Source organism: Tinamus guttatus, unplaced genomic scaffold (assembly GCF_059628265.1).
Source record: "Tinamus guttatus ecotype Peru unplaced genomic scaffold, ASM5962826v1 Tinamus_guttatus_pri_ptg000155l, whole genome shotgun sequence".
In the NCBI taxonomy this organism is placed as follows: domain Eukaryota; kingdom Metazoa; phylum Chordata; class Aves; order Tinamiformes; family Tinamidae; genus Tinamus; species Tinamus guttatus.
The window spans coordinates 1,398,908-1,461,482 of record NW_028288689.1 but is presented as its reverse complement, the minus strand read 5'-3'; the positions used below and the strand labels follow the sequence as shown (position 1 = coordinate 1,461,482).

The 62,575-nt window shown below is 44.4% G+C and overlaps 4 protein-coding genes across 5 annotated transcripts; 2 read left to right on the top strand and 2 right to left on the bottom strand.

Annotated features, from left to right (window-relative positions):
* Window positions 1-4,242: 4,242 nt before the first annotated feature.
* Window positions 4,243-32,939, bottom strand: ADAM19 (ADAM metallopeptidase domain 19). Its single transcript, XM_088522582.1, has 23 exons — window positions 32,843-32,939; window positions 32,563-32,648; window positions 30,510-30,580; window positions 21,714-21,792; window positions 20,616-20,692; window positions 18,777-18,963; window positions 18,152-18,217; window positions 16,807-16,878; window positions 15,914-16,080; window positions 14,923-15,007; window positions 14,522-14,661; window positions 12,811-12,988; window positions 12,047-12,136; window positions 10,448-10,643; window positions 9,627-9,735; window positions 8,866-9,070; window positions 8,360-8,440; window positions 7,862-7,970; window positions 7,625-7,760; window positions 7,337-7,403; window positions 6,704-6,919; window positions 4,993-5,139; window positions 4,243-4,306 (listed from the first exon to the last, which is right to left on the bottom strand). The coding sequence occupies exons 1-23, from the start codon at window positions 32,904-32,906 to the stop codon at window positions 4,259-4,261; spliced, it is 2,676 nt and encodes an 891-aa protein (XP_088378708.1). The 5' UTR covers window positions 32,907-32,939; the 3' UTR covers window positions 4,243-4,258.
* Window positions 32,940-38,005: 5,066 nt separating this feature from the next.
* Window positions 38,006-44,732, bottom strand: SOX30 (SRY-box transcription factor 30). Its single transcript, XM_010226201.2, has 5 exons — window positions 44,027-44,732; window positions 42,794-43,033; window positions 41,254-41,433; window positions 39,139-39,625; window positions 38,006-38,614 (listed from the first exon to the last, which is right to left on the bottom strand). The coding sequence occupies exons 1-5, from the start codon at window positions 44,730-44,732 to the stop codon at window positions 38,233-38,235; spliced, it is 1,995 nt and encodes a 664-aa protein (XP_010224503.2). The 3' UTR covers window positions 38,006-38,232.
* Window positions 44,733-45,140: 408 nt separating this feature from the next.
* THG1L (tRNA-histidine guanylyltransferase 1 like) lies at window positions 45,141-49,209 on the top strand. Of its 2 annotated transcripts, XM_088522580.1 has the most exons (6): window positions 45,141-45,316; window positions 45,927-46,103; window positions 46,418-46,587; window positions 46,696-46,784; window positions 47,387-47,494; window positions 48,818-49,209. In XM_088522580.1, the coding sequence occupies exons 1-6, from the start codon at window positions 45,141-45,143 to the stop codon at window positions 48,977-48,979; spliced, it is 882 nt and encodes a 293-aa protein (XP_088378706.1). In that variant the 3' UTR covers window positions 48,980-49,209. The 2 variants fall into 2 exon arrangements, with proteins under 2 accessions (XP_088378706.1, XP_088378707.1); XM_088522581.1 differs by lacking the exon at window positions 45,141-45,316 and having other exon boundaries at window positions 45,991-46,103; window positions 46,422-46,587.
* Window positions 49,210-51,420: 2,211 nt separating this feature from the next.
* On the top strand, window positions 51,421-57,711 carry LSM11 (LSM11, U7 small nuclear RNA associated). Its single transcript, XM_088522508.1, has 4 exons — window positions 51,421-51,817; window positions 54,653-54,792; window positions 55,549-55,632; window positions 57,230-57,711. The coding sequence occupies exons 1-4, from the start codon at window positions 51,421-51,423 to the stop codon at window positions 57,632-57,634; spliced, it is 1,026 nt and encodes a 341-aa protein (XP_088378634.1). The 3' UTR covers window positions 57,635-57,711.
* The last annotated feature ends 4,864 nt before the right edge of the window (window positions 57,712-62,575 follow it).

Below are 62,575 nucleotides of genomic sequence, written 5' to 3'. Positions count from 1 at the left end.
GTTTATTTCCAGGCCATGATTGATTCATTGATTAGTGCTTTTTTAAAATTGTTTTCTAGACACTTGTACAGAATCTGAAGGCAAGGATTGAATAGTGTACTGTTGCTATTTAAATTCTGCTCATACATTTTTTTTAAATTATCTGTTAGGGTGTATGGTGAATTTTGGAATAGAAGCCTTCTACAGCTAATCAGCAGGACCCAAGCCATAAAGACTGTGGCAGAGAAATCCGTTTAAACTTTTGTGACATACAGGAGTTTCCCTGCAGGAGGGTTAATCGGTTTCAAGCGAGATTTTTGTTTTGCTTTGTGGTTTTTAAGGTTTTTCCATAGCAGCTATAGCGCCTGGGCTGGGCTGATGGTTTTGATGAAGCTGCAAGGCCTGATCCAGACCTCACCCCTGATCAAGATGGGCCACTCTGGTAGCATCAACTAAGCATCAGGAGAAACAGGCCCTCTGCCCATGACAATTACCATGTTCCTCCAGACTTCTTGGTGGGCCATGAAAACCTTTTCACCTTGAAAGACCAAGCGGATGTAAGTGTTAAGGTGTTTCTGTTTTTAAATGGCTTGTCCCAAGAGGATCCCTGGCTCTGAGAGGTTGCATTCACAAGTGCCATTCAGTTTTTCTACCATTTTGTTGTTTTTAAGCCTCAAAGCTTTTTCATTTAAAGGAAGGTCTGAGGTGTAAGCAGGTGAAGGTCTGCAGCGCTGTAGAGGTGCTGTTTGTCTCAGAACGGTCCTTTTGCCCCTTTCCATCTCTCTGGGCAAGGTATTTGTGCTAACTACACTGCTCACAGTTCACCTTCAAAACACGCTTGGACTTGTATTAAAGGTGAGAATGAAAGGATGGGAGAACTCGCATGCTGAGCTGGGAGGGAAGGAGAAAAAGGCAGTAACCAGTCAAAGTCACTGTGCTGCTGGGGCTTGTACCCTGGGACACGGGGAGATTGGGAGCACATTTACTCACATAAAGACCCATATGGGGAGCAGTGAAGCCTGAGCTGGTTTCACTAGGCTACTCCACGTGGGATTAGCTCTGTCCAGGCCACCCCAAGTTCTGTCTGGGCTAGTAAACCCTGTGAGAAGTCACCATGGGGCAGCGGCTGAGCAGCTCCTGGATTGGAGCTGGACCTTCTGCTTGAGGTCCAAGTCCCAGCTTGAGGCATGACAAGCCACCGTGTTGTGCCTCACTGTAGATGTGTCCCTCTAGGAGGAAGTTGCAAACTCTTTCAGGACTATCTCAGGGGGGAATTTGGAAAGGGAAATAAAGGCTTTTTCAAAAAAAAAATCTTTCAAGGTGCACCTGATAGTTTTAAATGATTTCTCTGATATTATTGGTATAGCTGAAAAGGATAAGTAAGCTGCAGGAAACCTGAGTGTTGCAGCAGAGTGTTGTGGCCATAAAGTAAAACAGAGGCGCCCTCCCTTGGTAGTAGAAAATACTCCAAGAAATTCTGTGTAATTTGGTTTTGGCATCGCAATAGATTTTTGCTTTATGCATTATTTTAGAAATAGCGAGCAGACTGGACTCAGCCTTTCTGTGCCCCAGAGCAACATCGTAGAAAGGCCATTCCTCCATGAACTTGTCAGCTCCAGGATGTAATGGTATCACATAGTGACAATACACTTATTAATGACAAGTGATAAATTTATTAGGAAGTAGGCAAAAGGCACAATGAATTGCATTCTTCAAGTATTTGCATAGATGCACAGAGAGAATTATTGTAAACCATTAACATGTGGATGTAAGGAAAGTGAGATGTATTTTTATACATGTTCTCCTAAGTAATATAGTCTTCATTTTTATTTTTTTAATACATTCTGTCATCTCTTATTTCTCCCTCCAGTCCATCTTTCTCTTTCACTCAGTGTGGATGCATATGAAAATATTAAAGGCTTTACTAAAAATAACCTTTGGGAGGCTTTGTGATATTCCATTACTAAAGCTTCCCATTAGGGTTTGGCCATGTCCAGCTTTCTGAGCTTTGTGTGTCTGGAAGCATTTCTGCAAAAAGGGAGCCCATGCTTGCACACAAAGTGCTATGAAAATGTTCTTGGTGATTTTTGACGGTCATCTGATAAAAATCAAGGACTGTAGCAGATATATGCTGCTGTCCTCAGGAGCCAGTGAGGGCTCAGATACAAGATCAGGTTGCTGTGGTTTAATCTATGTTATGATAGCTGCTACATGAGGCCAACTCCTGGCAGATATGAAGACTAGGCCTCCACCCATGAGTACTAAAACCTGCTGTTACACAGGCTCTTTAGCTATCTACCTTCTAAGGAATGACAACTTCGGATGGTTTGAGTTTGAGGTGGATCTGTTCTCATCACCTCAGGTAGATGTTGACTGATGTTGATGAGGAGAAGCTGACACCGGAGGGAAAAATGTTCCAGGTTTAAGTGGCTGTCGACACAATTCCCCTCTCACCAGCTCCCCTTCACAGCCTTTTGCCAGGAAAATTCCTGACCAAAGAGGGCTTGCAAAAACCCTTTGGTTTCCTCATTGCATCAAAGCACCAACATCAGCAGCAGTCTTTGAGGACAGTGATCCTCAACTGCAGAAAAAGATATGTCAGGGTTAAGAGATCCATGTCTTTTGTTTGCTGACCGTTATTTCAGAGAGGAATTGTTTAAGCTGATTTGTTTTCTAGGTCTGTAGAAGGTAATAAAAAGTCCAAAATGTTCAAGGCTATGAATAATTGACCAGAAATTCAAGATACACCCTGCAAACTGTTTCCTGTGGAGAAAGAGGTAGTAATGTTGCAAAATCTGGTTTGGTATAGAATTACTGTTAAATATAACTACAAATTTAATCTGAGTGCTCACAACTAATCTCATTTTTTTTCTGTGTAGAGTTTACGGAAAAAGAACTACCAGAATTTTTTTTTTCATTGAGCAAATACTATGATTTGTAACTTGTGCAGCAGCATCACACTGAAGATTTCTGTCCATGCTAAACCAGAGAGTAAATTGTTTAATCCCTCCTCCAGAATCCCCTGTGTTCTCCTAGGAAACAATTGAAAGGGAAACAGAATCATTTCAACATAACAAAACATCTTCATTTAAAAATCCTGAGGGAAAAGAAATGTACAAAAGCCCAAACCAGTAAGACAGAAAAATCAGACTCACAACGGTAGGTCCACAGGGTCAGAACCATCAGCTGCTTAAAGTGCACATGGACACCTTCCTCCAGCAAGAAAAAGCCTGGAGGAAACAGCCTGTCCTATGAAAGCACCATGTATCATATTAATATTCCTGCTGTTTTACCAATAGAGCAACTTTAAGGTAGTTTTCTCATCATAGGAGGAGGCAACAGCCAGTGCTGAAATCCTGCTCAGCACAAGCTGAAGGTTCCCACCCACCCAAACCAAAAAAAAAAAAAGAAAAGAAGGAAAGTGTCTCCTGAAGATGGGCAGTACCGCGCAGTGGAGAGGAGGCTTCTGCACTTTGCTGAACCTCCCTCTGGCCATTTGCCCCGTATCCTGGTTTGAGAGTTTCTCCATCGTACCGTGCCTGGTTCCAAGTGACACCAGCAAGGGCTCTTTGGTCTTACAGGACCAAGGCAAGATACCCAAGTGCCCGGCGAGATCAAGGTTGCAGAGATCTTGCTGAAGACAGTCGCCTTCGGAAAATGCTTAATCTGCTCTACCAAAAATCCGTAATCCATAGTGAGGCTCCAGTTATTTCAACCAGGAGTATGTCCGTGGGTTGCTTGCTCTCTGCCATGGCCCATCTTGCCAGCCACTGTAAACTGAGAATAAACTGGAGCAGTTTTATCAAGGGCTGTGTCCTACTCTCCTGAGAGGCAGTGGTTTCTGTATAGCACCAACAGATGCTTCTGCAGCTGCTGCATGGGCTGAGGGAAGCAAACAGGTCTGGATCTTACATAAAACCTGTCAAGGATAGCACCTGGGCTCAACTCATTCTCCTTAGAAACACTTAAATAACGTATAAAAACACGTGAAGACCCCACCCCTGCATTGGATATTGCACAATAACATTTAAATACCATATACACAAGTCACCTCTACGCAGGAAAAGCTGTGAGTGTGGTAGATCGAGTCCAGCATGGCAGGCACTGGCGCAGTTTCTGGGTATGGGCCTGCCAAGCCTGACTGCAGCGGCTCTAGTTGGAGAGAAAAACAGAGGATTTTGGAATCTGCTTGGGACCACGTACGTTTGCTGGGGTGATGAGGGCTGTCCAAGCCCTTTTGAATCCTGGGGGTTCGCAGGCGCCCACGGGAGCATGGGTGTCACCCGTTGAGGACGCTCCTTGCTCCGGCCATCCTGACTCCTGTGTTCTGCGAAGGAGACAGGGAGAGGTGAGCCCTGGCCTGAGAGGAAATGCTGCCCGCTCCTTGCTGGCACTGCCAAAGCCAGGGATGCTGCCCCAGCTCACACGTATTCCCACCCTAACACCTTACATGGAAAACTCCCCTGCTCTCTCCTTGATTTTAATTTTAATTAAATTTAATTTTCATTTAATTTTCATTTTTACAGCCTACTTCAAGTATGCTGTAGGCTGGTGGTGGCATCTGTGCTGTAGAGAGGGGAGGTGTTTCCATGGGGGTGCAGTTTTTGCCTTTGCATCATGTACTTCCACCCCCTCGTTACTCAGCACTCCTCACGTCTAATCTGGGAGATGCTCAAGGACAGGGAGAATCAGGCTGGTTGTTTCGGAACATAGCCAGGCTGAGTATATGCCTGCTCTGAGCTTTGCTCTGGCTATGCACTTGGTTTTGTTTAGGATTATTTGGTTATTCTGAAGAATCAGGATCAGACATTTTGTTTAACCCACTAAAGCCTTCATAGGTAAAAACAGAAGCCCTTACAATAAAGCCAACACCCCTTGAGGCCCATCAGCCAAGACTGTGCATGAAGGTGTTTCGCAGCATGATCGCGAGGTTCTGCTCTTCGGGGTAGTTTTATTTCACAGTGGTGTGTCCCCCTCCATGTGCTCTGTGTCCCCACATGCTCTGATCCCTACCTCTGCTGCTGGCTGCAGATGTCCTGGGTTCCTCCTGTGAGCCAGGGGCAGGGGAATTGCAGGGCCATCCCCTGGCTGGGTCCTGAGTCTGCTGGGGACAGGGTTCGCTGGCAAAGCTCTTTGGGGTGGCCTGGGCCTGGAAATATCCTAAGCAAAAAAAAAACAGCTTTGACTTGCCCCTACATACACTCCCTACAGGACTGCACGTACAACGTATGCACGATGCGGTTGTACAAACACACACGCACAGTCCAGCACCTGCCTACAGTCAATTATTGCTTTGTTGGTGCACAGCTATCCCTAGTGGGATTCTCTGAGCATTGTATTTTCCATCTGTCTAATGAATTTCAGCATAAAGCATGCCCCTGGGGAGAAGGGAGAAGTGCTAACCGCCTGTTGTTGCTTAGTTTCTGGGCTAGGTCTTTGGTTTACAGGTGTCGATTTAATAAACACAGCTGCATGAAGAAATTGGAGGGCACCCAAAAACCCTGCCCTCTCCTTCGACTACGTGCAAGTGCAATGCTCGATGGCTACATCAGCTAATGCTGGGGGATCTATTGCTCCCCCAGGCCTTGCCTCTGCAGCTGCAGTGGGAGCAAGACAAGCAAAGGTGCTCCTTGAACCCTGCTCTTGGTAGAACAAGAGCAGCAGAAAGGGAGCAAATCCGGCAGATACCACAAGCGTCTAGGAAGAGACTGACACTGGCAAACAGTGAAATTAATGACTTCCTGTGTTATCGTTTAGATCTCATGGCCCTTCTCCAGCCCAGAAATGGCTAGGCTTCTTTTGGAAATCCTAGGGCAAGTGTCCCGTCTAGGACATCTGACTGATATAAAAAGACTGGATGTGTCACAGAGGGACCACAATGTCAACAAGCAGCTGGGAAAGATACCTACTCCTTATTGATTAGATTTGGCTTCCTGCTTTTGTTTTGATTTTCTTTCCTGCCCACATGTGGCTGTTCATAGGAACAACGGAGTTAGAAACAAAACCCATTCACTAAACCATTTTGTTGTTATCTTCCTCTATATGCTTTAGAGGTGCTGCCTGGAGCCTGTTGCTGTGCTCTATAACGTGAGCCTTTTCCTTCTAGATGGACCTAACCTAACAAAGTTTGTGGACACATTTTTGGTAAAGAGAGGTTAGGTCAGAGCAAATCGATATTTTTTCCCATAAAAATGTGTGTTTTTCACTAAGCTTAGAACAATATTACCTGTGAGGGAAATAGGTAACACCCCCTTTCCTTTTAACATTCAAAGTAACCTGGTGGTGAGGACACTCTGATAAGATGAGTTGGTTAAGTCTTATGCTTCCTCCATTCAACCCTATTTTTGTTCTCCAGTAAAACTAAGAGAAATTTTGTTCCATATATGTCCCTATTCCACGGGGAATGGGGTGGTACAGCCCAGCTCATTTGCCCCAACTTTCCCATTAGGATGCCAAGCTAAGTCTAAACTAGAGCAGAACAGCATTGAACACCTGGAGGAAGGGAAGGCTCTCTCACAGAGCTGCTGTGCCCAGCTCCGTGCTGCCTGGACTTAACCCCATCCCGGGACAGCCCAAATCACAGCCAGACACTGGGAGAGGGTCTCATGTGCCAGCAAGCACTCCTAAACCTACACTGCCATCGAGATTCAACAGGCTTTACCATCCTCACTCCGCAAACTCCCTACTCACACTTCACCTGCAGGACAGCACAGTGTCATCCTACCTGAGACACCGGGGCTTTGGGAGCAGGAGGTGCTGGCCTGCTCGGGGGTGTCCGCCTGGCAATGTCCTTTGTGACCATCTGATGCGCTGGCCACAAGGGTGTCCGAACACCACAGCTGGAGCCGCTGGAGAAAGCAGGAGGCTGGTGTGCATTTATTTGGAGACCTGGGGCTTGCTGGGGAGGAGGTTTTGGTGGGACTTCAGGGAAGCCAATAGCCTGAGTGGAAGACACACAAATTCCAGGAGTTAGTTATTTCCACCTCGAGACAGTAGTCTAGAACAACTAGGGACAGAAGGTAGAAACAGGGGTAGAGAGTACAGAGTAACTCAGCAGTAGGGCAGTATGTAATGTTTGCAAGTAAATCCAGGGTTTGCAGTTTCTACATTCCTGCAAGCAGGATATGGCAGGATAGGGTCTATTAGGAGAAACGAGTGTCCAAACAGGGCTCATAAATGCCTGCATCCTTTTTTTAAGGATATATACAGTCAGCTGATTTTCAGCCAGGGTGCACAACTATATTTTCTCCATCATTTGAAAAGCCATCTCTAATTGCAAGCTGAAAGAGAACTGAATCCCACTTATCAGGACAGCTGTGTATCGCCCTGGCGAGGGGTAAGGTGACATTGCCTCTACCTTCCTCTGTCCCTGAGGGGTTTTCGGCTTGAAGGCAGGGTTTGCATGACCGTTTCCAGGGGTGTCACTGACAAACAGAAAGAAAAAGGTAAGAGCAAGAGTTATTTCCTTGGTATGTTTTCTCCTTTTTCTGTTTCCATAATTTAACAGAACAGTTACTCAAAAAAATGAGAAGCAAATGTGGAATATACCAACAATCCTATTTAGTTATATTTCTAATAGCCCTTGCAATTTTTCTTCTGTGAAAGGGGTAGATAAAGAAAACAAAGCCTAGCTCTGCTGACTTACCTGAACTGTGGGGTCTTCCTTAGAGAACAGATGAAAAATTTATGCCAGCATTTCAGATAACAAAATAAAATCACGATTCCAATAACAAGAAGAATTGGAGCCAGGACTGCTAGCGTTATTGCTACCACTGAAAAACCTGAGAATGAGAAAGTATAGTCAGTTAAATGCAAACTCTCTGTTTCCAGCCTAATTCAAGACTTTCTGAAATGCCACCAAGGTGGAGTTGGTCCCACTCACCTTCTGGCAGTGGGGGACCACTGTCCAAGCTTCCTCCCAGCCCTTCCTTGTTGCAAAATGGGGGAGCCCATCCCGGGTTGCAGTGGCAGTTCTTGTTGTTATTGCAAACCTGGAACAGGAAGACTCAGAGATTTTAGTGCTGTGTCCTAAAGAAGGCTACACAGTTGACTCTTATCAACATAAACTGGGAGATAAATGCTGTTTTCCTTCCTTGGAAATTCTCTCTTTCTCCAGAAGCCAAGGATGATTGTGCTGATGTGCCACTAATCACGATTCAGGAGAAAAGCAGCATTTAAAATTTCCTTTCCTGTCCTTATCTCCACACAGAAGGGCTAATAAAGCAGAGCTTTATTGCCTAGCTGCTAAAGGAGCCCCTGTGTGTTTTACCCTCCAGGCAACCCATGGAGTAGTACCAGAACTTAGCTGAGAAACATCCACAGATGAATGATGGCTCATCCTGCCTCAAGCCAAAATGGATACAAAAAGGAGAACACCTACTCCATGCCCATGGCACTTCTTGTTACAGCTTTCAGATTCAAAGATGATGGATGTGTTCTGGCAGCGTCCCTCAAAGCAAACCTGCAGAGAAAGGACTGGGATTATGAACTGCATATTGCCTTGTGTTATTTTGTGTTTGGAGGACTCCCAGACACCTCGGCAATGCAAGTAATACCATGGGCAGAACAGAGGGCTGTAAAGTTAATGTGGTTCCCAAGCAAATGCCTAGCGACCCCCCTAACTTTCAGATAAAATAAACCAGAGAGAAGAGTGGGAGCTCAAAAGTCAATAGCTTGATATAGTCATGGGCATCACAGAACAGAGTTAAGGTATGGCAAGTTCTTCCAACACTTCTCAGAAGCCGCTAAGAAATTAATTTTCTAACATACATAAATTCCCCTAGAAAGGCATTGGTTATAAGAAATGAATGGCTTAATAACCACAGAGCACTTTTCAGGCGGAGTACTTTAAACTTCCCCAAATCATTACGGACAGGCTGTACCTACATGTTGGCTCCCACATTTTGTTCCCGTCAACACCAAGCCAGGGTCCAGCATCTCCTTTTCTTCGCTCTCAGATCTGTACACGTGCGTCCCGCGGCACCTCAGCTGTGTCCTTCCCATGTGGATAGATGTGTCTATAGCAACTGCATTGGACTGCAGGGGTTTGGAAGCAGAGCTCTGACACTGGATCTTCCCACATTTAGCATCCCTATTTTCAAAGGAAAGGCAAAAGTGAGTGTTTCTGGCCTGGTGAATGTTTTGCAGACATCTGCAGCTGTAAATGTAAAATAAAGCAGCAATGCTGAGTCATTGCTCAAAGGAAGAAAAAAAAAAAACCCAGAAACTATTCCAGGCAATAGTGTTCAATGATACTAAAGGTACCATTTGGCCATTCCTTTTGGGTAGGCCAGACTCAATAAAATCATAGAGAAGACAAAAAAGTTATTGCCTCAGTAGTCTGATAGAAAGCTGCATCTGAGCTTACAGATTTGAAAATCCAATTTTATGCTGAAATTATATATATATATATATATATATATATCAACTAGTTGTTTTTAAATGTAAAAGGCAGGGGAAAGGATGACGTCAATGCTTCAGTTGTAAAGACTCTAAATCCTAGCAGAATGCAACTGGTTTCCCAGGAAGCAAAGAGAGGGAGTGAAATGAGAGCATGATTTGGTTTAATCTACTGGCCCATAGATTTGTAATATGTAGAAACATCAGTTCCCCAACTAGCAACTCTTGGCTGCTGATTGGCTTTTTACCTCATCTCACACTTCCTGTAGTTGCCATAGATGTCCTTCCCACAGTTCCCATAGATGTCTCCAGCAGCATTAACCTTCTCAAAGCAGGTGTCTGGTGCTGGCCTTGCTCCTGCATGGGAGAGATTCACATGAGTGACCCCTGCAGAGTCTGGCAATCTATTTCACCCCATGCCAACCACCCAATTGTTCTTTTTTTACTGGAAGATACTGAGCACGGCGATTCTGTGTTGCCTCCTCCAAGCAAGCAATGCAGTAAAAAGGTCTCCTTGGACTTCATCACTGATGAAGGCTATGCAAATGGATGTCATGTGGATCACTGCCAGCACCCTCTGATTGTCACCTGCTAATGTGCAGAAAGGGCAGCTTGCTCTGGGTTTCCCCTGAACTCACTTAGCTCCTGCTTGAGCCTGTGGTGAAGTCAACGTTCAACACCATGGTTCATCCCCCTGGAGATCTAACAGATGTTATAAGCTATTAAATGCAGCCATATATAATCTTGACTTTTCTAGCACACCTCTGAGGAGAGTTCTAGGGATACCAATAGCACCTTGTCCATTCTAGGAGACCTAGGTTTAATCTTTGATTTGTTACTGCTGTCCTGTGACTATTTCCATACCACATTCCTCCTGTATCATCTTTTCTGACTATTCAGGTTGAAGCTCTTCAGACTGTATTCCATACCATGACTGAACCATGCATACTCTGCTATTACAGGTAGAGACAATAGGTGCTATTGTCATGTACAGGGTGAATAATAGCAGGATGCCACATAATACCAGCTCTTCAAATGACAATATATTTCTTTGCCAGTCGTATCTTACCAGGCCCCCACAGCTGCACACACTGGTCTTTATAAGTGAGACACATGCCACTGTAGCAATATGCCTTTCCTCCTTCACAGGAAGCCCCATCAATTTGGTACGAGTTTGGAGGGCAAAACGGTGACTCTCCAGTGCAGTATTCTGGGAGGTCACAAAGTCCTGATCTTTCCCTGCAGAGAGTTCCTGGAGACATCAGCTAAAAGGATGCAAAGGGAAAAATATATATATTATTGCATGTCTTCTTGATGGTTTCATGTCTGCACAATGTTTCCAGTTAGATAAGGAAAAAATGTTGCATTCATCTCTTCGTCATTTCATCTTAAGTTTTTTGAGGTCATCAGTGATCCAAATGACTCTGTGATTTCATTAACTAGACAAGCTGTGTAGAATCAAATTAGTGGCTGGGTCCCATTCCCTAGGTATGGATGAGATGATGCACAGAAAAAAAGGCTGACAAATCTCAAGGGGACACTGCCCAATCTCCCACTGCCCTAGGGCAGAATCTGATTTACCTAAACCATTTCTGACAGTTGTTTGGGTAATCTATTCTCAGAAAACTCCCTGCTTGGGAAGCCTGTTCCAGAGTTTGTCTATTTTTTCCACTGGAGACATTTTTCTAACGTCTAAGTTTTATCTTCCTTGCTACAAGTTTATCCAGTTAATTCTTGTCTGTCCGCCCTGGCCATGGTGAACAGGAGGACGTGAACATGTAGCAGAGCATGTTGCAGGTTGTCATTTCTTGTGAAAGGGGTGAGAATCCAGAGGATTCCTGGTTTTCTCGCACTCAAGATAGGTTGGTAAGATCACGCAGTCAATGTGCAAACCCAAAAATGAACTCAAGAGATAATGTGTGCCTATGTTCATTTTTGAGAGAATTTGTGGATAAAGCTTCTGATCTTTGGCTCCAAAATCAAAAACTTTTTCACAAATCCTAGTGATATGAAACCACTGTGCAAACTATGGACTGAGTCATGCAGCTGTGCATCTCCACCCACTTACAACTTTGGGACCATAGATCAGACATACGCTTGTCTCTGTGTCAACACACGGAAGGAGTTAAATCTAGGGGCCTATATTCTCTCTAAAGAAAGACGGGGTGTAAAATGACCAGTCACACACATGCATCCCTCTTTGCTAACATTTCTTCAGCAAGTACTTGGGCAAAAAGAAACTCAACCTCACCCCAAAAAAGAGGAGCAAAGATATCATCCAGCCTAATTCCAGGAGGAGGTGTTCTGTATAGATTGCCTCTAGAGCCAAAGGAGAGAAATGTGATTCGTCCCACCCTATACCAAGTGTTTAAGAAGTGCTATGACTTCATGCCAGCAGCATTTACTGCTCATCCTAATGGGTTGTATATGAGGTTATAATGGGTGTCAACTAGTTTAAATTAGACAGTGAGAGTTGGAAATAAAAGGACCCCATTGCTATGGTCACACTCACAGCTGTTCTTCATAAAAATGAGACCACACTGCTCAGCAGTAGGGAGCTAAACTATGTGTTTGGCTACATTTGCTTTCCGTTCACCTCCATTTTCCAGCCTCGCGCTTCCGCCACCCCGTTATTCCCTCCCTTCTCCCAGGAAAGCCCAGCGCCCACCTTGCACTGCTGGCAGCAGCTGCCATGGGCACACTCGGCGCCCTGCTTCAGCGAGCAGTTGTTGGCGTTGCAGCAGGGGTTGTCGCACTCCTGCAAGACACGACACACAGCAGAGCTTAGACGGCAGATGTTCAAGACAAAAACGTGCCAGAGCATCCAGGTGTGCGGGTGAAGCTAATCTGTTCTTGTACATGATGAATTACATGCAAACAGAGCGTCAGCCTTCCTTCCCCAATATGTTCATTAAACCCAGCACCTGCCAGATTACTGCATACTTGTATCCTCTCTTGGATATACTGGATAGGATAGGTCGTGCTCATTACTTGTGGTGAATTTTAGCTGCTGGTTCCAGACTCTCTTTTGTCATGATTATTTGAGGCATAGATAACATGGAAAAGCAAGACGAGGTTCTAACAGAAGCCCCATCCTTATCAAGGATAGGTAGGTAGGTAAAGACAACTTAAGATATATAAAACTACAATGTGCAAGAAGACTTAAAAAAAATGCTGTCATCCCTTCTATTTAATCACAGAATAATCTCTGAGTTCTGGAATGCATTACACTAGACACTGTAAATTTAGCTAAACACAATACTTTACAACCTTGATTTACATTGCATATGCATTTACACACAAAGCAGGTAAGTATATCTCTTGCATAAACTGAAGCTGTTTATGTATCCCATAATTGTATTTGTAGAGTATGCAACAAAAATCATTGTGTCCCAGCTAAGCCCCAAATGTTTGGATCTAAACAAATGTTACCTCCACCTCTCCACAGTCACATTCCTCCCCCTCTTCCAAGTAGCCATTTCCACATTTCTTCCCACCATATATTTTTTTGGTATCCGGCATGTTGGAGAGACACATCCCTCCACCAGACTGCAGATACTTCTCCAGCTCTTTTCTATTGCACTGGTTGAACACCTTGGGGAATGGGTGCCTGAATATGGACAGGTGTAGAAAAACGTCATAACAGAACTGGGCAATGGTTTAGAGCACAAAAGTATGAGCACATGCAAGTACTGACACACGCCAAAGGGCACAGCTCCTTCAAGTGAATTGTGATTTTGTGTGCCCGTTCAAAATCAGATCCAACTTGTACCTAGACTGCTTTTAGAAATGAGATCTACTATTAGAAAGGCTAAAAAAGGCAAATAAAATAAATAATTCTTGAAACAAAATATGAATCTTGAGAGCTCACAAGTATGGCAGTCAATATTAGTGCTGGCTTATATGCAACTCTGCTAGAACAATTCTGACTCTGTGAATTTAACTTCTGAATTTAACTGATAAAAACAGCATTTCATTTTTCCTATCTCTTGTCTCATTACAATAGGCTTCAATATTTTATTTTATATGAATTATGAATTTTGTTTTCTACAGTGATTGAATGTGAACTCTGTTCATGATCATGCATGCATTACATTCTCTATATGCAGGCCAATTCACTTTTCACATTGATATTTTCCTTACTTGGAGGAATCACTGATGTAAAAGGAAGATATTTAAGGGAAATTATTATGTAAAAAACTGATAAAAGCCCAAACAATAAGGCTTGAGGAAACGTGACTAAGTGAATGGGTTTGGCTGGCGTTTTTACGTGACTGGAATGTGGAAGCTGTCATGTGGTTCCTCATGCAAAATAAACTCAGAAATCCTCATGGGTTTCCCCACTCTCTCTTCACTTCCCTTTCTCCCAAAGACAGCTATTGCTTCCCTTTTAAATGCAGCCTTTTAGTTGACCACTGAAGTCTAGCAGAATTCCAAGGACAATGAGCAAAGCATGAAACAATTAGCATGACTGCTAACTTAGAAATACATCCTTATTGCTGTGCCTTTTAAAGGCTCTTTTCAGTCTTTTCCTGGAGAAATCCTTTCCTCTCTTTAGCACATTCTGTCACACAAAGCCTTTTGTGGGAAATGAGAACTATCTTAGTTCTCATTAATTAGAGAACTATCACTTATCTATGCATTTCATGAGCAGACAACAGCAATAAAGCCTGTTTAAATGTGGACATTTAGACAGACGTAGACATCTGCTTAAAGTCAACACACCAGGGTATGTTCAAGCCACCTCTTGTTTCTCTGTGCTTGCAGGCAGTTGGCACCTCAGAGGGAGAGATGCATGCCTGCATGCACTGGAAGCTTGTGAGCCTGCTTTGGGGTGGCGGATCATTTGGTAGGATGCAGGAGGAAGCAGAAACTCAGCAATGCAAGGTTAGAGGGACCTCCAAGACAGCTGCTCAGGAGAGAAGATTTTCTTTTCTACCAGACAGTTTAAAGGTCCACTTCTAAACACTGCCAGAACTATATGCTGTCTAAGCCCAGTCTTGGGCATGGCCATCTGATGCTGATACCTACAGCAGGCAGCAGTAGATTCACCTTCATTCTGCATTTCTAGCTCTTTCTCTCCCAAGCCTCTCATAATGAAGCCCTTGGCTTTTCCCAGCAAGACCCTGTAAAATGGGCTCACCCAGTTGCAGAAGCCATGATGCAGCCTCCATCCTCAGCACTGGTAGTGCAGCAGCCAGATGAATCATGATTCATGCCAAAGTTGTGTCCCATCTCGTGGGCAATGGTAGCAGCAACACCAATGGCATTCTCAGAGTGATCCTGTGCAAAGTCAAAGAGGGGCTTCAGTATTTCTCCCATGCCAGGCCTGTGCATCTCTCTGTCAACAAACATATGGCACTTCTCATTGCTACATGCAGAAAATATCAACTGAAGTTATTCATGACTGAGCTGGTAAGCTGGAGGCCTTCCTCGGAAATCTTTTCTTCCTAACCTTTAGGACATTTATACTACGTATTATTCACTGCTGCCAAGAAACATCTTATTAGGTATTATTATTATTAGGTATTAGTAATAACTTACCATGTTTACTCCACCTGACTGGAAATCAGAGCACATGGCCATCACAGGAGCCAATCCAACTGTGGTACCTTGGAATGGGACACCCCTAAAAATAACACAGGAAGAACATGAAGTAGCACTGAGGCTCTTGAGATGGTGAGACAGAGAAGCAATCCACAGCTTTATACATGAACAGAATGGGGATGAAAACATTTTCTTCAGTGATATCTGCAAGTACAGGACTTTACAGCAGAGTTACAAGCCTTAGTATCTATCTTTCTCTTGGATTAGTACTTTGCTTTATGAACCAATCAGACAATCATATATATATATATAATACCCCATCAAAAATGAAATACAATAATATTAAAGGGGAAAAATATGGGAAAGTATCTCTAAATTTTGCTCCTAGATGGTCCTTCTCTGATTCACCACTATTTGCTGGTGAATGAATTGCCATGAGATAGCCAAGGAGGTCTACAAGTTGCTGCAGATTTTCCTTCTAACAACATCTGTGTTGCTGGCCATAGCTACTGGCCCTAATGAGAATAGTAGGAAGAGTCACACACCATCAGACAGACCCCAGCACCATGTCCCCCATGTCTCACTCAGTAAGATGAGTTAGGAATTAACAACTTCCACAAAATGCTCAGTTCCCCTTTACAGGTTTTCTTTATGGTTCAGATAAGATGTGGAAGGAAGCTGCGCAATAAAATGTGAGCATGAAAGTTCATGTACAGTTGCTTTTGATGCACACAGTAACGCTGGCTGCACTTGATTTTTAACCCTGATGCACATTTTGACACATCTGAGCTGAGTCTGTGGCATAGCCTGGGACTTTCACTTTTCCTAAAGGGATTGTGTTCTAAATGCCAGAATATTTCTGAGTGAGTGGTTACTACATAAGTCTGCTACTCCAAATCTTAGAACAATATTGACTGTATATTGATTTCCCAACCACCCAAGCAATTCACTTGGCAAAAACTGGTTATTTCTGGAAAAATAAACCTACGTAATTAGTTGGGCATTATCATGCTTTCTGTACGCCCGCTCTTTGCTGCTCCAAGCCAGAAAAGACCTCAGGGTGGAGTAAGGATTCTCAGTTACATCACATTTATTCCCATGAGTCCAGATCTCCAGCCCCACCAGGGCAATCCGGATATTCAGGGATCTGTAAAACTAAAATATATAGGAGAAGAAAGAGATGACAGACTGAGCACCAGCAATTCATTCTACAGCATTTTAAACCAAGTCTATAAACACTGCTATATGCTTCTGCAAACACACACGTCCAGGAAAGATGCTTTCTCTGGAAATGCATTGCAACTTGTCAGCCTCTGCTCTAGAAGCAGAGCACCACCCACAAACCTCAACTGCATTGGACTAGAGATGCTGAGCTTCCATTATTTAATGAATGACAGAGATCAGATTTCCAGAAAAACAAATATTAGAGGCAGGGGAGAAGAAGAGTGTGAAGAAAGCAGATGTGAGAAGCTGTGAGGAGGAGCTACTTCAGGAAGACTGTTTACCACAGCAAAGATTATATCTTCCAGCTCTATTTGGCAAGATTTCTACCATGTTAATCGGATATCTCAGCCTTTGTTGAAAAAAAAAAAAAAAAAAGAACAAGAGAAGACAAGAGAAGACAAGAGAAGACAAGAGAAAAACATAATTCATAATAGGGAACATAACCAATATGGAGATGTATTAAAATGCAGGATACACTTGTCAACTATATGGTAAGGAACAGAGATTCTCACCCCCTCATCGTCCTTGATGTTCAAATAACAGAATTGTTTGGAAAACACTTTCCACTCCCCAAATCGCTGACAAGAAATATCAATTAATTTTCATAATTCATGATTTTAGCTTCACTTTCCTCAGTTCATTGACACCTGATCTCACCTTATCTACGTAGTTAGCCGCCTCTACTAATTTAAGCCGTGTTGCTTCAATATTGAAGTGATGCTTCTGAAACTGAACAAAATGAACATGTCAGGCTCCATGTCCTCATGTCCTCCACAAGGACAAGTAGGAAGAGCTGAAATACATTAAACTAAGTCACATTATTCTGGTAATGAGAAAGCCCAAAAGCGTTCCTTCACTTTACATCCAACTTCAAGCCCTCTTGTACATGTTTATATTCATAATTCCTCACTGGCCTCACACCAAGGTGTTATGGAGTTATGTTAGTAACTGAATGGAGCAACTTGAAGATCCTAGGTCAAAACACCCAGAGTCAGCAGCTGACAATGAACTGAACAAAGAGCTGACAAATTTATCAGGTGTAACATAACATAACATGACTTCATGTCTAAGCTTAAGCAGCCAGAGCCCTCTCCAAAGAGGATGTTATACATTTTGCTTGTTGAAAAAGAATGAATTTGCTTATTTAAGCCACCTGATAATTAGTAAATAGATTTTGAATCAAGCAGTGTTTCGTTCAAGGAAATAAGTTACAAAATATTTACATTTTTGTTAAACAGACTGTGAAACTTGAAAAATTTGGGATTTTTCTGCCAGAGAGGGAGACAGGTAAAGTAAGGGCAGTTTATAACGATCACTGCAAGGGTGTCTACTCCTACTTGTCTAGTGAAACGTTGAAGAATATCTGGCAACTGCCGACTGGATGCAATGTGTTTTCTCATAGTTTCCTTAGTATCCTCCTGCCTAGCAGAGAAGAACAAAGTAGGTTCTGTCTTTGTTCAGAATAAATTATAACCTGAAGCTGTATTTGAGTTTCAAGTTGTAAATTATGGATAAGACTGGGCTGACTCCAGTCTATACTCATGATTAGATGATCACTAGAACACCACATGGTTTGCACTGTCAGTAGGTACCTCTGGCATGGAGGTCTGATTTATCATCTTAGAGCAAATTAAAAATCTTGGCTACCTTCTGGAGATTAAGTGTAGACACAGAATAGATCACCCCTGAAAACCCTCAAGTCACCCTAGGTTGAAGGCAGCCTCTTTCACCATCAGCCTGGATGACGAGGCAGGAACCAAAGGCTCCCAAATGCTCAACAGATGGGAGCCCACATCACTTCCCTGGCTAACAACTAGCACAGTGACTGGAGGTGCTGCAGGGTCCTGACTGCGGGGACAGATGCAAATCAGACTCCCAGCTCTCCTGATAGTGAGAGAAACCCAGCCCAACCTCAGTTGCCCTCCACCTCCCCAGGATCTACAGGTGGAAGATCAGCTCTGGGTCCATGCACAGCTTCTGGAAACACGATCTTTTTTCTTACCTCTGCATAATCAGCCACAAGCAGAAGTTCCACATACTTCGTAGCCTGTAAAGTCTCCCGCTTCACCTGTGCCAGCAGCAACACCAGTTATTTCCCCAGTATCCCCCAATAAACTCTTTGCTAAACATATGTAAAGGCAATTTTCCACAGTATGGTCCACAGTGGTGGCCATCACTCCACCTCATCACACACACGAACCTTGAAACAAGATTGAGTTACCAGATATGGAGTAACCAGGTATCACAAGCTAATTTAATTACAGCAATTGCCCATGGACATGTCCTTAGACCATCCAATTACGATTATCTTAAAACTCTGCAAGAGGGTTAAAGACAGGTTGTTCATACCTCTCGTATCAGATGAGCAAACCTGTGCAGGAACAGGTTCAGCTCATCTAATGCTCCCTGACTTGCTCCACTGCCATGCCCCAAACCCATGTGGTCCCCAGTGTTTATTTTGCTTCCCTGCTGGAGCCACTGCTCAGCAACCAGCTTGCTACAAACCCTCTTTCATCCCCCTTGCTGAGCCATGCTCCAGAGAGCAGCAGGCTCCTGGGCCTGGAGGAGTGGGAACCACAGAGCATCCCCGCATAGGCCCACAGTGCCCTGGCCTGAGCCCTGCTCACCCGGTGATGGTCTGGGGCCACCTCAGCAGGGAAGCCCCTGAGCCAGCCTTCGGCTTCAGCGCCCTCGTAGCCGCATGCTCCTCTCCACAGCTTCAGGTCTTCCAGCCTGTAGATCAAGTGCTTGTTCTGGCTGTCGGGAAGAGGCTCTACAACATAGCTGGAATTGTGGCTCAGTACAATGAGTCCTCTGTTGAGAGGGAGGCAACAAGAAGGAAAGTCAGCGGCCTTTGCTGTAGAGGAGGCAAATTCTTCCTCTGCTGCCCAGCTCCTCGCTGAAAAGTATTTTTATAAAGCGCAACTTTGGGGAACACCTTAGTATTATTATGCTTAAATCCTGAGGAAGGATAGAAGATTCCTGATGCTAGGCACTGTGAAAACGAGGAAAACATGTAGAAATCACAGGAAGACAGCTTCTAGTGGAAAAGCTAATGGTGGCAGGGCTTTTCCTCTTGTACACACTTTTGAAAAAGGCCTCACGGTAGCTCTTACCACTCATGATAGTAATCGGGAGCAATAGAGGTATGGGTTTCTCTGGGACTTGCACAAGGCCATATGGTTCTGTTTTCCTCAATTGTCATTTTACAACTGTGAGAGCTAGAAAGCTCCCATGGTTAATGCCTACTGAAAGACACGTGGCTCGAAGGGCAGCACGCCTCCCTGCAAACGCTGAGTGAAAGCAGATCTGTGTACTCGGCTTGTACACGCTTCCAGTAATTACAAAATGATGTCAAGTCACTAGCACACAGCCTGACAGCTCTAGTGTGCAGAAGCACTGCTGCATGTGCACATCTAGACACCTTTTTCTCCTTTGCTGCTAGGAATGGAGAGCCTAGGAAAACGCAAACTGAGAGAGGCAGAGAACACCTGCTTCTGCTTTTGGATTATTTATTACAAACTGCAGGTGGCCACACTGCCCTGTTTATGTCGCGAGGTCTTTTGGCCTGTGTTACGTTCACTTAAAGAGTGCTCAGGACTTTTTGGCAAGGCCTGTTTCCTGCCTGGACCAAGTCCCATCAAGCCCAGCTTCCAATCAGTTCTTGAGTGCACATAACCACTAATGTCAATAAAGTATATGTGGTATTTTGGAAATGAACTCTCAGCTGCTGTAAATGATTGCAGCTCCCTGGTCTCAGTGAATCGTTTCATTTACTCCTGCTGATGATATATCCTCCTTTTTCTGCCAAAGACTCCATTACTACCAAAGCTAAGATTTTAATGGCATAACACACACAATCCCTGCACCACCCAGGGAGAAACCGGATAGCAAGGGAAAGGAAACAGGGCTGACAACATGGTGGGACCTTCAGGTCGGAAGACATGGCCCCAAACTGCACAAAAAAAATGAGATGCTTGACGAAGGAGCTGATTTCTGCACTAGTGTAGAGGACTAGTCTTGGACCTCACAAGTCCTGCTCTTGTTTTCATCCAGGATACCATATGAGTCATTAGCAGGAGAAAGACTTTTACTCCAGTGGTCTCCTGAGCTAAACTCATTTAATGCATGAGTTCATGTTGCCAGCACAGAGGAGTAAGAAGTTTAGGTGCTGCCTAGGAGGTCACAGGGGCCACTAAGGGGTCCCAACCTTATGACTTTCCCTTGACATGCTGCTTTTTGTACCCAGGACTTCTGGCTGGGTGGAATTTAAGAACCAGTTTGTTTGTCCAGGATCTCCCAATCTCTGGCAAACACTACACAGCTGTTGCCACAGGAAAACGAGAAACAAAACCAGAACTGGGGAGCAGAACCTGCACGGCATCACGACATAGCAAGGAGCAAAGCAAGAGATGTGGAGCAAAGGAAGAGCATTGCTGCAGCCACCAGCGCTGCCGGGCACTTACCGCAGCCCTTTGCAGGAGCTGAGCGTGACGCTGGAGCGCTCCCTGCCCCGCACGGTGCCGTGGTAGAAGCAGTGATCCTGCAAGGCAGAGCGTGCACAGTCACAGAGAGCAAGGCTTGCAATGTTGGAGTGGACACCGAGTCCCATTTGAGCACTGCCAAGGTAGGAGTACTCCAGTATTTGTCCTCTTTCCACCTCATTAAATGCTTGGCTATCATAACCAATCTCCATGAGTCTATGTATTGAAATTCAGCCTTTCAGCTGCTGCGTGTGGCCCATAGGAGTGCACTAAAATATTCCTTGCTGCCAGTAAAAACTAAGAGCTTTGAATCCCCAAGGAAGCAGCTCCGATGGCTGCAACATTAAGCCCCATCTAGAGCTTTCTGCGTGTAACAGGAGCTGCCTCTCAGTGCTTGCAGACCCTGGGTCAGGCCCCAAAGGAGGTGCCTTTGGCAGCAGGAAGGGTTATGCCACGTGCAGCAGGAAATCCCTATCTGGGGGATCCCGGCAAGACACAAGCAGCGTCGACGGGACCCAGGGGACCACAGAAGTGACATATGCCACCATGTCCCAGGGAGCAGCAGTAACAATGATCTCATGGGCTCTTTCCTATTTTTAAATTGCAACCAATGCATATCTTTGTGCCACTGCAGTGGAGAGTTGGCCCAAGGCCTGCGTGAGATCATGGATTCATGGGATTCTTGCTGAAAAGGAGCCAGCTTATGCTGGCCGGTCCTCCCAAAGGCCGGGAACTTCCCCATCAGGGAGTACCCTGTGGCAATCAAAAGGAAGGGGGCGAGCAGGGGGCTGAATAAATGAGCTCTTTATTCACCAGCATTCAGAGGGGAACAAGGCTGGAGACCATCCTCATCTCTCATAACAGAATTCAGACAAAATACAAAAATATTTTAACCTTTTTTTCCATAAAATAGAGATACTTTCTGGCTGAAAGCTCTCAACAGGGAAAGCCAGACTTCAGTGTAGAGCTAGGGGAGCCCTGGCCCCGATGAAGGTCTCTGCAGAGGGAGCTGACCCGCTGCTCCGGGCCGGCTCCCTGCGCTTCCTGCTCCCTGCAAATGAAAGCGGCCTCTGTACTCACTGTGTGGGGCAGCGAGAGAGTCTGGGGCCGCCCGCTCTGGCTGTAATGAGTCTCCGTGTAGCCCGGTGCGAAGAGGTTTCTGCGGATACAGGAAAAAGGAAGAAAAAAAAAAAAGCATTAAGGCCTTTCTTTAGACCTACAAATCTATTTCCCAGGTGTATTAGAAAATCTACTAGATCCAGGGCTTTCTGAAGTCAGTCTAAATGTTGCTGTTGATGTGAACCTCTGCTACTGGACTGAGGACAGTCCCTGTTCATTACAGGCTGTGCCCTCCAGCCCCAAAGCAAACGAAATGTGCAGAGAACAAGAAGATGATGGGTATTTTGGAGACATTCACGGCAAACTGGGCTGAGCGCCCGCTGCTCTGGATCGGTGCTTTCCATCTGCAGGGCACTCACTGACACTCTCCCCAGGGAGGGAAGGGCTAATGGCTTGCTCAGGGCACAGGAGCAATTAGAGGCTCTGCAGAACCCAAATACTGTGCTCCCTTGTGCAGAGAGTGCTGTAATGGGAGAAGGTCGGGAGTTGGATGTATATATGGCCTTGCCGTATGCACCTATATGCTGCCTGCACAGAAACTGTGCGCCTTATCCCATGGCACACACTCACTTCCAAAAAGGTCCTTATGATTAAAGACAATAAAGAACCTGTCCCCGGGTTCGATCAAGTGAACAACCCAATTTAATGTGATGAAAACAAAAAAGGAGAGAGAGAAAGAGAGAGAGAGAAAGCCCAGCAGCAGTATCTGCCCAAGCAGGTATAGGTCCCTACAGTGGGATTCATATTCTACTGAAAAGTTATTATGACCAAGTATATTGGGATTAGATTCAGCATACCAAGTCCAGTGTACCAGTTCAGGACATGACTGGGCATTGCTCAGGACATCCAGTAGAGCTAGTGCAAGTTTGAGTTCAAATCTAGAATCTTTCTAGTCTGTCAGCTTGTACTGTGTGAGCACAATTATAAACCAGTCTGCACCTATATGTCAGCATCATCTAAGAAGCCAGATCACATCTTTGTTCTATGCAAATGCTGATTCCCCATTTTCAGTTTGATCCTTTCATCCTTAACACAGACAGTATTCCCTGACTCGAGCCCAGAATCAGACAAATATCTATGAAAAGCACTCCTATGTGCTGAATAGTAAGTATTTTGACTTTGTTCCAGAAGCAGCATCTCATCTTTCCCCTTTCTCCAAACATCTGTATTTGCTAAACAGTGGTGTAAAAAAAAAGTGCAGCAAGTCAAAATCTGGGCCAAACCAAAAGTCACATCCTGTGTCTATCTCAGAAGCAGCAAGAGAGCTTTAAAACACATTTTTTTTATATATACCAGTTGTCTAATTTCCAAAAACAAATGAATAAATAGAAGGGTTCGCACAGTATACTTCATGTCAAACACATAGCAACCTGCATGATGCTATTAGGCTACCAAAGAAGCACATTTGGCTAGCGCTAGGATGCTGTGCACCAACATCACAGTGCTGGCAGCGCTGCAGCTACAATTCAGTCCTTGCACATTGCTGTTTAATACATTTTGTGTGCCAGACTTTTGAAATACGACCTGCAAGCTAGAAGGAAAGCAGAAAGCGTTATTCTCTGCTTAATTTCTTTAGGCTGAATAGAAAGTCCTGAAAGATTGAGCTGATTCAGAAGCAAAACTGGGGATTTTTTTGCGCTTGATTTGGATTTTGATACGTGACACTCAGATCTAACCTACCTTGAAAGACCATGTCTGAATAAGGGACTGAGTGTTTTTGATGTCAGAGCACTACTCAAATTAGGCATCAGTGACTGGAAAGAAACAAATCTTTTTCTTGTAATGTTTAGAAGTGCTTCCCCCATCCTAGGTTTAAAGGCTCAAACATCTGAACATGTAACAATGACTTAGTTTCTGGGCACACCACTATTCTATCTGAAACCATTGAACAGTTAGGAATACAAGAGTTTTTATGTTCTCTTTCAAAATTTATTGTATCCCAGGAAACCTCTTTTTGTTTTTTTTTTCTTGTTTTGCTAATTCTCATCACTAAGCATCTTCCAGAAAGCAAGATTGCTGTTATCAGCTCTTTTGCTTCTGTAAACTGCAGATAAGCCCCGAAGTGCCATACCGCAGAGCAGGACTCCCTTCATCTGTCTGTCTGCGGTAGCTTGCTCAGTTGCGAGAAACAACCGTTTCATCAACAGATTGCATCAGCTTGCAGGAAGTTGCCTTGAGCAATGAGTTCAGGCAGGTGTCTGGTTTCTGTAAGAGCTTGTCATGTTGAGAGCAGACATTAAACTGAGGCAGATCTGTCTAGTGCTACTAAAATCAGAATTAGATACCAGCCACTGGGTTTCCAGGAGTTGGGGCCTGCACGGCTGACTATTTCATTCACAAACAAGCAGGCTTGTGTTTTCTTCCTGCTCCTTTATCCTTGGAAAGCATCCCCTACAAATAGCTGTTTTTTCTGGCTTTCAGCAGCTTCCATTGCACTCCTTGATGCTTGTCTCCTGGTGGCCAGTCTTGACCTTCTGTCCCCACCCCCTGCTTTACCCAACATAATTTCAAGACACGGAGCATGATGCTGGATGAAGGGCTGGCTCCGGGAGAACTCAGCCCTGCAGTGCTGACAGACTCGCTCGCTATTTCCATCAGAGCAGGGAGCTCAGCACCTTGCTGAAAGATGAAAGCCTAGGAAAGAAAACTGCATCATTTGATCCATTTTTACACAGCTCAGTATCTACCTCTCCAGCAATTCTACAGGAAGATGCAAATGCCTTTAACATTTGAATGTAAAATATCATCATTTAAATGCTTTAGTGATACAGTGTCACACAGCTGGCAGCTTATTATCTTAATAAAAGGCAGCAAGAACCACATTTTAGAGGGCTAGCAGCACAAAGGATGGATGAGGCCAAAGGAAAAGTGTTTTTTTGTCAGGATCAATCTTTGCTAAACCCTGGTCGCAGCTGGCAGCTGTGTGGGGCTATTTGAGGTCAGTTTAAGTGACAGGGGAGCTCGGGATGTCCTAGAGAAGCCCTCCCCATTTTGCAATAGGGACCGGCTAGCGAGATGGGGCGTTCCCCACTCCGTACACCCTATCCCTGTCCTTTGGAACGTGCACACTGGCCATGGCAGCCCGCCCTTGGCAGGACTCGCTCAGCAAAAGCCTTGGAGCAGCTTCCACATGAGCAAGGAAGCTGAAAGAAGAGCGGCTCTGTGCCATAATGTGCAGATGGCCTGAGATTTTCTGCTGATGACCAGCCTGGAAAGCTCTTGTCTCTTCTCCTGCCTGTGGACAATGCTGTTGTAAACCCAGCCTGGCACTTGGTGCCGTTGGGCTGCTCTGCGAACAGGCCCTGCGGCAGGCGCTGGCGGTGCCAGGCAGCACTCCGGGATTTGCCTTGTGGAGACGTCACGTTAGTCCGGTCACAACTTCGCACAGGAGCCAGCGGGAGAGACAGGCTGGGATCACGGCTGGCCCATGTGGGACAAAACCACGGCCTTCTCACAGGGAGCTGCCACATGGCATGTGGGACATGGTGAGAGCAGAGCCTCCTGCTCACCTTCCTACCAAAAGGGAATGGAGAAGCAGCCGTGTGGTGGCCACGCTGGGCCACCCAAGTGACCCAAACAGCACAAAGAAGTCAGGGTTGTAAGTTAGTCCCTTCATTAGCTTTGTCTGGGTTGATGTTACAGAGGGGCTGGTCTGCACAGACAGCTGCCAATTTTACACCCCTGAGTATCAAGTAGACAAACATTCTTTCCTTCCTCCCCTAAAAAAAATAAAATTAAAAAAAAAGGTTCACAGCACTCTTGTAAGAAACATCAGCTCTTAATTTTTTTAGTCCTGGGACCTAGAAAAGTGAAGTCAGACTGTGGTCTCTCACATATCTTTCCCTGTCCCTTTGCTCAAATCACAATAAATCTCTCCAGCCTGGCTGCCAGCATCTGGATTGGAGGGGATCGATTCTCCCAAGGAAGTTAGACATCAAATTTCCATCCATGATTTGTGGCCCTACTTTATTGCCTCTGAACATTTCCAAATAGGGTAAGAGTGGGGAATTTCACTTCTTACTTCCCATTCACTTAAATCTTACATTAAGAAAGAATTTATTATTAGAACCTGAGGTGGCCCAAACCTGAACATCACTAAAATGTGACCCCCCACAATAAGAGCAGGCAGGCCTGCTTTCTGTATCCATCACAAGGGGAAAATCAGAGATATCGCCTCCAATTGAATCCTCTGGCCAAAACTTGGCACTTCATTAAATCACTGAAATCCAAAATCATTTTCCTGGTGTTGGCAAGTCTTGTCCAGACCAAGCCTGGAGCTCTTAAGCTCACTTCCTCAAGAGCCCTTTCTAATGTGCTGTTTATTTTTCTAACAGAAGTATTTTGAAAGGTAAAAGTAGTTTTCCAGCTTTGGAGGCAAAAATTAAACTACCTATTTGCAACGTCTTAGAAAATATCACAGGCTGAAGACTCCCTGCTGCCGTGGCTATCCATATTATCTGGGACATTTGGTGAGTGAATCATCTTACAGTGCCGGAGCTACAGAGCAACATTTGTCACATAGGCCCTTGGCTCAGCAATCAGAACTATAAAAGTCACCTGGAGAGGAAAGAAAATGAATAGGAAATTGGCTAATAATAAGAGCCAGGGAGCAAACAATTTAAAGGACTCCATTTCCTTGTCTTTTCCTCCCTCACACAGAAAAATGGCTAGAAATCCCAGGAGAGTCAGGAGGATGAACAGCAGCTATGGCTTTCCAAACTCCAACCCTGTTTTTATGATGACTCTAAGAGACAGTAGAGCAGGAAAATCTCTATTTTTCTCCATGACATAACCCTTTAACTCTCAGCACAGGAAGCCTATTAGACACTGATAATGTATAGGCCAACAGTGGGATAATCTCAGATATCCTTCCTGCCCAGAAACGGACAGCCACCTCCCCTCTTCCTCGCTCCATTGATTAAAGCGGCACTGGAAATGAGAAAAAGCAGGAAACAGTGAAATGCAAGTGATAATGCAGATCTCTTATCAGAGTGCTGAGAGCATCAAACAGGGCCAGAGCACTTGGCAGCTACACAGCTGTGACCCAAGGAGGTTGGAAATGATGTTTTTCCTTATCAGACCCATTTGACTAAAAATAACTATGTGGATTGGTCTGGGGCTGAATTCAGATGAGCTCTGGGGTGTCTTTATACCACCCTCAATCAACTGCTATACACTTTAACCAAAGCCCCCCACAAGCCAGCACCAGCTCCAGGGAGTGGAAGTCACTTGAGGCTCCCCTTGTGCTTCAGAGGCATCTCTGAAATTTTCTTATCCCCAGCCCAAACAGCTGCAAGGCCACACACGGTGGCCTGACAGCTCTTCAGCCCTTGTGCCAACATCACAGCCCAGTGCCTAGGCTGGCCCTCAGCCATGACTTCTCCTGGAGGACCCTCTACTGCCTTTTCCAAACCTGCTTTCCCCCATGGGAAGTATGAAGAGGAGAAAGAGGATATTTGGGATACTTTTCTGATTTCAGATGAGAAAACTCCACATAGATTTTTGCTGTGAAACTATCAGCGCTCTCCTTCACTACAAAGGAAAGGCTCCCACCAGGCAGCTCTGCCACACACAGTCCGAGCTTCTCCACAGTGTCCCAGCATCCCCACCACGCTTGGCTCAAGGCTGCTTTTTATTAACAAATGCAAAAGCTTTGGAATAAAAAGTCACTTTGCATCCAAGGCTTGCAGCTCACATTCTTCCGTTTCTAAGCCCTGGCCAAATTTAAAACTGTTTTATGGGCATCTCTCCATATATTTGTTGTTTGTGCAGCTTGGAGCTTTCCAGCCCTGCAGCTGCAAGACATGGGTTTGAGTCATTTAATCTGAATCATTTGGGAAATATACTTTTGTCATTACTCGGAAATGTTATACAGTGTTATAAACTTTACTTGGAACTATAGTGTGGTTCCACCTTTAAGGGCTTGAACAGGAAATAATGCAATGGTTGCTGCTAATGCAATAATTGTATTCTTAAATATGAGAGCTAAGCTGTTTGCTGAGTGTATTACAAAATAGAGTTGTACAGGGTTCTGAGCAGAAATATATGCAATAATTTCTGCTTTTCACCTTTATGGATGAATACAATATCCTTTTCATACTGAATATTAAATTACATGTTTATAAACACTTCTTCCACATATTGAAAACAGTGTATTTCTTTTGAAACTTCTGCACTGCTACCAAAGCCCTCCAAAATATAATTTTATTCCACCCACCCCCAACCTCCTTTGAAGCACAGTTCACATTCATTGACTTTCTTTCTCTGTAAAGACAAGGCTGTCTAATCCCCCGAGGGCACCACTTATTCCAAGCCATAGAAAATGAGGCTGTTGTATCTCCTTTTGAGCCTCAGGACCATCCGATAAATCAAGATGCTCGCCAGGACCTGAAGGCCCTCAGCAGAGCTGGTTTCCAAAGGCTGCTCTGCAAACTCCATCAGTTAAATGGCCCAAGGCTGTTTGAGACGGCCTAGTCTTTGTTTCAAGTTTGCTTGGATGAGGCACTTAGCACTCCAGAGGTTCTGCCTTCTCTAATGCTCTCCTGGAACCTTACAAACCCTTGGGGGAAGAAGTACCCGGCCATGTCATTATTTGGTGCAGAAGACAGCAGATTAGGAACAGAAAATTCAGCTAAAGAGAAAGCAGTAGTAATGATGAGCTCATGGATGTGAGGAACTGCCACCAACAGCTGTGGGGTCTGCCTTGCTGCAACTTCATGAAGACTATGCAGTTTCCATCCTCTCCAGTGAGAAGTGGTTACTGATGCTGATTACTAACATCACCCACAGGGCTTCCACGATCCTTTTTTTTTGTTTGTTTTTCCTCTTTCTCTCTCTCCCCTCTCCTCCCCCACCTCAGTCTGCCTCATCGTTCCCCTTTTTGCTTTGAGTGTCTCCATAAACTACTTTAGCACCTTTAGAGATCTCTGGAAAGTAGCAGCTCTCTAGAACTCTCATCTAATCAAGGTCACGGACTTGTGTTTTGGGATCATGCCATTGCCTTTCTTGAGAAAGGACTTGAGGCCTGGCAAAACTCCTACTTCAGGCAGTGCTACCCATAAATGACTTCTATTTCCCCAGAAAACAACCCAAACCTTCAAACCACTTGCTATATTTCATCAGTCCCGGTGAGCAATATACCCTTCGGTGGAAGTGTGTGTGTGCATGCATATGCAAGCCTGCTTATACAGCTCAATGAATGAACTTGCATTTCAGGAAATAAACACAATAGAAGCCCTGTATTATTATAATTCTGTTTACTAACACAGGCAATGAGTTTGTCTGCAGTGGAAAAACCAGGGCACCGTTCCCGCAAGGCACCTGGGGTTATGTCATCATCCTCAGAGCACAGACTAATCCAGCGAGGATCCTCGCGTTGGCCAGTTTCCACCATGCTAGAAACATCTTCACCTCTGCAGTTACTGCAGAACATTCCAGACCTGTCAGTCCTTGTGCTAGGGAAGAGGCCCCCATCAGCAGTTAAGCTCCTTCCAGGTTCAGGTCAGGGACCATCGCTGCTGACATCTGTTGTCAGCAGCAGCTCATTTGCTTGCTCCAGGCAGGACCTAGTTAGCAGTTCTTTTACTGCCTGGTCTCATCTATCACTTCTCTATTTTCCCAGCTGAGAGATATGAAAATACAGAGAATTTACGACCACTTCTTTTTGGCTCAAAATGGCATACTACTGACCGAGAAACATACAATTTTGTCAGCCCTGAAATTCCCAATAGCTTAGATGGTCTATTACAGAAAACACCTTGGAGAATGTACTCTTATCACCATCCAATTTCAGGCTTTACTGCATACGGTGCCAAGAAGAACCTGGTGTTCTTCAAAGATACCCTGATTGCCATTTAGGTTTGTGTATTGCCACAGAACTAATAGTGTTTTCTGGTATTTCATTCCTCTCTGTCAGAGAGAGAGCTAAATCCCCAAGTTCTGAGTGTCTGGGGATATCCATAGAACCCATCTAAAATATGGCAAGGGTTATTATCCCAAAGTCATTGTTCTAGCAGACAAATACTTTTTGGTTTAGTTTCCATGCTTAAGAGACAGATTGAAAACAAACAATTAAAAAAAAAGTGTGAAGAGAAAGCTTAGCAAGGAAGAGCTTATTGCAGTTGATTTCCAGCTGGTGCCCATTGCTGGAAGTTAATCCACATAAACAGCCTGGGACAGAGCAAACCTCCAGACAAGAATCACCCCACCTACTTTATCCCCCTGCATTTGCCAATGATTTCAATACAGATGACCTATGTGCGCATAACATTGCTGTATCATACCAAGAAAGTGGCTACATTTCAGTAAATGCACAGGCACTTTTGGCTCCACTTTAGCATGAAGGGCACTAATGGAATTGAGTTGTCAGATCATTTCTCCTGGAAACAGAGCAAAATCTCTTTTGACCACAGCAAATTAATTCCTCATTAGAGCTGCACTGACTCTAACGCAGTGAGCCACTTGGTGAACAGTGCACCTCATAGCAGTGACATTTTCCAGCTAATGCAAGAATAAGTTTATATGTTGCAGACCAGGTCATCATTGTTTTTTTTGCTGAGAAAGCTGTATTGAAGCCAATGCCGCCTCTCTGATTAACAGCAGCAGAGGCTTAGACCTGGAATAACCTTGAAATCCAGAAAAGGATTTCCTCATCCTGTCTTTATCAAAACCCCGTTGAAGTCAGTGGAGATTTTCCTGTTGACTTAATTCATTATTGCAGCAAGTACACGACTCCAAACACAGTGCGCAAGCACTCACCCGTTCTTCTCCAGATCCAAAATCAGATCTTGTCCTTCTACCATTATCCTGACTTCAGCTCTGAATGGATGCTGTGTGCAAAAGAGACAGTGCTTGTTATTCATATATCACCATAAATACAAAAACAACCAAAAGCAAAACCAACAAACAAAAAAAAACCCACACCACACCAGCAAAACAGGAACATGGAAACTGGAACTGCCTTTAAACCTCTCCTCACTGTCCTCCACAGGTGAGGGCCTCACTCCAGGGCATGGGAAGTGATGAGTGCTCAGAGGGCCAAGAGAGGTGCCAGACTTAGCATCAAAATGATGAATTTCTTAGTACAAAGACAAGTATACGCACTAAAACATTACACACTAAACAACATTAAAATTGAAAAATAATTCAGGAGGTTGAAAATAACCTCATAATGCTAGAAATGACAACTGGAAAGGCCTCTGGAAGTCTCTAACCTTGCTTCCTTTACTAGATGAGGTCAGCTGGGGACTTCTGAGTCTGAGAATTTTATCAGAAAGGAAATGGATGAATAAAGTCTTGAAAAGAAAAGATTCTCTTTGATAAGAACAGACTTTTCTATTCAGTTGAAATTGCATATAAAAATGGAGGGAGATCACCAAACCATACTATTTCCTTATTTATTGTTGGAGGGGATTTTGCAGAAGTCAAACTCAAAGCACAGTAAGACAAGACAGACTGAATAGGGCATTCAGTTGAAAGACCAGTCAGCCCATGGGCATTCTTGGGTGTCACTTCATCAGTTTCAAACTCAGTTACAAACCTCTCCTTTCATCAACTCTGATTTTCTTTCTATCTTCAGTTTCTAGGACATTGCATCAGGCCCATGCAGATGAAGCACATGCAGGAATGGCTAAATCCAAGGGGTAACTTCTTGCTTACTTGATTTGCAAGTGCTCATTGAGTCTCAGGTTACATCTATTTTGCTAACACAAAAGGAACAGCAATGGAAGTTGCCTTGTCCATAAGGGAATCTGAGAGTATCCATCAACAAATCTCTTCATAAAGTTGTGCAAACATGACTATTACTGATATTGCTTTCTCCTCTCCTCAATAGTCCCACCACTTTGGAATCCATCAATTGCTGCAACTGAAATAACCCAGCTGTAATTCTAGGCAGGCTCTGCTAACAGTGGTTTTGGAGCCAACAGCAATTGGCTTGAAACAAACCAAGCGAGACCCCTGAGACCAGCAAATTTATGCAAGGACAAATGCTGTCCAGATGTATTTGTAATACAATCAATAATGAGGAGATTCAGGACTTCCAAACTGCACTGCAAGAATATTTTTAAGAGAATTAACAGCACCAGAAAAATATCATTGTTTTTTTCCCAGTAGGAGAGAAGAGGAGAATTTTAGAAATTCTCATGTGACTAAGACATAAAACTAGCGTTATCAACAAATCTCAGTTGTGGCAACTGGACTGCTAGGAAGCTGAGCTGCATCTGTGGTTGGAGCCTGGTGTCCTGGGGCTTCTCAGACTATCTGCAAGCTCTGCACCCAGCCCTTCATCCTTACACATAAGGAAGGGGATGTGGGATTCATACAGCTGCATGTGGCATCTAAGACACATTTATCTTCAGCTGAGCTTCTGGTTGGTCTATTTATTACCCTCATAGATGTGATTCTTTCCCTTCTTAAGGAGGATGAAGTAGCTCCACAAGTGTCACTGCTTGCATTGCCTCAGTCCTCAGGGAGGACACACAGAGCAGGTGAGCTTGGAGGCGAGTTTTAGCACACATGGGAGGTAAAGTGATTGCAAGCGCTACAGCAGGGCTGTGCAAGGAGCAGCCTCACACTCGTTATCTGGGCCTTGGTAGTCACCTCTCTCAGCCTTTCTCTGTTTCTGGAGAGAAGTGCCAGCTCTCTGCTCTGCAGATGGCTCTCTGGCTTGTGCCTACAGCTTGTCACCAAGCTTAAAGGACTGAAGCACAAGGTCTTTTATTAGCCAAGATGCTGCCCCTCCCCTGGAAACTGTGCAGCTTTGAAAGCAAGACACACATTTCTCGCGGTCCCAGCGCTGTGCACCACCTACCTTCTCGCTGCCGGGGCTCCCCGCCGCTTCCCACTGCGGTGTCACCACCTGGGGCGGCAGCTCCGGGCCGGCGGCAGCCCCCGCGCCTGGGCAAAGAGGGGACAGGGCTGCTCGTCACGCGGAGCGCGGCGTGCAGGGCAAGCAGGAGGTGACGACCCCCGCCACCACCTCCTCCCCTCTAAAGGGACCCAAGGCAGCAAAGAAGCCCTTGCGCCCCCGCCCCAGCGCGGTGCAGCCGGGCTGCGAGGACCCCGGTTCCCCGGCCCGGCCCCGGACTCACCGCGTCGCGGCGGGCGCAGCAGCAGCGAGAGGGCGATGCCGCAGAGCAGCCCCCGGCCCCGCATGGCTCCGCGCTGGCCACGGCGCCGGCCGCGCTGTTAAAGCGCCGGGGCGGCTTCCTGCAGCCCCCTGCCCGCGGAGGGAGGCGGGCGCCTCCTCCTCTCCTCCTTCTCTTCCTCTCCTCCTCCTCCTCCTCCTCCTGCCGCCGGGCAGCCCCGCGGGGGGGGTTGGGAGCCCCGGGGCGAGCCCGACCCGCAGCAGGGGCCGGGGGTCCCCGCTCGCCTCCTCTCCTAACGCGGCCGCGATCCCCCTGCCTCGGAGCCCGCAGGAAAGACCTGGCGGAGCTCAAGAGCTAAGTTACTACCAAGAGGGTCCTCCGGGAGCTGCTCTGGTTTTATATGCGGCAGTGCATATATATTTAATCCTATCAACCCCTTCATGCCCGAACCCGCGTTTCCAGAAGCGTCTCCAGTCCCTCATCTCCTGCAAAATGCATCATCACCGGCTGCTGGAAGGATACAGGCTGAGATGCGTGTCTGCCATATGGGCGGGGAAGGAAGGGGAGAAAAATGGAGATTTTCTCTGTTCTTCTGCTCTTAGGGAAAACAGGAGGGCTAGAGAGGGGCTCGGGAGCATTTATAGCCCCTGCCTTACCCTTCAGGTGCAACTACTCATTCCTGAGTGCTCCCAGATCAGAATCCTTTTCTCACCTTGCATCCTTCAGGATTGCTCCCTGCACCCTCTGCATCATTTCTTTGCTAGTCCTCTGCTCTTCGGGGGGATAAGCCAGGTTCAAAGACACCATGGTCCAAGGACACCTGTGTGAAAGCTCCTGGTAGACCCCTTAACTCCAGGGACAAAGCCTAAGAGGATCAGCCCTTGTGCTGCAGCTGTGCAAGGCAACTCCCCTCCTTCACTCCAGGTTATTTCTCCAGAGACTTCCAGCCAGTTCCAACTGCAGATGAATGAGCAAGGGTTCAAGGGGGCTGTGCAGCTGCATGAAGAGCAGTCGCTGTGGGGATGGCCAAGAGCCATTGCCTCTTCAGTGTGCTCTCCAGATCGCTGTTGACTTGCATTACCCATCATCTTTTCTGTTTGTCTTGAACTGAAAGTGCCTGTGTAGGTGAACAACCAGGGAAGCAGCTTGGGAAATGGGGAGAATTCACACCTGGATGTGTTTCAGAGTGTATCAGTAAAGCAGACAGATGGGAAATTCATGTTCCGCTTAGAATATAGGTTTGCTAGACAATAATAATGATTTGGGATATTGTCCAGAGGTTTGTGTATGCTATTGAAACCACTGGGAAAGTTTTCAGTAAAAGATCTCAGAGTCTTGCTATTGTGCCAAAGGAAATGTGACTGTTTCCATTTGCAGATGTCATCCTGGTTTATGATTGTCATATGTGTCACCTCTCTGCCAGGTGGCATATGCCATTCTCAGCAGTTGACAAGCTGTCCTGAGAAACCCTTGTGATCTTGCCATGTTCAGCTTATTCATGATATCACCATGGCAGAAGGAAGTCATCAGGGTGAACTGTCCATAAATGACCCGAAACACAATTAAGTCAAGAGTTTTCTTCACACAACTAAATCAGGATTATTTGCTAGGGCAAAAATCCAAGGTCCAAATCTCAGCTGTTCATTAGGCATGTGGAACACCCCGAATGGAAGCTTCGAGTCTTCTGTGGAGAATCCTCCCATTTATTTATAGCTACCTAAAACATAGAAAACAACTGCACTATTCCCGATATTTTTACAATAAATAAAAAATACATGCTAGATTTAGACAATCATTCTGCATTTGTCTCTGCATAAAGCTTCTGTCTCAAAAAAAAGGGGGGGGGAGCAAAAAATACTTTGAGGAAGAAAGAGGAAATATTGTCAGTCTCCCAGTACAACAAACCTTCACAAGGGCTGCTACACATACCTGGATCAAAAAAAAAAAAGTATATAGTTAAAAATCAAAGGAGCTTCTAATCACTGTACTATTTAGACCAAAAAGAAAAAGTGATTTTTATTATTTGAAAAATAAAACACACTCAGTAATCGCATGTGTTATACAACAGTACTTTTATAGTTGAATTTTGGTAATGTAAGATTAATTTACAATCAACAAAAAATCTTTCCATAAAAATATAATCACAGGCTGACAGGCTGTGCAGTTGTTATATGTATATATGTGTGTGTGTATTTATATATGTGTGTGTATATATATAAGCTGTATCACTTACACTGTTCAGGCATTGTTGCATGGAAAGATTCGGGATACTTTAGCCTTATTAACAGAGCTTATATGCTCAAATGCTGCCTGCCTCTGGCAAAGGATGAGCCAGATCCTGCCCTGTGCCCTTGCCTTCAGAAAGCTCTTATTGAAGTCAATAGGAAATTGTCTAAATCACAGAGCAGGCTCAGGCTTTAGGTTGACTGGGAATTACACAGTCTTAGACTCATTTCCTCCAGGATCCTAATTGCATGATTAAACCTCTCAGCTGGGAAGATGGAAATCTATGCTCTGGTCTCTTATCTACTGCATAGCCTTTGATGAAGACAAGGATGAAGGTAGGGAAGCTTAGCTGCAGCTTCCGCATCCTGGATAGGCGCATGCAGTTGTTAGCAAGTTTTGAGAATTAGGTGTTTCTGTTTCCCTGGTGCAAAGCTGATGGGAATGCATGTGCAACTGGGTTTTTGCACTGACTTCACACAGAGTTTGCAAGGTGATTTAACAGTGTTGTCACTGGCAGGAAAGTAAACGGTGACAATTCTTCCATTATATTCATAGAAAATTGGGAGTTACCCACCTAGAAGGGAATAGCCAGAGCTGCAGAGCAGAATGCCCCTTAAAGAAACAGGCTTCAGAGAATGCCTGGAACACGCACCAGGCTCAGAGCTCAGTAATTTTTCATTGGAGCTGTCTGTTCAGAAATAGGAAAAGTTGTTGAATGAACTGCTGTTAAAAACCTCCCACTGACTCTGGAGAAAGTGCTATCAAAAATCAACGTATCAGAAAGAAAAGGTTAGATTTCTTTTTTTCTTTTTGCCCAGCCTAACCGCTGCATTTCAGACACTTGCACTGATGAAAGAAATTCTGTATCTTTGGCTGACTTGAATGATAAGTGAAATCTTCTGGTTTTGAACATTTGTCTCCTCGGGATCACTTGAAATGATCAAAGGAGGAAAGCTGTGAAGCTGTGAAGAGAATTGGTGATTTAAGAGCAAACTTCATTATTTTGGGTTTTAACAGTTGACAACAGCTTCTACTGACCCCGAGTCTCCAGTTTAGTTTTGGTTTTCCCCATCCATGCAGAATGGTGGGAATGCTTGGAAGAGCCCAGGAGCAGCTGTCCTGCCAAGCAGGGAGCAGGGCTGTAAGGTGATCAGGGACCAGGCACAGGCTGCTCCCCTTGTGCCCCGAGGGAGATAATATGGAAGCACATGCCAGGCTTCCCTAAGGGGTGCCGCGGTGCCGTGGCTTTTCCTCCAATCCTTCTTCAGAAAAGTGAACCTAGTGGCAGTAGCCTGTGTATACTCGAATGTTGCATCTTTTTAACTGTATTTGTATATGTAAAGCACCATAGCTATTGCTGTATTTAGTACAAGCTATTCCAAGTACAAGAAGTGATTTTTACTTTTACAGCAACTCTTTGAGATCCTGGTGCACTGCAATATGTCCTATACCCAACCCCACAGTGCACAAAAAGGAAAACAGGAGAAAAAAAAGTTAGATCTAGAGAGCAATCTCACAAACAGCTGTTTTATACCCTGAAACATGCTTGAGTAGGAATTAGCACGTTTGCCCCCATGCATTCCCGCAGGCCAGATCAGCTTGCAGTGAGAAGATAATTTAGGACCCGATATTTTCTACTATTTATAAGACTTTCCTCTTAATGTTTCATCTGTGCTGGTGATGCAGTGGAGCCAGGGCCTGTCGCAGTGTGTCACGTAGAAAGGATTTACCCTTGATTTTAATTATGTTTTTAACTACAAAATGTAGTAGTTTTCAAATGAGAGATTTTTATCTTAAAGAGGAATGTGTACTTGGGAAATGGGATTATGAGTCCACAGAAGCAGAAAACCTTTAAAAAAGGATTGATATAACCATGACAAAGTGCAAAGAACCCAGAGGATATTGACTTCATATACTCTGGCTTAGGACTGTCTTTGGAGGTATGTGGAAATTGTGTTTGTATCTGTCTTATCAATAATGCTATCTCGATGGATGGGTACAGAGGGCTTGAGTTTGACAGGATGCTCAAGATACACCAGACCCGGTGTAAACAGGTTTATAGATAACCTGATATAAGATGGTCAAACTTTAGGGCCCCCATTAAAAGCAGAGGATACAACTTTTCCCATATTTCCACATTGGCTATGAATTACAGTTTACATGTTGTCACTCAGCTCCACGTCCATGACTTAAAATGAAACACTAGGGGTAAGTACATTGTTCAGGTGATTTTATTTAAATATAACAACAGCAGAACAACAGGATTCCCAGAAAGAAATGACAATCCCTCCCCTCAAACATAAAAAAGTTTAATAACATTAATTATTAATATTGTCCAAAAAAATTACTTAGTCTTTGAGTTCAGCCCAGACACTCTCCCCTTTTGACCACCTTCACTATTCTCTAGAAGATCCAGTATTAACTGCACTCAGGGATCAACTCACAGTTCACTGGTGTAAGTCACAGAGCCAGATTTCATCAATTTTCCTCTCTCTAGGTCCTACCATACCTTCTGGACAATCCCATTTTCATTTATGGAACTAGCTGCAAAATAAAATATTACAGAAATTGACCAAATTTTCAGTGCATTACATAACATTTATGCCACAAATGCAGCCTACAATAAAAATTAACTAAATAAAGCTTAAAACTGTTCACTGTGTCACAGGAAAAATATAAAACTTTGGAGAATCGCTCTTGACTGCACTCTCAAGACCTCACAGTAAGAATTCCATTTCAGTAAAACAGAAATATTCCACTTGCTAAAATTCCTAAAGTAAAACCATCAAAATGTTGTGTATGAACAAAGAAAGGCAATGTCCTGATTCAGAAGAGCATTAAAAGGATGTGCTTAAATACATGTCTCCAGCAGAGCACATTATCACATGCTTAGAACTGAGTACCTGTCTAAGCTCCTGCTTTCCTGAGCCAGAGCCCAGACAACGCCCTGATGAAGCAGGTGAAACTCCAGGGGCTTTGGGACCTTCCCAGGTCTATATCGGATCTCTCAAAATACAAACAGATCATCAGAGTTCTCAAATGATCTACGTAGGTCACTCAGGCTACAGGGATTTCCCCCTGAACACACCGACTGAAAAGATGGTGTTAGAGGAAAACATTTATTTCACATTCTGCAGTATTTCTCTGGATTATCCTTTGCTACAAAATTACAACTCTCGCAACACCTTCCCCTCTTCTTCCTCCTCGCTGTCAGTCACATTAACCTGCTGGATGCTGGAGGGGGTTGATGGGGTGCCTGACAAAACATTCTCCAATGTTCCAATGTCCAGCTGCGGCATGGGGCTCAAATAGCCCTCCTGGCCGTGGCACTGGCTGTTGTAATAGGCAATTCCTTCGAGGCTCTCACAGCTACGGGAGTCCTCGATCCGTGCATGTTCCTCTGGGTACTCTCCGAAGGGATAGTCTCTGTCCAGAGGTGAAAACACCGTCTCATGCTTTTGGTACTGGTCTTCATAGAATCCGAGGCATTCCGGCACTGAGCTGGCGAAGCTGCCACAGCCAAAAGGAGGCCGGCTGAACGGGCACGTGCTGCAACGAGAGAGGTGGGAAAATGTCTCTCACAAGTTTTCAAGCTGATCACTCAAACAAGAAAATCAGAACGGCTCTAGTGCAGTCTATGCTAGTCAGATCGTCCTAATTATTTAAAAATATGCCTGATTTAAGCTCTGAAGCCATAATAAGAATCATGTGCAGATTTTGTATCAGCAAGGAAGGCCTGCATATGCACCCTTTCACGCTAGACACATAAAGGAAGTTGCTTCAAAAACAAAACAAAAAGAATTAATGTATTAATAAAATTATGTCACAGATAAGGCAGCATATGGATATCTTGGATTGGGTGATCTCTGATTGACTACCCCAAGACTGTAAAGGATAAATGAAGACTTACTATTTATATAGAAATTCTGAGGATATTTCCCACTAGGCTGGATTTCAGAAATACTGGTGGTTATGACAGCTGCAGTCGGAGTATCCAGGGACACATCCCAAACATCTACTTTAATTCTATCTGTTAATTTTGAGAATATATTTATACTGTATATTTTGCATACCTTGAGGGGAAATAGTGAGGTCCAGGTACAAAGTACGGGTGATGGAATGAAAACCGCGGAGGTGCTCCGAACAGACCGGCTGGGTGACCGATGGGAGGAGGCTGATAGAGATGCGAGTGGGGAAGAGGGGTAGCCTGGGGAAGAGATGCGCTTCTAGGACAAGTAGAAATCTCTGAATACTCCTTTGGAGACTGATTATCCAAGACGGAAAATCTGGCATTGGCAGCGCTTGTGTTGCTTGGGCTCCTGCTGGGGCTCTCCGTGGAAGCTGACATAGGTCTCTTCACAGAGCAGTTGGGTCCAGACGACACGAGGGTTTCTGTCTGCGCAGGTCCAGCAAAGTGCTGCGGTGAAATCACGGGGTGCAGGGGCAGAGCTGGGGCTGGGACAGCCACCGAGGTGGTGCTTGCAATGGCAGGCTGGAAAAGTGTAATGGGACCTGGAGGCTGAATGGAAGAGGCTGGCAGCTGGATGGCAGGAGCTTCACCTTTAGGGAACAGAAAAGCCTTTCAGGTTTACCAACTCAGATGGGAAAAGACAAATTCTTAATTAACCTGCATGGTGCCAAACAGCAGTGAGGAGCAGAAGCAACAGTTGCAACGCCCTGCCCTCAGACACATGTTCTCATTTGTTTCGCTCATGGACATACATGGACAAGCTAATTTCACCTTGAAATGCCTTGCAGAACTATACACATTCAAATCACACTGTATGTTAACAGGGTTGCATTTACACATAAAGGTTTCAGAACACTTAGGGCTAGTATTTTCAAAAAACATTAACTGCTTTAAGAGTCTGTGTCAATAGGACTTTAATGCTTCTAAACGTTTGCAGTCACTTCAATCACAATAGAAAGATACTAAACTTTAGAATGAAACATAGTAGCATGTGAGATACATTAGGGTAAGAAGTAGTTTTTTTATTATCATTATTTCAACAAAAATCTGTGGAGGGACTTAGGAAATAATCACATTGCTAACTCAGAACTGGACCAAATCAAAGTAGAATACTCCCTTATACCTTTCAAAATATTACCATGAAGCATAAATGGCCACTTAGTTTATTTTCCTCATTACAAGGAGAGCATTCCCTGAAGACCAGTGTTCACACACCAAAAGGAAAATGCCAGTGAGCAGATCTATGCCATTTGTGGCTGAAACCCACATCCATGCACTGCTAGAGCCAGCGCTCTTCCTTCTCGACACGAGGGACTGCGCTCAGGTGGTCTGTTTGCCTGTGGGGTTTTATGCTACACCCTGTTACACTGCACATTGACTTACAACAACAACAACAGAGGGTCCTTCCAGGTTAAGTGCAGCTTTTAAATGTGTTTTTTCTGTAACTATGTTATGGTGATCATAGAAGCTGAGCCTTGTGGGCTTAAACTGTCACATGCCCAAGCTGGTGAAATACATATAGAGCTATCCCAGAAGGGCATGAATATCAAACTGCCCATGTAAAAAAACATGCAAGGGAAAAATTTATCTTCCAGTGTTAAAGGCTGCTTTAAAATTGCTGCCCATACCCTCCCTACTTAACATCCTCTTTTCTGATGCCTTTATTGGCAGTTCTACCTGCCCTCTCTTTTAAGCAGCCTAAGCTGTTGATTTTTGTTCTAGGGCAGTGGTACCCTCACTAGAAAGACACACCAAGGTAGGAGGGAAGAGATGCCAAACTAGTAAGTGCTGCCAGGTTTAGCAGTGTGTGTTGAGCAGCTGCTTCATCTGCTGGGGGAAGATATGTTTGTGATGGGGACAGAACAAAAGGGAAAAAAAAAAGACAGCTGTAGCTCAAGAGGAAGCAACTACAAAGGAAAAAAAAAAAGACCCAGAAAGGCAGAAAGAGAAGGGGAGAACTAGAAGACAGGAAGAGAACAGCAGGGATCCATAGGGAAGTAACTAGAAGAATTTAAGGGCAGCAAAGGGAGAAATGACTGAGAAGGTAAGAGCTATAAGGCAGAAGTGCAGTGTCAAGGAGGACTGACAGATACAGTAGTGTCTACAAAGACTGAGAAATCTTATCTTAACTATATCTACACTATCATGTGCAAAACTTCTCCTACAATAGGTAGATTCTAATTTTTAAAACCATTTACTCAGACTACTAAAAACTCACAGACAGGATGTCCGATATTGTTCTGAACATTAGGGATGACAACGGAGTAAGCGGGTGATCGGAAGGGATAAATGGCAGTTGGATTTGTAGTGATGATATTCTGAGAAGTGCTGGAGAACACAGTGGAGGCAGTCAATGGAAAACGCTTCCTTTTGCCCGGTCGTGGTTGATAAACCCAACCTGTCAGAGATGAAAAAGATGCAGACTTCCCACTTGGGGGATGATCTCTTTCTTTCTGTAAAGCTACAATATCCGTAAATCTAAAGTATCTAAAAGAATATGAATCATAAACTGCTCTAGTTGTCAAGGCAAAACTCTTAGTTTCAGTGGGCTGGCAAATGGCTGTTTTATCGGAGATGGAGTTAAAATGAGCAGGTTTGGGCACTGTTATGTTACCTGTTCAGTTTGACTACCAATGCAGTCACCATTCAAAGTGTTTGTGAGACAAAACAGTGGGGACTGATGTTGCACAGCTAAGAAAAGCCTGTAAAGGAGAACATGATACTGTACCATGGGTATAGCAGTATTAACAACATGGATCTTTCCTGACTGTTTCCTTAGACCCTGAAGTCTTACATACACCTTGGGGATTAAAAGATAAGATGAAATATACGATCTACTAGAAAACCTGTTTAAATTTTGGCTGTAGGGAGTACACTTGTTCCTGACTTACATTAGCCAAATGCTAACAGACCAAGAAATATTTTTGCAATTTGGACCGAGCAGCTTGGTTTTCTTAGGCAGTCTAACTCTTATGTTACTTTAAAGAAACTCTTTGTTTGAAGGTGAGAAGACAGAAGGAGAGATTCTGCTCTTTGTCTTCTGTTTGTTTATGATGTATTAGTCAGGCCTTGTCATGATTGAGAACCAGCAGATTTATGACATCACAGCCAGAAAGGACTATGACACGCCAGGTCTCAGTGCTGTCATAAAGACTGCTCAAAAACTGCTGCTCCACTTCCTTGGTGCCTTTTTAATTGAACCGCAGTGTTATGGAGAAATGAATTTGTTAAGGATACAAATTCCTAACCCTTTGAAAAAGGTGGGGGAAATTTTCTTCCACATGTTGATTTGGGAATCCCGATCCTCACAGAACACAACACTGTTTGTGCTTGTTGGGGCATCTCCCTTTCCTGCTTTCACAGGAGTGGGTGCATGTTGTGTCACCACAGGCCACCTGGACAGCTCCCTTGGAAGCCTGTAACATGTTTCAACAGGCCACCCTCACAATAAACTATGTATCTGGCCATCAGCCTCATAAAGCATTCAGAAGAGCTTTGGTACATGCAGTGGTCTAAGGATGTAAGAAATTCAGAAGTTATGGAGAATGAAACATAATTTATGGACAATCTTTTAAAAAAATTAATATGCTTATGCTTTCAGGTACTAAAATCTGATGGAAAGACCAAATATTTGAAAGTCTATCACTCCTTCCAACTCTATTATTTGCACTAATGAAAGAGATCACTTTTTTTTTTTTTCTTTTTTCCCTATAGTTCTTGAACTTCTAGAGCACTTGGATAAACAAAGGTATGTTTACCAGGAAATTCTTCTCTGTGCTTTTCTTTTATTTTCTGAGCTTCGTCATAATAGGGCTTCTTCTGCTCTTCAGTCAGTTTGTTCCATTCCAGTCCAAGCTGAACACTGATTTCTGCGTTATTGGCAGCGGGGTTAGCTTTGGCTAGAGCTGGCCGGTGAATCCTAGCCCACACCATGAACGCGTTCATCGGGCGCTTCACATGGCCACTTTTGTCCTTGCTAAATGGAGTATCTGGTATCCCTATGTGACAAAACGAGGAAAGAAGATCATCTACCAGGCAATATACATAATACACGTTACACTCCAGAGGTATTTCCAGAGGGAATTTGGCAATATCCAGAACTGTAAGATTCTTTCTTTTCTATATGAAATAGAAATTAAAAAAAAAAAGTTTGGATTTCATTGGCTAGATTGTTTTCTCTAATGCCTGTGTATTGATAAATTAAATATAATATAGACCATATCACTGCAAATTCATTATCATCATCCAACTATGCATCCAAATCCCAATGATGCATGCGTGGATCTGATGAGAGTATTGGAGTTTAGCCCCACATCTCTGCAATTCCTCACTTCTCTGAGGTTGTTGCTGCTCTTTTTTTGTTTATTTTTTCTTCCCTTTCCTCCTCCTTTTCCCAGATTTAGATGCCCACTTGCTGGATGGACTTGTTTCACCAGATGGCTGTTACATGACATCTGGCTTTAGGTCCTTAGGCTGGATTTGCATTGAGTTGGTGACATAAACCCCAACCCTTTCACAACTGAACTTGGAGCAGCAGCTTCCTCTGTGGAAAAAAACTTATAAATGACCTCTCTATGTGGTCAGTAAAGGGCAAGGCTACTGATTTTAAAAACCTGTATGTCTTTAAAAATAAATGCTAGTCCAGATGTTTAATAGTCACTTCATTAATTAACATATCCTGATTTTCTTAATGAGAAGTGTTCAACTCCTCATAGCTTTAAAAATCAAGCAGATGCCTAAGCTGAACTTTAAACGACTATCACTGCAACCCTGAAACCAGCTCTAAGGAGTTTAAGGCGGATGAGGATCAAGTAGACAAAACCATACTGCTTGATGAACCCTGGGGAACTTTGTGCTCTTGAACGTTTGCACCGTAGGTGAACAACGAGCTGTACAAACTACACTGTATCCAAAGGGCCACTTCTCCAGCACTACTTTGTGTCCTCCTGCTGGAACCTTGCCAACACTAAGCGCTCCTACCACGTTAATACCTGCATCGGAGGGCAGCACCGTGAGGGGCACGTTTTTGGTTTCGATTTTTACTGACGGCTCCAGCAAAGACTGCATTTTGAGCGGCACTTGGCTCGCGGGCACCTTGGCCACGTGCAGCAGCTCGGGAGGCGGCGGAGGGCCCTGGAACTGGATGCGGCTCCCGGACGGCAGCGGGTGCAGCACGAGCGGCACCGCCAGCTCCGGCGGCTGCAGGAGCGCGAGGCCGGGCAGCGCGGCCGGGCCGCCCTCGCTGCCGTCCAGGGCCACCTCGCTCAGGGGGACGGTTGTGTCGGCCTCCTCCAGCGCGCCGAGGGCCTCGGGCGGCTCCACCTCCACGGCCTCGGGCAGCAGCACCGTCCCATCGCCCTCGTCCTCGGGCACCTTCAGCTCCCTGGAGCCTTCCCAGCTGTCTCCGGCCGCGACGGCGCCCGGGGCCTCGTGCCCGCAGCCCCAGAGGGGCTTCCAGCCGCCGCCCGCCGCCGCCGCCTCCTCCTCCAGCTCCGCCGCCTCCACCTTGACGCGCGGCACTCGCGGGGCAGCCTCGCCCGCCGCCTCCAGCTGCCGCGGAGAGGGGGGCGCCGGGAGCACCAGGGGCTGCGGGTCGCGGCGGGCGGCGGCGCGGAGCAGCGCGCGGGACGCGGGCGGCAGGAGGCGCTGCCGGCACTGCGCGCGGGACGCGCCGCCCGCCGCCCGCTCCGCGGCCATGACGCCCGCGGCCGTTTGGCGCCGCCTGCGGTTGGGGCGCAAACGCTCGCAACGCCCTCCCGCGCGCGCGCGCGCCCACCGCGCGCCCTCCGCCAATGGCAGCACGCGCCGGCCGCGCCCTCCACCAATGGCGGCGCGCGCCGCTGCTTCTGCCCGCCCCCCTCACAATGCGTCGCCGTGGAGACGGGCGGCGCGCGGGCCGGTGTCCCGAGCCGCCATGGTGCGTTCCGCCCGCAGCATGGCGGCTCGGGGCACCGGCCCGCGCCCCGCCAGCTAACGGCACGCGGCGGCCGCCCCGAGCCCGCCCGGAGGACCCCCGGCGCTATAGAGAGGTTCCCCTCGCGGCACAGAGGGGCTCATGGCCGTACCCGCGCAGGCCGCCCCGCTGCTTCCGCTTCCGGTGGGGCGATGCTGCGCGGCTGGCGGAGCGTGGCCGTCGCCTGCGTGAGGCGCCTGGGCAGCCTCCGCCGTCCCCCGCCCATGGCGAAGAGCAAGTTCGAGTATGTGCGCGACTTCGAGGCGGACGACGCGCTCCTGCCCAACTGCTGGATCGTGGTCCGCTTGGACGGACGCAACTTCCACCGGTAGCGCCGGGCGGGCGGGCGGGCAGGGACCAGGCCGGGCGGGAGTGGGAAGAAAGAGGGGGCCAGGGAACCATTTTGGGGAGCAGGGGGCGCTTCCCAGAAGGGAGTGAGGGAAGGGCTGCGGCTGGTACCCGGAGTAGTTTTGGGAGGGGTCGGTTTCTGTGCGCAGCTTTCTTAGAGGTAAGTGGGTCACAGTTTTTTAGTGTGGGGTTTTGATCCCTGAAAGTTGCTCTTCCAGGTGGTGCTTTGATGAAGGTTGATAAAGCTCTGGGGTTTGGGCAACTGACTGAAATGTTGGGCAGAGTGAGAAAGGCACCTAGTGCAAAGTGAGGCTACAGAAAATGTTACTTGTCACCCTCTTATTCCAAGCGAAGCAGAGAAAATGGTTATTCTGAAGGATTATTGTATGGTTAGGATGGGATACTGAATCTCAGAGTGAGTTGTCTTGGATGTATACGCACAGTTTGTTTATACCTGGAGGGAATTCTCTGCCAGTAATGAAGCATACCGAAAATAGTTTTCCTACACTTACTTTCCACAAGTACCTATTGGGTTAGCATTTCTGAGCAGCTTTTTAAAGGATTCTTACTCAACTGTTTTTACTTTTTAGGTTTGCTGAGCAACACGAGTTCAAAAAGCCAAATGATGATCGTGCTCTTCATCTGATGACCAAGTGTGCTGAGACAGTGATGAACGAATTAGAGGATATTGCTATTGCTTATGGACAAAGTGATGAGTACAGTTTTGTTTTCAAAAAGAAGAGTAAATGGTTTAAAAGAAGAGCAAGGTAATGGCTGCCTTAATACTAAGAAGTGTATTCTTTCTGAAATATATGTTCACTGATACAGGTTCTTAAAAAAGTATTGATTAAATATATAGCTTCTTTTTTTTTTCTTTTTAACAAATGATACCCTTTCCAAACTTTCCAGACTCTTACATGATTCTCAATACTTCCTGCTCTTCAAAAGACTCAATGCTATTGCTGATTATTTGTGGAGCTATTTCCGTCTCCCTAAGTGACTGCTATTGATAGCCCAAATGATCACAGTATAATCGTAGTAATGTATTGCTTTCTTTTTCTTTTTGCATGCTGTTTGCAAGTAAGTTCATGACTCATGTGGTCTCACAGTTTGCCTCAAGTTACGTTTTCTATTGGAAGGATTATTTTAAGGACCAGCAACTCCTGTATCCACCAGGATTCGATGGACGAGTTGTGTTGTATCCCAGCAACCAAAATTTAAAGGACTACCTCAGTTGGAGACAAGCAGATTGTAAGCATTTAAAAGAGACAAATGTTTGTACAGTTGAGTACAAACAAACATTGCCTTTTTTTTTGAGTACTCAGATTTGGTAAATACTCTTTCCCTCTTTTTCTGTAGGCCATATCAATAACCTTTATAATACAGTGTTTTGGATGCTTGTGCAACGAAGTGGTTTGACACCAGTTCAAGCACAGGATAGACTTCAGGTAAGTTACGTTCTAAGTACAAACAGAATCACACGATTTGCTAAGCTGTGTCTTGCCTACCCAACAGCTCTGGCTCTCTTCTCTGCTCTTACAGTAATAATTTTATGAGTACATATTCAACAACTTCCTCTTCATTTGTGCAGATGCTAATATATTTAGAGTATGGCATTTTAGGTAAATGTTAATAGAATTTTCATTTCATAATTAGTTCATAAGTTTTAAGCACTTGATGTAACAAACCATGATATTTGAACAAGAAATAAAATCGGAGGATTTAGACACTACCGAGTGCTGGATTATTCTATAGTATTCTGACTGATTATACAGACTTAAGCACATTATGTCTCTGTTCACCTAGATTCTGTTGACTTTTACTTCTCTTTTGAAAAAATAACACAAACCTGAAAGAGATTATCTTTTAGTATTGCTGTTTGGCAGTTGGAAGAAGTTTCTTTATTAAGAGAAGTAATTGTGCCTGTAATTTAAAGGTGAAAAACCTGCATAAATGCCAGTCTTATTTCCATATTTACCTATCACTTGTGTTAGTGATCCCATTTGCATGTATATTTTTTTCTCTAAAAGTACTTTCCTTTTTCTGCCAGGGAACTTTGGCAGGAGATAAGAACGAAATTTTATTTTCTGAATTCAACATCAACTACAACAATGAGCCTTTGATGTACAGAAAAGGAACTGTCCTAATATGGCAGAAGGTGAGAAATATATTAGTACTGGCTTCATGCTCATGTTTTGAACAGCTCACTATGGTAGATAAACTATACTGTAAAAATACCAAATGTGAAGTAGAGCTCTCTGGACATAATCTTTAAATAACAACGTGTAAAACTAATGACATTTTCTGTGTAGTGGTATGTAAGATTGCTAGTTATGTTAGAAATGTTTCTTGGGTATCTATTCATGAATATAGTATAAAAACTACTCTCTGAAATGTGGCTATACATGAATTATAACCATTAATATATGTACATTGTCATCTGTTGTTATATATTCCTTATGTAGAATTTCACAAAACTGATGTATCTGGTAGATATCTTTTTGTTTAATGAATAACACACTTTTCAATGCTGCTAGCAATAAAAAAAAATTGAAGAAGGAAACTTGTTTCCTGGAAAATTAGATTTTATGACTGTTATCAAAGCTTGATACAGTAAACATTAGGGTCTGCGTCAGACCCTTCACAGGTCTAGATGCTAAGTGGTTGCGTGGAAAATTTAAAACTTCCATTCAACAAGATAGCTCAGCCCATAGGACCCCTAGTTTCCTTCTCTTTTTACATAATGTGTGAAGGAGTGCAGCTGTTAATGAGGAATTTCTTTTAATAATAACTTGAGAATTCGCATCGTTCTTGAAATCTATCACAGATGCAAAAGTAGTGCAAGAAATTCCTGGCCTGTGTTTTGCTTGAGATCAGGCCCCAGAAAGTCATAAATGTTTCTCGCCTTACTATCCTTCCATATTTAGTAATCTTAATTAGAAATATGCACCTTGCTTGTGATCAGGACCAAATTAGTCAATGTCGAGAGTTCTCTGTAATTTATTCATCTTTATAATTTCTATGTGTAAAAAAAACTTTTTATAGTCCTGTATTTTTTTTCTTGTTTCATTTGAAACTAATTGGAACAGGTAGAAGCTCTGACCTGGAAATATATTCCACTAGTTTCTTGTAGGTACTCTTTTTTTCCTTGGTAATTGTTGACAATTTGCAAGGTTTTCCATATGCTTTAAATGGCTGCAGTCTGAATATTGTATTTTATTCAAGAATACTTTGCATCAACTACGTGAATTTGCAGTTGATTTCTTCAAGCTACATGATAATTATGATAACTGTACATGATTTGAACTAGTAATGCTGTTCTACTTAGTATGAAATAGATTCCCTTTCAAAAAATGCAGTATTTAATTTATGTAGTACATCTAGGCATGATAGTTACTTTCATTAGAGCTTTTTGTCTTGTTCATTTATGAAAGCTAACAGAAGTCTTACCTGTCTAATAATGTGTCAACTCTCTTCTCAGGTTAATGAAGTCATAACAAAGAAAATAAAACTGCCAAAGGAAACAGAAGAAAAGGAAGTTGAAGTGACCAGAACTAGGACTAAAGTTGTTCCTCTGCACTGTGACATTATAGGGGACCAGTTCTGGGAGGAATATCCTGAGATTCTGGCTGAGGATAGTTGATTTTTCCAGCAAGTGCAACTGGCAGTTTACATTTTGCTCTGCTAGGGTTGTTGCAAAGTGAGGACTAAGGATTGTGGCTGGCAGAGTGTAACTTGTAACCCTCTTCAACAACTATGTTGTTTTAGCACTGTTGTTGCTGGAGAAATAGAGGCTGGTCTGTTGTTTGACATACAAAGGTATGTCCATCTGGGAAAGGTAAAATCATTATATTTTGAATGTTAATAACTCATTGGAAATTAATTATGCTTATAAATGCATATTTTTAAAAAGACTATAGAAATGTTATGTATTTCTGTAGTATTCTTTAGGTCACAGGATGCTTCATTTAACTGCTAAGTTATATAAAAGGTTATGTATTTGAGCAGTTAAAAGCTGAGGGAAAAGTAATTTATTTGATTTTTGTTTCTGTTATGAAACAGACCAGAATACTGCAGTTGGTAATAAATTTCAAGGCCAGTTAAGTTAGTGGCAAAATGCTCAGCTACTTAATGCCTCTGGCCCTTACAAAAAGGAACTAGCCTAGCCTGTGGGTTTACTGCAACTAATTTTGAAAAGCTTTTGTCAACTGTACAGAATTTTTATACTTTAAAAAAGATTTTTAAAAAGAATTTCTTCCCTGTTGTGTTTATAATTTGATTTTTTTCACTTATGGTGGCTTTTATTGGTATTTAGCAAAGCTTTCAAACAATTAAGCTAGTAATGATACTGTACAGACTTAAATTCTGTCAGGACAATGTTTAGTGATTAAACATTGTGCTGCTATTTTTCTGTGGCCTGGAAAACCATCTGCCTCTGTGCAGACAACTGAGAAGTAGCAACATAGGGGAACACTGATGGTGCTGGCACAGAGCGTGCTAGCAAGAATTCGTGGTGGTGGCAGCCTCTGCTTCTGTTACGGTTGATCCAGATACAGCAGCGATGACGATACCTGATTGTTAGAGAAAAATGGGCATGTGTGTGCCTGGTCTGTGCACAGATTTGTTCTGGTTTAGGTATCGGTTGAAAATTATTGTCAAAACAGTTTTACCATGTAGATTTTGAGATTTAAGAGCAGAAATATCTCCACTAATACAAACGGGCTTGTCCCCCATAATAGGAATTTCAGGGAAATACACGCTTTAGCCAAATCAATTCAAAAAGAAACAGTAATTGAGCTGAAGTGCTTGTGGTAAATGAAAGTTTATACTCAGCCTTTGAGACTGGCCATAAAAGCAGGAGAGGATTGAGTGTGAGTAAAGACTGGCATGAAGTTTGTATCTCGTTCATTGACACAGCAGCTTCCTTTCTGCTTTCATACTTTTCTTTCCCTGGGAAGAATATTTACATTTAAAGCAATGTGGGTTTTTTTTTTTTTTTCCCTTCCCTAAATTGTAATAACTGCTTTGAAAAACTGTAGTAAATGAGTGTAAACTACTCCTTGGGAGTTTCTTCCTTTTTCTGAGAATGAACAATGAGTCTATGTGTATGGTAATTCCCTACAGTATTAGGATGTGCGTTATTTTTAGCTTTTAGGGAAGGACTGTCTCGTCCTCAGGGGGAGGATGATTCTGCCTGAGTAACTATACTGCAGTCAGTTACTGCAGTAAGAACTCCCTGATCCTGTTCTGTATGGGTTTCCTTCAGATCCTGTAAGACGAGTGCCCTTTACTTGACTTTGAAACGCTGTGGTGCCTGACTTTGGGCATTATCTACAGAGGGTTGGATGTAGACCAGAGAGTCCTTACTCCAGAGCTTGTAGTATTTGGATTCTGCAGTCTAAGGAAAGATGAAAAACACTTTTTGGCAACTGTGACTCTTCCTCTGCTTGAAAAATATTACGTAGATATCTTTAAACATATATATAAAAGACCGATACATGAATAGACATATATATATACATGTGATACATACAATATATTTTAAAAAGAAAGTCTGTAGTAGGTAAGCCTTGCATCCTTGGACTGTGTTTCACTGTGTTAACATGTGCAGGGAAACTTTGCAGCCTGGGTAGGGTTATGTTTGAAGATGTGGCCTTTAATTTTTATTAATCTAAATACTAGAAAAAGCAACTTCTGTGACCTGAATGGACCAAGGGAAGAAACAGCCGTTCCCCGGGAAGGGGCTGGGGCCCTTGGAAGAACCATGAGGCTCCCAGGAGGCGCTGATGAAAGCTGCAGGGCAGGCGGCCGAGCCCGCTCCGGGCAGGCGGCAGGGTCGGTGCCGCCGCGTTCCCTCGCGGAATCCCGCGTCCTGCTCCTGGGGAAGGACAGCGGCGGCGCCGGGCAGCGGCCCCGGCCGCGCTCCGCTCTGCGGGCAGCGGCGCTTCGGGACGGCCCCGCTCCGGCCCTGCCCGCAGGGAGGCACCGGGGCGGCCGCGGCGCCGGGCGGGACCTGGCGGCGCCGCAGCGGCCCCTGGCGGCGGGCGCGGGGCTGCGCGGCGCCACCGCGAACCGCGGCCCGCCATGGAGGAGGACGAGGGGGCGGCGGGAGGCGGCCGCCCCGCGCGGGCGCCCAGCCCGGGCCGCCTGGACGTGAGCTCGAGCCGCTTCGACCCGCTGCTCGCGCTCTACTCGGCCAGCACCCCGCTGCCCTTCCCCGGCGCGCCCTGCTTCAACAACCTGGCCGAGTACGAGAGCTTCCAGCGCGGCCTGCTCCGCCCGCGCGGCCGCCGCGCCGCCAGCGCCGCCGCCCGCCGCGGCCCGGCCCGCGCCGCCCGCCGCGGCCCGCCCGCCGCCGACCCCGAGCGCATCCAGCGCCTCCGCAGCCTCATGGTGAACGCGGGCCCCGAGCAGGCGGCGGCCGAGGGCGGCGCGGCCCGGCGCAGGAGGGCGCCGCGCAACGTCCTCACCAGGATGCCGCGTAAGGGCGCGGGGACGGGGCTGTGGGAGCGGCAGGCTGAGGATGGAGGGGTTGGGGGTGGCGGGGACGGGGTGGGGGTTGCAGGCAGAGGGCTGGGGGGGCAGCGACGGTGACATGGGGGGATTGGGGAGGAGACCAGGATGGAGGTTTGGGGGTAGGAAGGGGGCAGAGGGCTGGGATAGGGGCTTGGGGACAGTGTTTGTGGTTGACGCGGGAGTTGGGATGCGGCAGCTGGGCTGGGGGCCCGGGGCCGGGGGGAGGCAGGAGAAGGGGATGTGGGCTGGGATGTGGGGGCTGGAGGTCTGGGAGTGGCGTAAGGGCTGGAGACACAGCCCAGGTGTGATGAAGGGACGAGGGGAAGGACTGGGACACTGGTGGACACCGGGTACAGGAGAGCAGAGGGGTGGCCGGAAAGGTACCGGCTGGAAGGTTTGGAGCTGAAGTGGGAGGGCAGGTGCAACCAGCTGGTTTTTGGAAAAGAGGAGCTGCTGAAGGGACTGAAGGGAAGAGGAGAGACAGGAGGGTAGTGGCTGGGCCAGGTGTGAGTGATCAGTGAAGCGCTGGGCCACCTGTGTGCAGAGATAGGGACACAGCACCGTCTGGTTACTCAAACAGCACAGTCTGGGTACTCGGAGGTAGGCTTTCATACTGGCTCCTACTCCATGGCTCTGTTGATTACGTTCATCCCCTTGATTTCAAGGAAAAAGGGAAAAGAAGCTGTCATGCTTGAAAAGTACTGTTTTTGTGTCAGGTTTGAACCTGTGCAGCTAGTAGTTAAATCATAACCGCAATGTGAGTCCGTGATACCCTGTTAAAAAAATCTTGGTTGCTAACTGTGCATCCTGGGGGCATAAACAGTGCTGGTGTTCCCAGTGACGTGATGGAGGAACAGTGGAGTGAAGTGGGAGGGAGCTATAATGTTGCTAAATTCATCACTTGTGATGAGGATTTGAGTTTCTTGGGTGAATTTATGTACGCAGTCAAGGTAATAGCCTATAAACATTCAGGGGTGCAATTTGTGTGCCTACACCAAGAACCAAGTGACATGGCTGTCAGATGTAACTTAGGTGCACTTAATTACAAAAATAGCATCTTCGTTGGGGTCAAATATCTCTTCTAACCTCCAGTATTGCCTTAATATTATTTTCATGAAAAAAGCAAACCCCAAAATGTTCAGGTCTAAATGCCTAAAGCAGATCTTTTTTGTACTTACATGCCAAAACATAATATATTCCTTGCCACGGTTGCTGTATGAGTTTAAGTTTCCTCATGTAAGCTTGCAGTTCTGTGCAAATTCTGTTTCTGTAGGATTGCCAACAGAATTGACTGTATATATTGATTTAGGATCTTCACATAAAGAATTTGTATTTAGATGACTGAAGCCTAGAGGAACCTCTGTAAGAAATAGCTTTAGTGGTGGTCTGGCAAATAAATTAGATGCTTCCCTTCAGAGCACGTGTTTAATCTCTCCACGGCCAAGAAATGGGTGATTGGACAGTGTGAACTCTGAAGAAGTCTGGATAACTGGTGTGTGAAGTGTTACTTGGTTGCATGGAGGGTGAAAGATTATTAATTCTGCTATTAACAGCCCCAAATGCTACAGGAGAATCTAGGTGCATGCAGAGTCCGGCCATAGCAGGCTTGGATACTTGCAGCAACTTGGATGTTGCTGAAGTAAATTACTCACATTGCTGTTTTTATTTTTTTTTTTTTTGAGAAGTGGATGTCTGATTATTGAAAGGTCTCTTGAATAACGTGTTCTGCCTTTTGATCTGGTGAAGCTGGAGCCTCAGCTCCAGTAAGGAGTAAGGAAAAGTAGGCGCAGTCGGTGTTATCTAGACCCAGTCAGGCCATAAAGCTGATGTTTTTCCACCAGGCCTTATGGGGTCCTGATAAGCAAAGGCACAGTTGGAAATAAAGACTGTATTTCATTATTTTTCTTGGAAGTTCTAGATAAACCTTCCAATGTGGAAGTGTATTTACCCCAATCTAATGATACAAATTTTCAGGGCTGATTTAGGCAGAATGCTGTATCTGATTAAAAATGTCCATCTGATACAGTGACAGTGTCACGTCTGATTCCTTTGGAGGACCCGGGAATTGAAGAACTGAGTTCAGTGTCAGTTAGGCTGGCACTGAAGTGGGGAGGTGCTGAGACAATTTACACATGTTTTTTTTCAACTATCCAACTGTCCAGCTGGAGAGAGAGAAAAAGTAGACAATGCATTGCAGATAATAAATACGATGTAAGTTACTTGAGAGGAGGTTACTTTATATTTCCATGCTGTAGCCAGGTGTTACCATGCAGCCCGATAATGCAGATCAGCTGTCCGTTTTGTTCTGTAGTATGCATTTTTCTAATGTGCAAATTAAAGCCTTGAATTCAAAGTCTAAAGCACAAGGGGTGAGTTCATCTCTTTCAGCTGTTTTTATTAATGTGAAGAATTGTGTGGGGTATGTTTCAGGCCAATACGTTTCCTCAGCTATCAGTAATAGCTGTGCAGTTCCATGGTTTTGTTTCCTCTGGACAACATTTACTTAAAATGAGGATTACCTAGGGTGCTTTTTAAATACAGCAAAAAGATGTTAAGCTAAGGCTGGTTTGGCTTCTTGTTGTAGAAAGGGAGACCTTGGTATTTTCTGCAGTCTTTACTGTCCTTGATGTAAAAGAGATTTGGTGATCTATAGGAGTTACAGCCACAGTGTTTTGTGGCTTCTGTTTTCTTTTACCATAAAAGTAAATGTTCCAAGATGTGCCGTACTTGTACAGGAAAGCAGATTTCTACATACAAATGTGCTTGGCTGGAAACAAGTGACATTCTCTGTCTGTTTTAGTTCATGAAGGCAGCCCGCTGGGAGAGCTTCACCGCTGCGTCCGAGATGGTGTAAAAATCAACGTCCATATCCGCACTTTCAAGGGCCTTCGTGGAGTCTGCACAGGGTTTTTGGTTGCATTTGACAAGTTTTGGAATATGGTAATTACTGTTCCCTTGATTTATGCTGAAACTTGCAACAGGCTTAACCGAGTTACAGTTTGAGAATAAGTGTAATATTGTGGCCCATAAAGCTAATTTGTCCTAGCACCGAGTGCTGGATTTCCAGTCCTGGTGTAGGACTAGAGTATCTGAGGGATGCTTAGCCATTTTAGAGAAGGTCTTAGGTGAGGATCAGGGGGAAACTTTGAAGAATTCCCGACAGTTTAAAGGGTTCAGATTAGAACACAGCAAAGTAGAATGTGAAAAGTTTTCTGTACAAAATCCAAACATCTTATAATGGCAGCCAATTTTCTTTCACTAATGAGTTTTCTTTTACTAACAAGTCACTTGCATGTCAGAGACAAAAGCAGAGGATTGGCTGTTTTCCACTCTTTCCTACCTTATGAAGATTTTAAAGACAATGGATGGAGATAGCAGCTATTAAGAAGTTGTGAGTTTGGAGCTGTGAAATAGTTGGAAATAAGTGTGAAAAAATAGAAAGATTTTGCAGGCAAGGCTCAGAAAGATTTTGCAAGTAATGCAGAATGGATGCTGAGCTTTGCAGCTTTTTTGCTTTTATACCTCATTATACCTCAGATGTTAAGAAGCCAGCTCCAAAGCACAGCTTGTTCCTAGCACAGAGGACAGACTGTCCCTGAGATAGAGCATAATTCATAATGCTGTGACATAGCTGGTTTGAAAGCCCTTTGTGGTTTTTATTTTAATTTTGAACTTGTCATTTCTTTCATCTTCTAGGCCCTGACAGATGTAGATGAGACATACAGGAAACCAGTACTGGGCAAAGCTTTCTATGTTGAACCTCAGCTTACTCTAACCAGGGTAGGTAACTGTCTTGCATTTTAATTTTTGGAATATCGCATTTTTCAAAGTAGTAGAAGGGTAGCATTGACTGAAGAACTATATTTACATTTGAAATGTTTTACTTTTATTACAGATGACTCAAACATGACTTGAACTGGAAAAAAAAAGTTTTCTGGCCTTTCTGAAGGTATTTTGGCCATAGTTCAGTGTCACAGAAGCTCTGACTTTCAGGTTCCTAATATCAGATCACAGTTGCTGTTAATACAATGTGATCTTCTGTGAAGTCACTTTGTGCTTTTTGATGCATTTGTTCTGTACTGTTTCCTGTCCTCCAATAGCCAAAATTCAATACTTTGTGCTGTAGCTAATTTGGCACAAATGGTTCTTTTTTGTGCCCATGAGTGATCCAGTTCAAACTTGTTCTGAGAGGTGACTTGGCAGTGCATAAATCTGATGCTAGAGTTTGTGTAGCCCACAGTGTTCATCTCTGATGCAGTTTGTCTGTTTGGTCATTTGAACTCCTAGTTCAAACTCTTAAGTACTGTGATGGCCAAGCTGCTTCATGCTACTCCAAAGCAAGATACCATCTAGGACCAGCTGCGTAAACAAAAGTTTTCAAAGTCAAAAACAGAACATATGATAGATGAACTTTTGAACAAAAAAATAAATAAAAAGAGCTGTGAGAGAGCTGTTCCTGTTGAATGGCATAGCTTTTGGCCTTTTAAAATCAGAGCAACATGATGAAAACTTTTACAGTTTCATTGTTAGAAATCTACTTTTAAATTAATGCAATTTAAATCTATCTTCTAATGGATCCCAAACTCTCTTTTTAAAAAGATTAGTTTAATTAGTTGTCATTGTTCCTTTAGCCCACTCCCACAGGACTGGCTTTCCATCCTGTTGCTAGGAAGAGACAGGTTCACTGAGAATCCTTTTCATTTATCTGTATTTCATAAAAACAAACAAGCAAAACCAAACCCCTTGCCTACTAGCAGAATAAAAGCAGTTTCTTTTCCAGTTTCAGGACTATATATTCCTAGGTTAATGCGTCTATACAGTGCTTTGGATTTGCTGTTCTAACTTCGTTTTGTTTTCCATTGTCTGCTCACCTCCCAGAATACCCTCAAGGCCTCCCTTAGTTTGGTTTGGTTTGTTTTGGGGAGCACAAACCATCTGTTCCTTTCTCAGTTTGTCCTCCCTGATGATTGAGGCTGCTTAACTTGAGGATTTGTGTCCTGCCTAAGGAGACCAGAGTGGAAATGTCTCTAGTACTACTGAAAACATTCCAAGAGGGTTGTGGGGGGAGAACTAAGGGAGCAACGTGGTAGACTTGTGTTGTTCCTGTCACAAGCTAAATGCTACTGCACATCTGTATTGCTCCCTAACTGCATTCCATAATGATCTCACGAAAGATACCCGTGCATGTGCATGAGATCTGTTCACCTTGTATCACAATTTGGCTTTATCAAGAAATGCAGTTTTTTATTGCTAGTGAAGGTTCTTCACTAACTGTTTATTGTGACCTCTGATTCCAGTACAAATATTCAAATACCACGTAGAAGTGCAAAACAGGAGGCCTCCCTTGTTTTATGAATACACAAATGTTCCTTTACAGCTATTTGACAGACTCAAACTGCAGGAGTCCTCAGTAAAGAAGGGAGCTGACTCAAAGACTGTCTCCGAGGAGCTCGTCCCAACAAATGACTCTCAGACGCTTGGATGGAAAGCTGGATCAGGACGGGGGAGAGCAGAAGATGAGCGTGAGAGGCAAAAACGCTTGAGCAGAGCTGGAGAGAAGAAGGTGCCAGGTGACGGTCTGCATGCGGCTGCCCGAGGGGAAGCTGATGTGGGTAGCGGGACTGCCCACACAGAGGGTGCCAGTGCTGGTGGTACCCAGGCAAGAAGCCAGTCTCGGAGAAAGAAGAGGCCCAAGGTGGATTATCAGCAGGTGTTTACACGCCACATAAACCAGATTTTTATCCGAGGAGAGAATGTCTTGCTTGTGCATTTAGCACACTGACCGGGCTGAGCCTTGGTCAGTGTATTTATTTGATAGCATGAATTGCCGCTGTGGTTCTCGTTGCTCTTTAGCATTCATGTTGAGTATCATGATACTCCGACTGGTTTCCCATGACCGTAACAAGGTAGGGGAGATAGTTTTAACTGGGGCATTGTGAGCTTGTTGCAAAGCAGCCTGCTTAGGTCTTTGCTGTGGGGAGAGGGGCAGCGGGTGTCTCGGGACAAGTTGAGAACATACTCGTTTCTGAGACAAGAGGGAGATGAGCACAGATCCCTGTGATCCTTAAAAAGAAGCTAAGAGAGCTGGAAGAGTTTTGCTCTAGTTGGTTATATGAGCTAACTGTGGCACACATCCAAGGAGCATAAATTTAGACCTCCACCTGAAGCAAGTCACTAATGCTGTATATTTCACATGTTCTGAGTAATCTCCAAAGATTACTGGTGAAACCAACAGTTTATCCACTGTTGCTGTATGAATATGTTCTCTTCCAGATGTAATTCCAGTAGTAATTTTGAAGTAGTGTATAAAAAGGTGGGATGACATACTTCTGATGCCCGTTAGCTCTGTAATGCCCTGCATGATAGAAAACCTTAATTGTAATGCTTTTTTGGTTTGTTTCTGTGAATGATGGCAAGATTTTAAATTTTCAGTATCGAAGCTTAGGCTCCTGTTTGTTGTACTTTTGCCCTGTCTCACCAGCAAGCAGCTAATATAGCTGATCCAGGGACCTCCATATTTGGACTTTATCTGTGAATGTTGTGGATACATATCAAAAATTGTATTTTTACTTTTCATCCATTTGCTACTTAGTGAAGTTTGCAAAGATGTAGGGTTTCTCAGATTTGAGCATTTGTGCTGAGCACAGTGGTACTGTATCTACGCACCTTCCAACTTCCCTCTGTTGAAGTCCAGGGGTGGTGCCTCTCCAGTTGTTCTCATGGAGCAGAAATCTTTTGACATCTGTGTGAATGATGTGTCTTCTAATTCCAGTTGAACTCAGCTTTGGAGGTGTGCCTGAGGTGGTTTTGAGGTCAAACCCAGCTCATCAAGTCACTCTTAGCAGTGTTCTTAAGGTACTTACATCAGGCCAGGCCTCTGCAGGTATAAACTGCTTTCCAAGAGCTGCATGCAAAGTTTGAGGGTAAATGAGGCCGTTAATATCTAGTTTGACCTCTTGGATGTCAAATGACACTGGATTTCACCTTCTGTTCTTGTATTCACCTCAGTTACCTGAAGCTGGGAAACTGCCAAGATAATGTTTTGAGGTGGCAATGGGTTAAAAAAAAAGAAAACACTTTAGTGCTTTGTAGCACTTTGTAGGTTATGAACTGTCTAATGATGTCATAAGTCCTGCAGCTGAGTGACTCTGTTCTCCAATGACGTGTATTTCTGTTGACAAGCAAGCAGCATGCTGTGTTGGCCACATTAGGAGTATGTCTGGTGCTTGGGTGTGTTAACAGAAGTCATTTAGCAGGAGTTTCTGGACGCACAAAGCAGCTGTTTCCCTCTGAGGCAGCCTGAAACTTTTGTGTCAACATTTCTGATGATGAGGGGCTGGGAAGATTGATCAGATCAGCCTCTGAGCAGCAATCGCAAGTTCAGCATGGGACAAAAGTACTTAAATAAGCAGTACTATTGATGCAGTTTCATCAAGAGTTGAATAAATGAATATTTATAATTTCTTATTATGTACAGCTTCACTGCTGTAATCACTTCCTACTCTGAAATAAGACTAGGCACTGAACACTCTTCCCGTGGAGGCGCTTGCTTTCCCTCCTTTGGGCTGTTTGTGTTTGTGGTCTGCCCTTCTCTCCCTTCCCCCTGTGCTTCCCACACACTTTCAGCACTTTTCTCCTAAAATCTGGTTTGGGAAGATGCCTGTTGTCTTCATCCTTAGTTCTGGCTTTCTGAACCTTGCTTGGTTCACCTTTTATATGGTTATCAACTGACCATAATCCTGACAAATTATTAGAAACTTAGGAACCTAGAAACAAGGGACTTAGTTCTCGTCTTGACTTACCAGCTTTTACTTCAAAGGAACATTTTTCCTCATTATGTTTTAGGCTGTAGGATTTTTTTTCCTTCTGCTTTCTGATGCTTTGTTTTTGGTTCAGGTGCTGGGATGACCATCTCTGCCTCTTCTTTTAGGGTATGTCAAAGGCTACTGGTTTTGACACCTCCCCTATCTTTCATACTTAACTAAAGGGTGTCCTATCGTCACTCAGACCCATCATAGTTTGACATCTAAGTGAATTCTTACCTTTAGTTACCTCATATTCTTAAATCTCTTTCTCATTATTCTACACTGCCGTGTGCATTAAGTGACATGTTCCTCCTGCAGCTACGCTGCTGCTTTCCTTGTCAGTTGGTACTTCACCAAGTTTTCAGTTGCTACTAGAAATCTCAAGGTTTCTTTCAGTCTTCCCAACATGAAATCTTGCAGGTGTGTGTTGCTTCACACCTACAAGTTTTTTTTCTTAGGTTTCATGAAAAATGCTGGTGCTTAGACTTATGTTTGTGCCTTGTTTTTTATATCACCACTGATCCGCTCTTCCAAAATGGTTATGGTGGTCAGCAAGCCTGGGTCACAACCATGGTTGTTCTGCTTGTTCTGGTTCTACCTCATTATTAAACTGCTTCTCCTCTTTCTCATTGTTTTCTCCTTTACCGTGGAGTTAATTAAATTTTTGTCTTCCATTTTAGACTTAATCCTTTATTTGGTTCCTTCGTTTCCTAGTTTCCTATCTACCTCTCATTATTTTCAAATGGCTTCCTAAATATACCCCCTTTACTACTTCAGATCTTTGTCTTCCTTTTCTCAGCTTTTTCTGACACTATCATTTTAAAGCCCCTTTTCAAAATGCTATTTTATGAATTTTGCCTATTTCAAGCATAGTATTTGATTGTGACTAAGCAAGTGAGCTTGTATGTATTTTGTCACTTGCATGTTTAGTCCTTCAGAGAAGTTGCTCTTCAAATAAAATTGAATGTGATATTCTGGAATGAAGTCTTCTACCTCACTTAAATATTCATGTAAACCTATGAAAAAAAAAATGGAAACAAATCTTCTTTTTCAATTGTTTCTGGTTATTTCGTTCGTTGACTTTTACTTTTCCAAACTTGGCATAAAATCCACGTTCTTTGTTCAAAAAGCTGTCTGCCCCTGCAATTCCTGTATTGCCACAGTGTCACAAGCAAGATGTAAGCACAGACATCTGAAGTTATTATGCTAAAAAATAAACAGCAGGGGCAGGAGATAGTCTTCAGAGGCAAAGAACTGTGTGAAAGAGAAAAAAGTTTTGGGCTAAATATGAAGAACTTCTTGGCCACGGTTGACACGCGGGTTGCATTTGGTCTAGTATTTCTGGGACATTTTTCACCTGGACAGCAGTGATTGCTAAAGCTTGTTTACTGTGAGGTACCGAGTTCCTGCAGGACACAGAGTCTTCTGAACTACCTTTAAAGAAGGGCTGTGAAAACTTGAGAATTTTAAGAATCATTTCTAAAATACCAGACACCTGCAGCAACGACTGTGTGATGTATCCTTGGAGCTGACGTGTGATGTCAGGTATTTCTTAAAGTGTCATCATATGTTTTCTAATTGCCAACACAGTTTAGTGGGGAGCAAAATCCCGTGTGGTTGCTTTAAGAATGGCTATTTTCTTTGTATGGTGATGCAATCTATAAACCTTTCTAATATAGGTTGTTGAATGGGGTTTTCAAGGGACAATGGCATAAAATTCATCTGTGCCATGGGAAAGTAGGGAAGAATGGTGAATGGAGATGGACTGAGAGCTGCTCTTTTACCTTTATGTTATGGTCAGCATGATTATTTCTTGGGAAACCCTTTTGCACAGGTACTTCATTTTTATCAACCACTCCATAAATAGACCTGTGGAAGTAGAATAAATAGGGCTGTGATAGTAGAATAAGTAAGGCCAAAGGAATTAAGGAAGCTTGTAGGAAGTGTGGTCGTCCCTTCTCACAGCTGGCTAGTCCAGCTTTTGGCTCTTGCCTGAAAGTTTTTGCTGATCCAGAGACAGGTACTGAGCATCTCCTCCCCAGGTTGTTATTGAAGTAGTTGGTGGGAACTGCTTTCCATCTGTTTCTTGTCCTGCATTCTTGGATTCATTGTTTTAGATGAAGCTTTTCCTTCTGTATCATTTGGAAGCAGGGCCAGGTCTCTCGGCAGGAGAAGGCTTCACTGCCTGCTTTTTCTCCTCCCTAAGGAATGTTACTAGCTCAGTTGTGCATCCAGATAACCGGAGGCAATTTGTTCAAATTCATGCTTTTCTCTGCAAGGGTAGTGGCAGACTTTTGGAATTAAGCATTTAGTCACAAGATCTTTATATCTTGGATCTTTTGGAGTAAACTGATTCTTTTTTTCTTTCCAACAACTCTGGATTTTCCTAGTTTGCTCTTGTAAGCACTCATTTGCAGCTAGCAGTGGTTGAAGGAGTCTCCAGGAGGAAAAATGGAAAAACAGAAGATGTCTAATTTTCATTGAATTTGGTAATTTTCCCAACATGGTGCACACACTGATACTCTTTCTGATGTTCTCCTGGAATAATAAATTTATTGAAGACTTTAGAAGCCAGACTTAAGGTCCTAAATCTGTGATAGACCTAAATGAGTCAAGTGGAATCACTATTATCACCCGGAGTCTCAAAATGCAGTAGAATAGCAAACTGTGGAAATGTTAACTTTCTGAAGATATCTTTCTCCAGAGAAACTTTCTGTCTTTGATTAAATAGGTCAGAATTATAATCACCAGCTTAAACTGAAAGCTCTGTAACTGGCTAAAATCATCATAAAAGGGATAAAGCTACACCCTTTAAAAGGCAATAGAGCAACATGCAAAGATGCAGTGATTCCTTCAGCCAGGCAAGCTCTCTTCTGAGAAGCTGCTGAATAACGTGTTGGTGTCTGCTTCAAAGTGTG

What these genes read in the sequence shown, in the direction of transcription:
- ADAM19 (XM_088522582.1), bottom strand. Translation starts at nt 32,906, where the DNA reads ATGCGGGGCCGGGGGCTGCTCTGCGGCATCGCCCTCTCGCTGCTGCTG. An exon ending in AGCTCCTGCAAAGGGCTGCG is followed by an intron (nt 18,964 to 20,615) that starts GTAAGTGCCCGG and finishes CCCTCTCAACAG; the next exon opens with AGGACTCATTGTACTGAGCC. An exon ending in CAAAATGTGGGAGCCAACAT is followed by an intron (nt 8,441 to 8,865) that starts GTAGGTACAGCC and finishes CTTTCTCTGCAG; the next exon opens with GTTTGCTTTGAGGGACGCTG.
- SOX30 (XM_010226201.2), bottom strand. Translation starts at nt 44,732, where the DNA reads ATGGCCGCGGAGCGGGCGGCGGGCGGCGCGTCCCGCGCGCAGTGCCGG. An exon ending in GGTGCTGCCCTCCGATGCAG is followed by an intron (nt 43,034 to 44,026) that starts GTATTAACGTGG and finishes TTTGTCACATAG; the next exon opens with GGATACCAGATACTCCATTT. An exon ending in CAATATCGGACATCCTGTCT is followed by an intron (nt 39,626 to 41,253) that starts GTGAGTTTTTAG and finishes TGTTCCCTAAAG; the next exon opens with GTGAAGCTCCTGCCATCCAG.
- THG1L (XM_088522580.1), top strand. Translation starts at nt 45,141, where the DNA reads ATGCTGCGCGGCTGGCGGAGCGTGGCCGTCGCCTGCGTGAGGCGCCTG. An exon ending in GACGGACGCAACTTCCACCG is followed by an intron (nt 45,317 to 45,926) that starts GTAGCGCCGGGC and finishes TTTACTTTTTAG; the next exon opens with GTTTGCTGAGCAACACGAGT. An exon ending in CAGTTGGAGACAAGCAGATT is followed by an intron (nt 46,588 to 46,695) that starts GTAAGCATTTAA and finishes CTTTTTCTGTAG; the next exon opens with GCCATATCAATAACCTTTAT.
- LSM11 (XM_088522508.1), top strand. Translation starts at nt 51,421, where the DNA reads ATGGAGGAGGACGAGGGGGCGGCGGGAGGCGGCCGCCCCGCGCGGGCG. An exon ending in CGTCCTCACCAGGATGCCGC is followed by an intron (nt 51,818 to 54,652) that starts GTAAGGGCGCGG and finishes TGTCTGTTTTAG; the next exon opens with TTCATGAAGGCAGCCCGCTG. An exon ending in TTGACAAGTTTTGGAATATG is followed by an intron (nt 54,793 to 55,548) that starts GTAATTACTGTT and finishes TTCATCTTCTAG; the next exon opens with GCCCTGACAGATGTAGATGA.